Genomic DNA, 71,941 nt, shown 5'->3' with positions numbered 1-71,941 from the left:
ACAACAACTGAAGTTTACATCAACTGAAGAGGATCAACAACAGTGTGTTATGCCTTCAAAAAATAACAGTTTATTCCTATTAATCGAAACCACAAAGGTTCGGCCAATTCCATCTCTATTTGCCGATCAACCTAACTTGATATATATATTTATTTTTTTACATAATTTTGGAATATTTGATCTGTAATTTTCATATTGTGTATATAATTATGAAAGAAAGAGAAGAAGAATTTTGTGAAATCTCTGCTTTTATTCTTAATTAATACATAAATTTATTAAAGCATGATTCCTCCAAATTCAATAATAAATTTTCAAATTCTATAATATGAATCTCAAAGTGATATTATATGCTCTTAGGAATGTTTAGAAAAATATAAATAATAATTTATTTTTTTATAGGCTCGAAACTGGTTTCAAAAATTTTAAAGGTTTTATATTAGGATTGCTTCATGATTTTTGTTTTTTATTTTAAGTTTCTTTTTATTATTTTTTTTTTCTAAATTTGAAGCTGGTTTTTCACATTTATATTATGTTCTTAAATTATTTTTATGTGTTGTTTTCGATTATTTTTGTTAGTGTTTTTTTTAAAAAAAAATTATTGTTCGAAACTGGTTTACATATTTTGAGAGTTATGTAATGGGCTTGCTCTATTTTATAATGTTATTACAAATTTTTAATTTTAAGTTACTCTTTTTTATTTTTTTTAGATCTAGGTTCGAAACTTACACTTATATTTTATTTTCAAATTATTGGTATGATTATATTTGTGATTAATATTTTTTTTTTGTATTTTTGTATGTGTTTTTCTTTTTTCATTTTTCATTTAATTGTTTGATGAAACTGGTTTCAGTTAACTTTATTATTTAACATTTATTATTTTTATGATTTTTATAGCGTCAAAACTAGTTTTACAGGGTCGAAACTGGTTTCACAGGTTTTAACTGTTCTGTGATTGCTCCATTTTTATGATGTTATTGTATATTTTTTAGTTTGTATAAAATCAGTTTTATTATTGTAAGATATATGAACAACAATTTTTGTTTTATTTTTAATAATCAGTTTCTAACACACATTATTTTATTATTTTTATAACTGGTTTTTTAAGTAAATAGTTTTCATAACTGGTTTTTTTATTGTTGTTCATAATTGAGTTTTAAGTTTCAATTTTTGATTTGATTATTTCAGGAAACTGGTTTTTATTTGTTTGTTTTTATTTTAGTTGTTTTTACTAATTGGTTTCTCACATTCTACTATTTTTTAGTCTTTTATAGTTTTTATTACATTTTGTCTCTTTAATTTTTTTTTTTTTATCTTTGATTTTATTTTCTGATTCTCTTTGTTATATTTGTTGCATATTGTATGCTTAAATCAACTCTGGTTTTTGAGCAAGTAAATAAAAAATTAAATGCCAAAATAAAGAATGAAGTTAAAAATTTGGTTATTAGGTATTGATATAAAATTTATCTGTTCGAAACTGGTTTTTAAATTTAGTATCGTTTGTAAAAGTTTAGTTATTAGACATTGTGTATTTTTCATTATGTTATTGATGAAATTATTTTTTTCTTCTTTTAATGAAATAATTAGTTTATCTTAATATTGATGAAACTGGTTTTTAAAGTTAGTATCGTTTTTAGATTATAATTTTTTTCATTATCTTGTTGATGAAACTATTTTTTTATTCTTTTAATAAAATTATTAATTTCTTTCAATGTTGATGAAACTGATTTTTAAAGTTTGTATTATTTTTAGATTATAATTTTTTATATTATTTTTTTTCCAGGATAATGTTGACGAAACTGGTTTTTTTTATTGCTGTTAATGAAATAATTAGTCTTGAATAAAAAAAAACAAATAAATAGTAGTTTAAATAAAAAAAAAAATACGTTTAATTTCTGAAGAAAAAAAACAGCATCTATATTTGAGATTATTTTTTATTTATTTTAGTGTTTTATTTTTTAAAAGAGATAAAAAAATAAAAAGAAACACAAATTTAAAGTTTTTTATGGCATTCCTTATAACTTTTTCCCATATTTGTAAGTTTTTTTTAAAAAATGCCATATTTAGTGTAATTAAGTATTTATGCCATATATATCAAAACTTATCTTCATTTTCCCATATTTTTGTAAATAGCCCAACATAGAATTACAAGGGGAATTTACGCCCACTAACGAAAATCTTAAATTATTTATACAAATGACTGGTAGCATTTAATTATTGGAAAATAACGATCATTTTATAGTAATCTATTACTTCTCCATTGGAGTACCGAGAGATTAATCACTTCTTTTTTGTTTTCTTTTTTGAACGCCCATTTATGCACACATTCTCTCTCTTTCTCTTTCTTTCTTATTTTTCTTTTTCAACTTTAAAAAACTTTTTCAGCCACATTATTAATTATTTGGACTCAAGAATTGTACCATATCAACTTACATTTTAATATGTGGGAAGTATATATTTTGTCGCTTTTACCGAGCAAGATCATTGAAAACAAGTATAACTTCTTAGTTTCTTTTTCTATTTAATTACATAAAAAATAATCAAATTTTAAATTTTAACAAAATTTAATAAACCGGCCAATTTTATAAGTTATTCATATTTATTTTATTGTTTAACATTTAAAAGTTATTAGATTGTATTCTTCTTAAGTTTATATAGTTATTTTATAAAACAATTTCAATAAATCTAAAATAATTTTTAAAGGTATCAAATAGTAACTTAAACATCATAAAATAATAAGTTTTTTTTTAAATAAAAAAAAATAATAAGCTTAAAGGTAACATTTTATATGTATATATATTATTACTCAATAGTAACTTTTCATATTTAATTATAATTATTAATTTTTTAAACATTAACAATTAATATGAAAGTTAAAAAAAAAAAAAAGTAATGTAATATATCTTGAATAAATAACGGAATTATAAATTACTAAAAAACATATTTTTTTTAGTTCGGTTTTAAAGTTACCACATAGTACTTAAATAGATTTTTTTATAGGGCCATTTTGATAGATTTTTAAAAATAAAGACTTTTTTTTTTGAATGGTTAAAAATAAAAACTTAAGAAATAAAATGGTATCTTAAAATCCTAAAATGAGTTACAATATAAAAAGAAGAAGACAATACTAATTTTATTAATGAATTATTTTGTAATTTTTATATTTATTATAGCTCATTATATTCTTAATTGAGTTGGAATAAAATACAAAAGTTGCTTAAAAGAAGTAACACGTATGTATCTTATATTATAAAATATTATATTAGAATTTAAAATTGAAACAATTATTTTGAGAATAACTCATAGAAATAAGTAACTAAAATTAATCTATACATTTTTGTTAATTAAAAGTTTAGTTACTTATATCTTAATAAAGTATAAAAAAAAGACTAAAATGTTTCTCTTCATTTTAGTCATCTTTTTTAGTGATAGGTAAAAAAAATATATACGTCTTACATGTTAAAATAATTTCTTTAAAAAATAAATTATAATGATATTATGTTTGAGCCAAAATAATTAAAAGTGTAACTTAAAAAGATTTTTGAAATAATAAAATTTAGAGAGAGAAGAAATTAATAAAAAATTATAGAAATAAATATACTTTGCTCATAAGTCAAAAAAAAAAAAAAAAAAAAAGAAGAAGACAAGACTGAAAGAGAAATAAGATAGGATCAATTAAACAAAACAAAATATAAAAAGTAACGTTTTATTTTCATTTCGGTATAACAGGTTCCATATTAGGACCAATTAAATGATGATGGTTATTTTTGTTATTATTATTAATATTACGTATAATATTAAAATTCTCCAAATTACAACAACAAACAACACGAGCAAATTTCACTCTATATTCTTTTTATATTGTCCTTTTTTATTTTTACCCTCTTTTTTAAAATCTATCATTTTTACCTCTTTTTTAAAATATTATAACAGTTTTACCTCTATCACTTTAAGATACTCTCCATGTAACTCTCTTATGTTAGGGTATTTTGGATACAATACATCTAAAAAGAAGTATTTTTCAATTAAATATAAAATTAAAGGTAAATTTGATTAATAGATTAATAAAAGTGGTATTTTTCAACTTAACCCTTTTATTTTTACCTTCTTTTTTAAAGTCTATCATTTTTACCTCTTTTTAAAACATTATACTAATTTTGCCCCTGTCACTTTAAGATACTCTCCATGTAACTCTCTTATGTCAGAGTATTTTGGGTACAATACATATAAAAACAGGTATTTCTCAATTAAATATAAAATTAGAGATAAATTTGATTAATAGATTAATAAAAGTGGTATTTTTCAACTTACCCCAAATTACATTGTACCTATTTTACATGTTTTAATTTTGGGATTATTTCACAAAAACGTAAAAAACAACAAAAAAAAATTACAAAAATACGGTTTCATAGAATTTTAAATATTTTTACGATTTTTTTGATTTTATTTACAGAAAATACTATTTTTTTTATGTTGTAATCTTGTTAATTTGTTGTTGATTTTTTGTTATCTGTATGTTAATTTTTTGTTGTTATTTTCATGTTATTTTTATGTAATTTTCTTGTTGATTTTATATTTTCGTGTTATTTTTTGGAAATGGATTTTCTTGGTGAATTTTCGGTAGTATTTTCCCAGGAAAGTGATGGAGATTTAGCAAGAGAAGAAAGAAGGCGTGGAAGCGAAGGACCCTGTTGTGTTGTTGTTAGTTGTTTATTACAAAAATGGGAGTTAAATCTCGCTCTCACCGATACATCTATTCCACTCTCTGTTTATGTTTATGGGCCTTAAAAGGCCCATTTCCATCTTCATTTCTATGGGCTACTTTCTTCAAAACATAGCCTAACAAATTTAAGTGTAATTTAGTTGGGCATTTTACAAAAATACTAGATTTGGGGTAATACTTTTCAATTTTACTGCCACACGGTAGAATTTACATTTATACTGTCCTCCCCCTTTTTTTTTTCTTTTATACTGTCAATACCAAAATAAAAGTATGAGGCCTCCATCTTTCACAATCACAGACAGAACCACCACAACAACACTAGGACAACTGGAAAATAACCATTAATTCCGACAAGATTGAGCAAAAGCAGTAAAATCGACGTCAATAAATAATCATGGCAAAACAACGGTAAAACAACACTAAAACAATCAAACAAAACAAAAGAAAAAAATGATTAAAAAAAACAAACAATCTGCTGCACAACCTCAACACCAGATGCAAAATCAACTATATTTGCAAGTCTATTCCTAAAAAATTATAATAAAAAAAATTACTAAAACAACACTGAAACAACACAAAAACAAATGAAGCAAATATAACTACTTAGAAAAATATAAAAAAAAAAAAAAAAAACACACCTCAAAACTCTCTTGTGAGTGAGCTCGTCCAATGTATTGATAGGAGAACCAAAATAAAAAAACCACAAAAATAGCCAAAGAAAACGAAAAAGAAATGTATTTATAGCCTCCATCTTCCACACCCACGGACGGAACCACCACAACAATATGAGAACACCCAGAAAATAACTATTAATTCCAGCGAGATAGAGCAAGAACAGTGAAATCGGCATCAAATAAATAAATCATGAAAAACAACACTAAAACAAATAAAAAAATAAAAGACAAAAATGATTAAAAATTAAATATCTTGTGCACATCCTCAATACTAAATGCACTATATTTGCAATAAAGTTCTAGAAAATTAGAACAAAAAAAAAACACACTAACTCTTATATTTTCCAAAAACGTAAATAAGAACTTCAAAAAATAAAAATAAAAAAGGAAAAGAAGATGAAGAAGAAGAACTGATCAAGAAAAAAAATAAAAAAATTATATGTTGATGGAACAAAATAGAAAGAACTTGAAGAAGTAGAGAGTGAAAAAAAAAATGAAGAAGATGATGAATAGTAAGAGAGATTAATGAGGAAGTGAGATTAAAGTGAAAGTAATATATATTTAGGGTAATATATTTTTATCATTAATTTTAATTACAAAAAAATATATATGTCACTAAAGTGACAACACAAGCCACATCACACTTTTATATCATTTAAAATATAATATAATTTTAATTAAAAAAAAAAAAAACCCACTCCCACGCGTTTTGTACAGTTTATATATAATATATATATTTAATGTGATAGGCAGATTGTAACAAGTAAAAAAGTAAAAAATAAAAAAACTGTACACATAAAGTATAAAAAATACAGTAAAAATGTAATATTTTCCTTATAACAGTAAAATTGAAATAAAATAGAAAAAAAAAACAGTATGTAGTGTAAATTTCCAATTTAGTTTAGAGAAATGCAAGTAAATGGTCCTATTTTTAGCCTATTTTTAACTATATAGATAGTTAATGTCTTTTTTTAAAAATAATAAAGCAAATATCCTTTTTTATTTTTTAATACCTAAAATACCCTTCATTATATAAAAGGTATTATATGTTCTATTCCTTTAATAAAAATTATGAAAAACAATAGGTCAAAACCTCTCTACTGAATTTTTGTCAACTATTTTTTCATTATATAAAAGGTGTTATATGTTTTATTCTTTTAGATTTTACTGTTGTTGTAGCTGTCTAATATGTTATTTAAGCATATAATTAGATTTTTTATTAATATATCGTATGATATACAAACAATATACCTTAAACCAATATACATATATCACAAACTTAAACTAATATACTATTAAATGAATTATTTTCCACAATATACAGTAGCATACAAAAACTTATACCACAATCATAAGCAGATATACCATAGTCAAAAATTAATATACCACCAGCATAGTAAAAAAAAATTATACAAAAAACTTAATTTAATATTCCACAAGTTTTTTTTTCTTGTTATTTCCTTCATGAAATACCAATGAACATAAAATCATTATACCTCAGTCAAATATAATTATACCTCATACTTAAATTAATATTTAATAGTTTTTTTTTCCTTTTTATCCTTCACGATATACATATCACATACAAACGATATACCTTAGACTAATATAAATATACCATAAACTTAAACTAATATACTATTAAATGATTTTTTTTCCACTATATACAATAGCATATAAAAAATATATTTTGCAATCATAAGCATAAATACTATAGTGAAAAATTAATATACCACCGGTATAGTGGAAAATATATATATATATTTATATACCAAAAACTTAATTTAATATTCCACATATTCTTTTTTCTTTTTCTTTTCTTTATGATATACTAATGAACATAAAGACAATATTTCCTACTGAAATATAACTATACCTCAAACTTAAACTAATATTCCACATTTTTTAATTTCCGTCTTTCGTTCATTATATACCATAGTATATTAAAATAATATACTACAATCTTAAACTAATATACTACCTTTTAGTTATTTCAAAAATATATCTATATATATACTACCTTTTAGTTTTTTTAATATATTATTGTACATAAAAACGATATAATACTATTGTGCAAAATAACTATACCAAATACTTAATTATTCAAGGTTATAATTGTAATTTCATTATCAAACTTTTAACAGAATGGACATTTTGTTAATTTTTTTTTTTAAAAGGGACATTTATTAACTTAATTATTAGATTTAGGGTCATTTTGCATCTTGTCCCTTTAGTTTACTTACGTATTATTAAAAAAAAAAGGATTATTTCACAAAAACATAAAAATACAAAAAAATTACAAAAATACGGTTTCTCGGAATTTTAAACATTTTTACAATTTTTTTGATTTTATTTACAGAAAATACGGTCTTTTTATGTTGTAATCTTGTTAATTTGTTGTTGATTTTTTGTTACATGTATGTTATTTTTTGCTGTTATTTTGATGTTATTTTCATGTTACTTTTATGTAGTTTTCTTGTTGATTTTATGTTATTTTCGTGTTATTTTTTGGAAAACCGTAAAAATGTAAAAAAATATTCTTTGAACGTAAAAATGTAAATATTTTATAAAAAATAGTGCATTACGTAATTATTCCAAAAAAAAAATTACATAAAATTTACATTGTTACGTTTAAATTTTTTATATATATTTTCATAATATTCTATAAAAATACAAAAAAAAAATACATGAAAATAAAAAAAAAATAACAACAAAATAACATTAAAACAACATAAAAAATAATATATAAATAACAAAATAATAAGAATACAACATAAAAATACAATAAAAAACCGTATTTTATGTAAATGAAATCTAAAAAACTGTAAAACTATTAAAAACTTTGTACAGACGGTATCTTTGTAATTTTTTTTTTTTTTTGTATCTTTTTTTAAACCCTTACAAAAACATCATGACATTATTTAATGGGGAATTTCATGCTTAAAAAATACCTTAGGTTAAAATTTAGACCATTAACTAATGTATACCAAATAGTTCCTTTGATTACCTTTTATTTCTTTTTTACTCTTGTTTAATTAAAAAAATAGTCAAAATCTAGAAGAAAAAAAAAAGTAAATACCATTTTGGACCTTCTGTTTTACAAAAGTTACCAATTGGACTCTGTGTTTTGTTAAATGACAAAATGGACCCTGTATTTTTTTAAAATAGTACAAATAGGACCCTGAATTGATTTTTTGTCAAAATAAAGTTTAATTATAATTCGATCTAAAAGTGCTATGACAAAACTGTTTATATTTTTTGTATATGTTCGTATTAAGCATTATCTTTCAAGTTAGTTGTATTAAAAAAAAAGTTGTCAAAAATTAAGCTCAGGGTCTTATTTTTACTATTTTAGAAAGTACAGGGTCTATTTTGTCATTTAACAAAACACAGGGTCCAATCTGTAACTTTTGCAAAACACAGGGTCCAAAATGGTATTTACCCAAAAAAAATCACTCTCTCCCTCTACCACTCTCGCTCTCTTTCTCTCTCTCCCTCTCTCTACATTCTCTCTCTCAGTTCTCTCTCACAGCTCACTCTCTCACAATCACTAACTTTCGATCTTTCTCTCAGTGTTAGACATTGGACAACTAAACCACACCCTAATCTGAAGAATTATTCACCATTATAGTAGGTAAGTTGTGTTCTAACCATTTTTTAGATATTAGGAATAGTATGTAGTATGTTTTCATTATATGTGTGTGGTGTTTATTTGAACTGGTATTATTTTGCTATTTTTTGGTCTAAAACACTATATCTGGTTTTCTCTCAAAATTTGAGTTTTTTACAGTTTATCAATTGTTTATCGATAGCATATCAATATAATGTCGATGATATGTAAGCAAAGGGCATTGATGGCCACTATCGACAGGATGTCGATTACTTGTCAACATATTATCAACAATTTAACTAAAAAAAATTTGTCAACATAGTATATCAACATTATGTTCATAATATTTAAAAAATTATTTTGCACACAAATTGACGATGATTTGTCGATACTTTATCAATAGTTTAGTTAAAATTTTAATTTCTCATCGTAACTATTATTGGTCAACATATTGTCGATAGAATGTCGACAATATTAAAAAATTGGCTAAAATAAGTGAAAACTTTTAAACATAAATAAAGGCGAAACAATCAGGATAACAATCATGAACTTTAAAAGTAACCCTTAAATGTTAAATTTAAAAGTCTCGATAGTTTGGGTGATTCATGCAATACATGCACAATCATCCAGGCGTGACTGGTTCGCCTTTAACCATATATATTTTACAATAATGGCATCGGAGAACCCTAGTGGATAAAAGAGAAACCCGTCTATTTGAATGCATTCGAACATCCTCTCATTCTCCACCCTTTTCACGTTCAAATTGTTAGAGATTTTATATATCAATAGAAGAAGATAAATTAAGATCGATTACATAAATGTTGCCACATATATGCAATATATACACTATGTATTATATATATATATATATAAGAAAGGTAGAAGAGATGAATTACAACACATGTAATGTAATATAATATGAAGAAGATATATATATACACTCACAGACAATATTGAGTGTAGATTAGTGGGGGTCACTATAACTTGAACAAAGTTTTACTCCTTTGTCCAAAAGCTTATTTTTCCTATCTCTAAGCACTAAGGAAACTCTCATGAAAATAATTTTGAAATTATCAAGCCTTTTATTCTAGCAAAGTGATTTGTTGATAAAAACTTGGTTCTTCTTAATATGAGCACCGTAGACCCTTTTATATAGTGTTTAGGATGTCACCATTTAAAATTCTTACTCAAAACCTCACATGGATGTTATGAACTCAATGAGAGTAAAAGATATGTAACTCATGCATACACTATAACTCCTATAACATTAAGAATTCAAATTTAGATGTGTAACGCCTTTTTACACACTTAATATAGGTGATAATTGTGGAGGTTACACATAATAATAAGTAACTCCACCGTATGTTACAAAATGATGACAGCTAATATAGATTATCATACACACACTTATTAGTTTGTTACACATATTTAATATATAGGGTGACTATTTAATGGTTACATTTTTATTGTAACTATCATGGTTACATTTTTCTTTGACCTGTAAATAATAGCAGATTACTAATAGGTAAACATTCATTTTTTAGAATTAATTAATTATAACTAACTATTTTTTCTTAAAATAATTAATTAAATATTTAACAAGACCTCTTTTAGCAATTAATATTTATAAATAATTTTTTTATTTATATTTAAATTCTTACTTGAATTATTTTAACAATTAAGCTATTTAGTTAAAATATTTACAATAAAATTTATTTTTTTTTTACAAAAATTAAACTTCTTTTTACACAAATTAAAATTCTCTTCTTATAATAAATTTTCAAATAATTAATTATTTTTAAATGATATTTAATTATTTTGTTACAATTAGATGAACTAAGTATGAGGCCTCATACTCAATCGATAACAAGTGAAGCCATTTTTTTTTCTAAAAAATTCTTCATTTTATTTCACTTTTTACTTTTTAAATATTTAAATAAAAAAAAATAAATAATTAAGTGTAATAATTTAAAATTAAGATTACAAGTATAATAAAATTTAAATTATGAAATTATATGTGTATAATTCTAAATTATAAAAGTTTTGTTATAAAATTTTAAATAATTTAAGTGCAAAAAAAATAAATTGCTAAAAGATCTTTCTATAGTAATAAATTACAAAAAATTAATTAATAATTATAATTTATTTAATTTTAAAATATAATTAATCTTAATTAAAGTTTTATAAGGAAATAAATTATTAGGTTACTTTCAGGTTACAAATTATTTATTATTTATTTTTATTTAATTTCTAAATTAATCACAATCATTTAATATTAATCCAATGGCTTAAAAAAATGTAACCATAATGGTTACAATAAAAATGTAACCATTGAAACCTCTTCCTTAATATATATATATATTATATTATTTATAAATAATATAATGATTGCCCACTAGATTAAATATTATCTCTTTAGAAACAAATTTGTAGCTTTTGTAATATTTATTTAATCAATGAAAAATATTATATCAAAATATAAACATTCCCCTACTTTAATTGACTAAATACACACTTTTAAAAAAGTTTTAGTTAGGTGCATTAGGTAAAATATCTTTCGACTTGAATTTTATTTTAGTGTAATTACCACAAAATTTGATAAAAATTTTGTTGTCGTAACATTAAACCACTATTCTTTTAGTATAAATCAGTGATAATATAAAAAACGAACCAAATCAATTCGCAGACACTCTTAAATGAAATAATATTTTTTTATTGAATATAAAATTAGTACATTATTGTCTTCATCAATTAATTTTAATAAAAGTTGAAGTTAAGTAAATTGTGATAATATTAAAATTGTAAAAAAAAAAAGTTAAGGAATATACTCCCCTATATAAATAATAATAATAAATTAGAAAAAAAGACAGAAAGAGTATTAAAAGGTGAAGCAAATCAAAGTTTACAATTATATTAAGGATAATAACAAAGTGTTACAATATATTCCACTCTACTATAACATTTTTCCAAGCAAATAACAAAGTAAAATAAAATCATCATCACACTACACACATCATAAACAATTAATAGAAATATTTTGCGTAATACATGTCGATGATATTCAAAAAATATTTTGCACACAAATTGACGATAATTCGTCGATACTTTATCAATTGTGTTGTTAAAATTTTAATTGCTCATCGTAACTGTTGTTGGTCGACATATTGTCGATAGAATGTCAACAATATTAAAAATTTGGCTAAAATAAGTGAAAACTTTTAAACATAAGTAAAGACGAAACAATTAGTGTTGCCCCTGATTTTGCCCAATATACGTGGACCAACTAGACGAGGACACGTGGATCAAACAGCTTAATCATTTAAATTATTTGCTAAGTCTTTATGTAAATAAGGCAGCATCCGGGACATGCCTCCCGGAGAAGACATAGGGAGCCCCATACGCTCCCGGAAGCCCAAGTAATACTAAGGCATCTCCGCGAGGTGTCAGGCTTCCCCTGAGCAATCAAGTCGCATTTAATGCCGCATGGGAGGAAACATGTTGGGACTGCTACACGCAATAAAGTCTGATGGCACAACCCCCAATCTACAGCTACAAAGTAATGATCATTTAAGTCTATCGACGGCTACACTGTGAAGAGTCACATCAGTCAAAAGACAATAAGGACATCCCACATAAAAGCCCTACAACACCTAGGGATATGACCATGCATTACTCATGGTATATTCATTGGGAATGCTCAACTTTATGGATACTTACAGATACACTTGTACAATAATTCTGGGGATCACCCCACAAAAAATACTATAAATACCCCCTCAAAGCTCATTAAATGGGGTCGAGAATCTTGGGTTGCATAAGAGCAAGAAGAGTAAATACTCACCAAGAACATTCTCTGTATTTATAAGAGTAAACACTCACCAAATACATTCTCTGTATTAAATAAATCCATAAATAACAAAGACTCGTGGACTAAGGCTCATTAACGCCCCAACCACGTAAAAATCCTTCTCTAATTTTCTTACAGCTTTCTAATCTTATAATATTTTATCGGTTGCCGAAAACCTCGGTCAACATTTTGGTGCTTTCATTGAGAGCTGAAGAAAGCTTCTGCAAAAATACACTTCACTTTACAAAAATGGTGGAGACTAGAAGTACCCGTCAACCTCGCCCACTAGAGGATGCTCAAGATCCAAATGAGGAGGATGTAGCCTCAAGAGCAGCCGAGGGTTCTGAGGAAGAAGAAGGAATTCCTGATGATGACTACGAGGGAAACCTCGATGAGTATGCCTACGATGAAGGTAGCTACTCGGAGTTGGTGCTTCTAAGGCAAAAAGCTATCGATCACGAAGCCGAGATCGAAGCCCAAAAAGCACAAAACCAAAAAATGCAAGAAGTGATGCTGGCCATGCAAAAAGCCATGGAGGCGGCTGGTATTCACGTGCATGCCAAGGCAATGACTGCTGAACTCGGCAAGGAACCAGAGGAATCCTCGCCTAGTACCCAACAGCAAAAGTCTAGGGAGCCTAGGCCCATAAGGTATCCCGCTGAAGGGAACCAAAAGAAAAACCCTACCTCTACCCCTGGGCTAAAGAAAAAGGCGCAGGATTCGCGAAAGGTCCGCTCAGATTTCCCTAAAGGGAAAGGTCCGTAAAGGGGCAAGCTCCAAAAAGGGAGTCTTGGCCCTCAGGATCGAGAGGACCGAAAAAGCATTTTCGTGCACCAGGAGCCCGGAGGTAGAGGAAGAAGAGGATAGAGATGTCCTCCCGTTGATTTGAGAAATCAAATCAATGGGAATCAGGGTGACCTCTGGGATCACCTTGACCAAAAAAGATACGGGCCCGCGGTCTCCACGGGTACATTGAATGAAGGAATCATGGCAGAACTCGCCATACTCCGAAAAGATATCGCCCGAGTCTCGCGGAGACAAAAAGGGGATGACTCCGACTCAGACTGTGAGGACCGGGAGCCATGTGCTAAGCACATCCTGGAGGCCGAGCTCCCCAAGAACTTTAAGATGCCCAAAATTGCAGCTTATACCGGGAACTTTGATCCAAGCGACCACTTGTCGCGGTTCAACTGTGTCATAACGGTCATGAGAGTCAGCAATGAAGCAAAATGTCTGTGCTTCCCGCTTACTCTAAGTGGGTTCGCGGAGGACTGGTTCAAGAAGCTGGAACCAGGATTCGTGGGCTGTTGGAATAAGTTACAGACCAACTTCCGGAGACAGTTTGTCGCCGCAAGAAAGGTCAACCTGGAGGTCAGTGCCTTGACTAACATCAAGCAACTGCCCACCAAGACCTTGAAAAACTACATAAAGAGGTTCCGAGAGGAAGCCTCAAAGACCAAGAAAGTTGATGACGGACAACAGCTCGCTCTTCTCCAGGCAGGCATCCGTACAGGGACTCCCTTCTGGAGAGAACTACAACAAGAGGGGGCTGCTAGCCTTCAGGACTTCCAGAAGAGAGTCCAAAAATATATCAACCTTGAATAGGCCCAAATAGTGGCCTATGGAGGATACTATCCCACAGGGATAGCAGGGTACATGCCCGGAGCACCGCCCTCGGGTACTGTCCCGACCTCGACTCCACCGATAAGCGGCATACAGTTCTCTGGCACTCCCGGATATAGTCAGGGCCAAGCCTTGGCGCCCGCATCATCCCATTTTGGAAATCCCTCAAGGATAAATGGGCAACCTCCCTCACACTCCGCTCCAACCGCTAGCCTGGCAGGCCCTTCCCAGGGCTCAAGGAGTAAACGATCCTCCAAAGGCAGCACCCGAACGGAGGAGAAACGCCAGAAAAGGGGGTACACTCCCCAATACACCCAGTACACGGAGTTGACAGACTCCCAAGAACGTGTGTACTTTGCTACTGGGCAAAATACTTACTACCGGAGACCACCTCCTTTGTACAAGGATAGCTCTCGGAGGGATCCAAACAAAAGATGCGAGTACCACAACGACATTGGTCATAGCACCAGTTAATGCAAGAATCTCAAAGACGAGATTGAAAACCTGATCCGATTGGGCCACCTCTATGAGTGGATCAAGAATCGGCTGCCTCACCTCAATCCGGGCCAGGCGACAGGGGTTGTGCCTCAGGGAACACCGGGGGTGCAGCAGGAGTATTGGCTCCAATTGCTCCCGCGGGCGATGCCCAGCACATTCCCGGTCTGCCGCCCAGACCCAACGGGAGGGTAGCCATGATCTCCGGAGGACCCCATATCGGAGGAACCACCCGCAAAGAACTAAAGCGGTATGCGGGGGCCGTAAAGCACAATGAGGTTTGGGAGGTTACTCAACTCCCAGCTCAAAGGCCCCGGCTGATGGATCAACCCATCACGTTCACGGAAGAAGACGCCAAGATGGTTCGCTTCCCTCACCATGATCTATTGGTCATCGAGACCCACATCGCTAATAAAGTGGTGGCCAGAGTCTTGATTGACAACGAAAGTTCCGTGAATCTACTCTTCAAGGAGGCCTTCACGGCAATAGGCCTAACGGACCGAGACCTCTCACCCAGTGGTTCTCAACTCACGGGGTTTAATGGAACGATGCTTATCCCAATGGGAAAAGTGAGACTTCCAGTCACCTTGTGCCCGGACACCCCCCAGAGCACATTCAAGTACTGCACTTTTGTGGTGGTGGACTGCCCGACCGCTTACAACGCGATCCTCAGCCGGCCGGCCCTGGTAGATTTTGGCGCAGTCACGTCCATTCGGCACCTGTGCTTAAAGTTCCTACCCAGGAAGCTGGAATAGGGACGGTGAGAGGAAACCAGGGGGAGCAAGGCAATGTTACAATGTTGCAACCCACCTGCCCGTACTGATGGTCCGGGAAAACATTGAGCCAGAAATGGCTGAAGAAGATGAGTTGGATCCCCGAGTGGGGTCCGAAAAAATTGTGAAACCAATGGAGGATATCGAGGAAATATCAGTGTGCGACCTCGACTCCACCAAGGTACTTCGACTAGGATAAAGCCTAGATCTGGAAGAAAAAGAAAAAATAATAAAAAACACTGAAGGGCGCCATCGATATTTTTGCATGGCGCCAAGAGGACATGACTGGCATAAGTCCCCATGTCATCACCCACGTCCTCAACGTCAACCCGAACATGCCGCCAGTCCAACAAAAGCGACGCCCTCTCGACTCGGTAAAAGCCGAGGCCCTAGAGAAAGAGGTGGATAAGCTTCTGACGAACAGCATGATCCGCGACGTATACTATCCGGAATGGCTAGCCAATCCGGTCCTGGTGCCCAAGCCGAACGGAACTTGGCGAGTTTGTATAGATTTCACTGATCTAAACAAAGCTTGTCCGAAGGACTGCTTCCCGCTACCCAGGATCGACCAGATGGTAGACGCCACTTCCGGATTCAAGTTACTATCCTTCATGGACGCCTACGCCGGGTATAACCAAATAAAGATGCACACAGCGGACCAAGAGTGCACTAGCTTCAGGACCGATAAGGGGGTAGACTGCTACCTAGTCATGCCTTTCGGACTGAAGAACGCTGGAGCGACCTACCAAAGAATGGTCAACCGGATGTTCAAAGGCCTCTTGGGGCGAAACATGGAGGTATACGTGGACGATATGCTCGTCAAGTCCAAAGCATGCAATAGCCATGTGGACGACTTAGAGGAGTGTTTTGAGGTAGTCCGGAGATACGGCATGAAGCTCAACCCAAAGAAATGCACATTTCGGGTCAAGTCAGGGAAGTTCCTAGGCTTCATCGTCAGCCAGAGGGGGATTGAGGCAAACCCAGAAAAAATCCAAGCTCTCCTGAGCATGTCGTCCCCCAAAAAGCATAAAGATGTGCAGAGCCTAACTGGAAAAATTGCTGCCCTGAGCCGTTTCATCTCCCGGTCTACAGACAAGTGCATCCACTTCTTCAACATACTGAAGAAGTGTCAAAAGTTTGAGTGGTCGGACGAGTGCGAGGAGGCATTCAAAAAACTAAAAGAACATATGGCAAAGCCTCCTATCCTATCAAAACGTGTTCTCGGAGAGGACCTATTCCTATATTTGGCCATCTCCGAGTACGCGGTCAACGCTGCCCTAGTCCGGGAAGAAGAGAAAACTCAACATCCTGTGTACTATGTTAGCAAGCGCATGATAGGAGCGGAAACAAGGTACCCCATCATCGAGAAGCTGGTTTTCTGCCTCCTGATGGCCTCAAGAAAATTAAGGCCATATTTCCAAGCACATCCGATCAGGGTACTGACGAACCACCCGCTCCGGCAAGTCCTCCAAAAACCAGAAGCATCCGGAAGGATCCTCAAGTGGGCAATGGAGTTAAGTCAGTTCGACTTACACTACGTTCCCCGAATCTCCATAAAAGGCCAAGCCTTGGCAGGCTTCATTACCGAATGCAATGAAGCCGAGGCAACTACAAATGTGCCAACACCATCGGTCCCCACATGGAGAGTATTTGTGGACGGAGCCTCCTGTTAGGTTATAATTAACCTATATTTTGGGTCTTTAAAGTTAGCATTATCTCGTCTATTGGTGTCTTTTGGAGCAGTTTTACGCTTGATTTTCATTATTTCAGGTTCCCGGGGTGTTAAAGTTCGAATTCAGTCAAATGGCGAAAAACTGGGACAAACTTAGAAAAAATTGGAAAATTCGGTTCCAGAAGCATCAGTAGTCGCGACCTCCAGAGAACCAGGTCGCGACCCTTTTTCCTGGTCGCGACCCTGGTCGCGACTTCGTGAGTTTGGCAGAAACTCGGTTTTTCGAGTTTTGCATGTTGTCGCGACCAGCTTAAATGCTAGTCGCGACTAGGTACGGAAATCGCAGATTTGACCTAATTTTGATTTTTCACTCAATTGGAGGCTCACCACTCATCCCTATATAAGGAATACGGCATTTAAGGTCAGAACTAAGCAAAAACAGACCTAATAGTGGAGGCAAGTGGAGAGGAAGCTATCTTGAAGACCCGGAGCGATACCACCTTCTAGTTTCTTTCTTTTACCCTTTTTATTCTTCTTTATGTTTGTTTTTATTTCTGAATTAATCATGGATATTTTTAGAGTTATTATGAACTAAATTTCCCAATAAGGGAGGATGATGATTATTGTTTAAGTTTATGCCTAGTTAATAAATAATTGCCATTCCTTCATCTTATGTGTGAATACTATCTTTATTTGTGTTTAATTTCATGTGCAAGCTTGATCACCTTTTACATGTTCTATGATCCTAATTCGAAATCTGAAAAGTGAGAATTGGGAATGCTAAAATTTGGATAGTCTAGGTTTTGATGTAAAACGAAAGTATTTACATAGCCTTAGTGACTAATAGATTATTGCTTAATGCTGATTTTGTGTTGATCTAATTAAGAAGTTAATTAGAGAACATATTATTTAGAACCTAAAAGATCTGAAAAGAGTTAGGTTAATTTATAATCTGTCTTTCACATTGAGATAAGGATAGCAATTAGGTATTGACATAGGTAGCTTATCAATAGGATTCACCTCCCTAATCTCTCATCTTGATTAATCTTCGTTTATTTTCTCTTTAATTTCTGAGTTATTTACTTTTAAAATTGCAACTTATTATTTTACCAAATAGAATCATAAGTATAGTTTAGTAGTACTTAATCCAATTCCCTGTGGTTCGACCTCACTTGCGTGAGATACTACTTGATACGTACACTTGCGTAATAAACAGAATTTTTGTAACAAGTTTTTGGCGCCGTTGCCGGGGAATTGTTTAAAGATTAATATTACACAAAATTATACTAACTTCTACTTTGGTATATTTTCTCTTGCTGATTTTTCTAACCTTTTTCTTGCAATATTTTCGTGATCTATTTCAGGAATCATAAGTGTATGCGCCGTCAAGGACAAGCAATGATATTACCAGTTGATCCCGAAATCGAGAAAACTTGTAGGAGAAACCGAAGGAACAAGAGGCAAGAGGGAGTTTCAGCAACTGCTGAAACTTCAGAAATCATGGCTGCTAATGCTGCAAACAATGGAGGCAATAACGGTAACAATGGTGGCGCAGTAGAAGATCAAGCTAATGGCCGCAGCTTGAGAGATTACATTCTCCCTACTCTGACGGGAGTGCAGTCGTGTATCAGGCCACCGGAAGTGGATGCAAATAACTTTGAGATCAAACCTGCCATACTTCAGATGGTGCAGTCTTCGATTCGGTTGGTGGCCTCCCTTCTGAAGATCCTAATCTGCATCTCTCTAACTTCATGGAACTTTGTGAAACCTTTAAAGTTAATGGAGTTAGTGATGATGCTATTCGACTGAGACTGTTCCCATTCTCTCTTAGAGAACGAGCCCAGAGTTGGCTAAACTCCTTGCCACCCAACTCTATCGCCACCTAGAATGATCTGGCAACGATTCTTGTCAAAGTTCTTTCCTCCAGCCAAGTCTGCAAAGCTGAGAGGAGAAATTAATAACTTCTGCCAACAAGATAATGAATCTCTCCATGAGGCTTGGGAGAGGTTTAAAGATCTGATCAGAAAGTGCCCTCACCATGGTATAGAGAAGTGGATGCTGGTCCACAACTTCTACAATGGGTTGGTAGGAAACACAAGAACTTTAATAGATGCTGCAGCTGGAGGAGCCTTTATGAGGAAGAGTGCTAATGAGGCTTATGATCTATTGGAGGAGATGGCTCTAAACAATCAACAATGGCCAACTGAGAGGAGTCAATCAAAGAAGGTAGCTGGTGTGTTAGAGGCCGATGCCATCACAAAGTTGACAGCACAGGTTGAGGCATTGACAAAGATAATTGCAGGGCAAGCTAAACAAACCCAAGTTGTGTGTGAGTTATGTGGGGGAAGCCATCACTTTTCAGAATGCCAAGCTGATGTGGATGATTTGCCAATGGATGAAGCTAAAGCCATTGGAAACTATTCACAGAACAACAACAACAACTATGGGTTCAACCAGGGTAATAACCGAAGAAACAGTGGGTTCTATCAGCAACGAAATCAGAACCAGAATCAGAATCAACAGTTTAATCAACAACAAACCTCTAGTGGAAATTCTAGTTTGCAGACAGATTTACTGCTTCAATTCATGACTGAAACTAGATCTTCAATCAAAGACCTGCTGTAATGACCGCTCTAGTAATGTGGATTAGTAAAGGCAATTAGCACTAATTTATATTATTTTATTATTATTTATGAATTTATTTATTTGTGGACCCCAATATTTAGAAATAAATATTAGAGTTATAATTTCTCAAATTCCGGAGATTTTATTAAACTCTAGGGGTATTATTTAGCTTATATGTGAAATATGTTAATTTTGTAATTTTTGCTCGGCGACAACGGAAAATGCGATGGATGGCTAGATAATCACATGAGTAAGTTTAGAACCCTATTTCTTAGTGGGGAATATTTTAGAGAAAATAAATTATCGGGATTGAGCGGGGTTATGGAAATTGACCATTTTACCCCTAGCTTTTGAAAATACCTAAGTTTGATGTAAAGGGCATTTTAGTCATTTCCTTGGTGGGAGATAGGTGGCTTCCTTAGTTTGTGACACCTAGCTATTTTTGGCAGCAAAGGTTAATCAAAATCCTTTTCCAATTTGGGAAAATCAAAAATAGAAAAGAAAAAGGAAATTAAAAAGGAAAAGTCAAACCCTCTTGAACTCTCTCTCTCTCTTGCTTCGGCTGGATCAAACCAAGGACCAAAACCAGATTTTCCTTCTCTTTTCTTTGTGATTAAGCAAGGATTCAAGGCTATTACAAGTGAGGTAAAACCCTAGACCATTGATTATTTGTTTTTAAGCTTTTTATTTAGGTTGAATGCATGATTTTTGGTGTTGGGAGCTGTTAGGTTTTGAATTACTTAGGGTTCGAATTCTGGGGTTGAGTTGAGTTGATTTGAGTCCCTAGTTATTGTTTTTGATGCTTGAGAATGGTTTTAAGCAAGCTTGAGCTTTGAAACTCAAGCTTTGAGCTTTAATGGCATAAATTGAATTATTGGTTTGTTCTGTGATTTGTTGGTTGGAAATGGATGTTTATGCATTGTATAGGTATACTGGAGAGTTTGGTAAAGTTTGGGATTGATTTGAATCAAGGGGGATGATTTTTGGTTCCCAGCAGTAGAACCGGAATTCGGTTGGGTGGCTGTACCAACCTGGTCGACCGGTTGGTGACCCGTAACCGGGATGCGGTTGGGAGCCGGGCACTTTGTTGGGGGATTTTCCAGAACCCTAGTTTTGGCCAATTTTGGGATATTTAGGGTATTGTCATGAGGTTTATCGATAGGGAAACTTTTAGTTTCAAGTTTAAAGTCCCGGAAAGTGATTTAGCGAGTCACTCATCTGAATTACCGTTATTGTGATTAGGGCATCCATCTAGCACGTGAATTCCGTTTAGGTCGGCCAGCACACTTGAATTCGGAAAACAGGTAAGAACTGTGTATAATGTATGATGTGATTATCTGAATGTATGTATGTGTTAATATATATACATGCTTATTTGTTGTGATTCATACACTACCAACACTTGTACGGTTGCGGTACAGAGTGCATTGGTAAGGTGTATGATGTTTGGAAGTACATCATGGTGTTACCAGCACTTGTACGGTAAGGTACGAGGTGTCTGTGGTACAACACTTAACGGTACTCAAGGTGCGGTCCATACCCTACCTACACTAGTACGATGGTATACTGAGTGCATGTGGTACATGGTACATGGTCGTATCCTAGTTAGAACGTTCATACTCATCTGTTAAGCTCTGCAAATAGGTGTATGGGCGCCTATTTACAGGTCGGAAATTATATGATGTGTTATATGCATTTCTTACTGAGTCTGTTGACTCACAGTTTCTACTTTCATGTGTAGGTAAAGGAAAGGCTATGACTGAACAGGAGTGAACCCGAGCTCAGATGGGATTGTACATGTCAAGCGGCGCGACCTGGAGTGTTCGGTCTCGGGACATCTGGGAGTTGTATTTTGAAAGTCGCTGTGCGACCTAGAACTTGTGTATTTTGAAATGTATAATTTGAAAAGTAAATTTTACAAAGTTTGAAAACGGGATCCCGGAATTTGTAAATATTATATTATACTATAAAGTTTAATATTTAAAGCAAAAGTTTTAATTTAACACGTTTTTCAAGAAATTTCTTTGATTAGCAAAGATTGCACAATAATTGAAAAAGCACTGTAGCGTGCCTTAGCATTAGGGCGTTACACCTGCAGACACAGATGGGCCAACTAGCAACTCAAGTAGCAACCCGTCCTCAAGGGAATTTGCCTAGCACAACTAAAGTAAACCCCAAGGAAAACTGCAAGGCAATTACCCTGAGAAGTGGTAAAAATTATGATGGTCCTGAATTGCCACAACTAGTGAATGGAGAAAAGGAGAATGAAGAACAACCGATGTCAACCCCAGCACCCACTCCAACGAAGGCTACTGATAGCCAAACACAACCACAACAGTCTCCACCAACTAATAGTGATCACCATGTAAAAATACCATACCCTCAAAGGCTTAGAAAGTCAAGCTTAGACAAGCTGTTCACCAAATTCCTGGAAGTGTTCAAAAGACTTCACATTAACATTCCCTTTGCTGAAGCTTTAGAGAAGATGCCAAGTTATGTGAAGTTTATGAAGGAAATCCTGTCAAAGAAGAGAAAGATGGAGGATTATGAGACAGTTGCTCTAACTGAAGAGTGCAGCGCCATCCTACAGAAGAAACTCCCTCCTAAACTCAGAGATCCAGGGAGTTTCACTATTCCTTGTACTATAGGAAAAATTGAGGGAATAAATGCACTTTGTGACTTGGGAGCTAGCATTAACTTGATGCCTCTATCGGTGTTTAAAAGACTGCAGTTGGGTGAAGCAAAGCCAACAACAGTAACTCTCCAATTGGCGGACCGATCACTAGCCCATCCTAGAGGAGTCATTAAGGATGTGTTAGTTAAGGTTGACAAGTTCATCTTCCCAGCTGACTTCATCGTTTTGGATATGGCAGAAGATAGCAATGTCCCAATTATTCTTGGGAGACCATTCTTGGCAACTGGCCAAGCCTTAATCGATGTTCAGAAGGGTGAATTAAAGCTGAGAGTCCAAGGAGAAGAAGTGGTCTTTAATGTACTAAAGGCTATGACGTACCCAAAGGCAAGTGATAACTGTTTCTTCATTATCTTGATAGATGAAATGGTGAGTGAGAAAAAGCTGCTAGATGATCCTCTTGAACTAAGTCTAACTGAAGATGAATTGACGGAGCAAGAAGGACAAGAGGTCATCGGGTATGTGAAGTGGCTTGATTCCTATGGGCCTTTGAACAGAAGATATTTTGAGGAATTGGGAGCGGTTCCAAAAGAGCTAAAGCCATCTACTGAAAAGCTCCCAGAACTTGAATTGAAGGTGCTTCCTAGTCACTTGAGGTATGAGTTTTTGGGTCAAGATAAAAAGCTGCCAGTTATTGTTTTAGCTTCTCTCTCTGATGTGGAAACTGATAGACTTTTGAGGGTACTTCGAGCTCATAACAAGGCCATCGCTTGGACACTAGGTGATGTTAAAGGAATCAGTCCTTCAACAGTGATGCATCGAATTCTCATGGAAGACAATGCCAAACCAACTATTGATGCTCAACGAAGACTCAATCCACCCATGAAAGAAGTAGTCAGAAAAGAAGTAGTTAAGTGGTTGGATGCTGGAGTTGCTTATACTATTTCAGATAGTAAGTGGGTTAGCCCGGTGCAAGTGGTCCCGAAGAAAGGTGGAATGACGGTGATCAAGAATGAAAAGAATGAGTTGATTCCTATAAGAACAGTCACTGGTTGGAGGATCTACATCGATTATAGGAAACTCAACAAAGAAACAAGAAAAGATCACTTCCCTTTGCCCTTCATTGATCAAATGCTAGACAGATTAGCGGGGCAAGAATATTACTGTTTTCTTGATGGATATTCTGGATACCACCAGATAGCTATAGCACCTGAAGATCAGGAGAAGACTACTTTCACATGTCCCTATGGTACCTTTGCTTTCAGAAGAATGCCCTTCGGCTTGTGCAACGCCCCTGCCACTTTTCAAAGGTGTATGATGGCTATCTTTCAGATTTGATTGAATCTTGTATTGAAATTTTTATGGATGATTTCTCAGTGTTTAGTTCTTCCTTTGATCATTGTTTGGAAAACCTGGAAAAAGTACTAACAAGGTGCGAGAAGTCTAACTTGGTGTTAAACTGGGAGAAGTGCCACTTTATGGTAACAGAAGGAATTGTTCTTGGGCACAAAATTTCAAAGGCAGGAATTGAGGTGGATAAGGCAAAGGTCTCAACAATAGAAAATTTGCCACCTCCAGTTTCTGTAAAAGGAGTGAGGAGTTTCCTGGGACATGCTGGCTTCTACCGCAGATTTATCAAGGACTTCTCTAAAATCTCAAAACCTTTATCGAGCTTACTTGTAAATGGAGTTCCATTTGAGTTCGGAGAAGATTGTTTAAAAGCTTTCAAGATTTTAAAGGAGAAATTGATTACAGCACCGATAGTAACTTCACCAAATTGGGAACTGCCGTTTGAGTTGATGTGTGATGCTAGTGACTATGCCATTGGAGCGGTTCTGGGTCAAAGAGTTGACAGAGTATTCCACACAATCTACTATGCTAGTAGAACTCTGAATGATGCTCAATTAAACTACGCCACTACAGAGAAAGAAATGCTGGCAATAGTGTTTGCTTGTGACAAATTTCGACCCTACCTGATTGGAAATAAGGTAATTGTCTACACAGATCATTCAGCAATCAAATACCTTATGACCAAGAAGGATGCAAAACCAAGACTGATTCGGTGGGTACTTTTACTTCAAGAGTTCGACTTAGAGATAAAAGATAAAAAGGGCACCGAGAACCTGGTAGCAGACCACTTGTCAAGATTAGAGCTGCAAGAGAGTCAGAATACAAAGGAGGTACAAATAAATGAGCGATTTCCTGATGAACAACTCTTTAGTGTGAGGGAAAACCTGATGGTACCATGGTACGCTGACTATGTTAATTTCTTGGCTGCAAAAATAACTCCACCCGAGCTTTCGCGTCAACAATTGAAGAAATTCTTTTCTGAGGTGAAACTTTACTATTGGGAAGAACCAATCCTCTACAAGCACTGCGCTGATCAGATCATAAGGAGATGTGTGCCTGAAGAGGAGATGTATTCTATCCTAAATCACTGTCATGCTTTACCATATGGGGGACATTTTAGTGGAAATAGAACAGCTGCAAAGGTGTTGCAAAGTGGATTCTTTTGGCCAACGCTATTCAAGGATGCTACTACTTTTGTAAAGGCATGTGATCGTTGTCAACGAACAGGTAATATCTCAAGAAGAAACGAGATGCCTTTAACAGGAATTTTAGAAGTTGAATTGTTTGATGTATGGGGAATAGACTTTATGGGTCCTTTTCCTTCATCCTTTAGCAATCAGTACATTCTCTTGGCTGTTGATTATGTGTCTAAATGGGTTGAAGCTTCAGCTACACCTCAAAATGATGGAAAGATAGTTCTCCGCTTCTTACAAAAGAACATTTTTACTCGGTTTGGTACTCCTCGAGCAATAGTAAGCGATGAAGGGAGCCACTTCTGTAACAAGCAGTTTGAAGCACTTCTTTCAAGATATGGTGTCCGACATCGAACTGCTTTACCATACCATCCCCAAAGTAATGGCCAAGCTGAAATCTCTAACCGAGAGATTAAGATGATTCTGGAGAAAACAGTGCAAAGATCAAGGAAAGATTGGTCAAGGAAGTTAGATGACGCACTGTGGGCATACAGAACAGCTTTCAAAACACCGATTGGCATGTCCCCATATCGGTTGGTGTTTGGAAAGGCTTGTCATTTACCGGTGGAGTTAGAGCATAGAGCTTTTTGGGCCATGAAGACTCTTAACATGGAACTAAAAGTCATAGGGAGAAAAGACTCACATACTCGAATGAGCTAGATGAGTTTCGGAACGAAGCCTATGAAAATGCAAAGATATACAAGGAGAGAACTAAAAAGTGGCATGATCAAGGTCTAATACGGAAAGAGTTTCAACCAGGGCAGCAAGTGTTACTTTTTAATTCAAGGCTGAAACTGTTTCCTGGAAAGTTGAAATCAAGATGGTCGGGACCATTCACGGTGGTCAAGGTGTTTTCTTATGGAGCGGTGGAGTTAAAAGGTGAAAGTCCAACAACTTTCAAAGTCAATGGACAGCGTTTAAAGCTCTACTTGGGAGGTCAGTTTGACCAAGCCAAGTCCGCCATGATCTTGGCGCCACTTTGAAGTGCAAGGCTCAGCGTCCAGCTGTATGACGATAAACACAGCGCTTCTGGGAGGCAACCCAAGTATTATTTTTTTTGTTAAACTTTTGATTATGTTTTAGTCTGCTTTAGTATGGTTAGTATTTTCAATTTTTAGATTAGTACCAGACATTATTTCTTTTTAATTGAATCGTGAAAAGCGTGAAAAAAAAAATTATTTTCGACTTGAAGCCCAGTAGTCGCGACTAGCATTAAGCCTAGTCGCGACCTATTTCCCAAGTCGCGACCTCAGTCGCGACTTGCTGATTTTCCAGAAAGGCATGAATTTTCATCGTTAGCTAGTCGCGACTAGCCTTAGGCCAAGTCGCGACTTGCTGACCAGAATTTCTATAAATTCACACTTTCCCCCCTCATTCAACCCTACACAAACCAAATTCAAATTTCAAATCCTCTCAGCCGACCCTACCCTATTTTCATCTCAAAAATTCAATTTTTCATCTCCAATCTTCAATCTTTTCATCTTTTCTCAAATTCCTTAAACCCAATCTAATCAAAAACCCAATTTCACTCAACAATCTACACATATCATCAAAACCCACACCAAAAAATTACCCAAATCCAAAAATCACCATTGTTTTCACCCTCAACCTCAAGCTTTCAAGAACATTCAACAATGGAGGTGGAGTAAAGTTTTTTCGGGTTTGTAAGTATCACTTTCTTCATTCTTTCAAGAATTTGATTAATTACTTTTAGATTTTGAGTGATATAAATGTGTGTGGTGCAAAAATATTGATGATATTGGGTTTGTTATTATTGTATTGTGGTATTGAGTGTTTGGGAATATTGTTTGAGTGAATTTTTATTTTTGGGATAGAGAAAATTTAAGGGGAGGTGCTGCCCCATTTTTCTTAGAAAAAAAAAACAAAGTTTCAGAAAAAAAAAAAAATTCGAAAAAAATTTTGAAAAAAAAAAAGAGAAAAAAATGGCACCAAAGAGGACTAGGAATGTTGAGGAAGGTTCGTCTTCAAACCCACCACCAAAGGGTTTTGATAGAACCCGCTTTGGCAGTATCGAGGCTCACAATCGCTTCGTAAGGTTGAGGAATAGAGCTTATATTGAAGATCGGGGTATTGAATTCCCGGAAAATCCATTGAGGCGCCAACCTCGGTTTGAAACGATCAGAGTGCAAATTGAGAGAATGAAGTGGGGAAGCTTTGTGGATACTCGGGGTCGGGCTAATGTTACTATGGCCTGTGAATTCCTTGCGAATTGGCCCGACCGCCGGAATGGGGAAGTGAAGGTTCGTGGAAAGAAAGTTCCCGCCACTGCTGACGCATTCAATGTGATGTTCTCTGTCCCAGATTACACTAGGGAGGAACAACGCCTCCGAATTATTGAGGAGGAAGAGCAGTTTGATATGGTGGATGTCGCGGAGACAATGGGATTTCCTGAGTTGAGGTTCCATGACAATGATGGTACCGAGGGGTCGCCCAATATTCTATACCGGTGTGAGCTGAACCCGGTGGCAAAAACATGGCTGTACTTTGTGAGTGCTCGGTTAGTGCCCAACAAGCATTTTTCCGATGTCCAAATGGATCGCCTAAAATATGTGTACGCCATAATGAAGGGGTACAACATTAACATTGGACAAGTCATAAGGCAAAGCATTGACCAAATCGTGCAAGGAGCCACGGGAGGTGGTTTCGGTTTGGCGGGAGTTATCACAGAACTCTGCGGGGCATATGAAGTTCCCCAGTTAGAGTTTGAAAACACGGTGTTGCCACTTCGCAAGATGGATATCGCCTTTGTCAACAGGCTGAAAGAGCCACACCCCTATGGTCAGCCCCCACCTGATGCACCGCAAGGGCGTAGGCGGCAACGTGAGCCTAGTGTTGAAGAAGAAGAAGAGGAGCAACCACTACAATTGCCTGGGCCCATCGATCCTACAACACAATACACTCATGCATAGTTGAGTTACATAATTCAGCAGAACAACCACATGCAACAATACATGGTGCAGAGGAGTATCTATGATGAGGGACAAGTTCAGCAACTCAACTCTCTCATCAACAGAATGAACATTGGGATTGATGACCCGAACTACTTGGCACAACCTCCTCGGTTCTATCCCTATGACCAGCCGCCACCACCCAACCCTTTCTGAAAGGGTCTCAGGTAAGTTTCTTCTCTCTGCATATTACTGTATACATTGGGGACAATGTAATATTTAGTTTGGGGGGAGAGGCTTAAAAATTTTAAATTCTGCACTTTAATTTCTGCATTTGAATTTTATGTTTTAGTTTTTGTTTTAGTTAAGGAATGGCAATAAGCTTGATGATAGTTGTATACTGCTGATTAGTGTGATGTGATCTGAAACTGTAAAATAACTGTGTGCTTGATTTTGTTAACTCTTTGGATTAGTTTGGATGCTCAGAAACCTGTGTTTTTCTGCAAATACTCAATTTGTGAAAATTGTTATAACTGTTTTACTATGGTTTGTGGTAAGATTGACAAGATAGCTTAGAACTTGCATGTTTATTCTTTTGAGGCGAAATCCTTGATAGTGTTCAATTGGAATATGACTTAGGCATTTGTTGGATAGTTTGAGCCTTTCAAGCCTACCATAATGTGTATCCCTAGTTACCCTTTTGAGCCTTAACCTGTTGTGTTTTCACCTACTGATTTGAAATTTTGCAACCACACTATTAATTTTTATTCTCACCATGATTATCCATGATATCATAAGCTATATGATTAGTTTGGGGGAAAAGAAACATTTAGTGTGACGAAATAGTGAGAGGGAGAAAAATTTGTGTAAGATTGAGATGAAAGAAGAGAAAAAAAAAATTGTGTAATTCAATGTCACTGAAAAAAAAAAGAAAAAAACAAAGCATTGAGAAAAAAAAGAAGTAAAGAATATGATTTCAGTTATGTTGGAAAATAAAGAAATATATCTTCTCTCAATCCTGGTAAACTTGGGAACAGTATGGGGTTTTAGAAAAAGAAAAGTAAAAAGCTTGGGGGTTCTGTTTGTGTGCTTATGATATCTTGAGCCAAAATTGTCTCTTGCCTATCCCTGAATATCTGAGCCATATTACCTAAGCCTTGAAAAGACCTAATGATTCCAAAGAATACTGTCAACATTAGTGGAGAAAGGTAAACATGCAAGCTTATGAGTTATCGGGCTGTGGAACTAATGGAAAGAGTAAAACTTTTATAACGATGTTTCATATTTGAGTAGATTGTTGCAGTTGTACATAGTGTTATTAATTGAGCATCCGAGTTAATTGTTAGAGTTAGTAGGATCAAAATTCTAGTTTATGCAAGGAAGAAAACAGAGCATGAGTCAGCAGCGTAGTGATTATCTGATAGCGTAGTTAGTTTTTTTTTTATCTTACTCGGGGGCGAGTAAGAATCTAGTTTGGGGGATTTTGTTAGGTTATAATTAACCTATATTTTGGGTCTTTAAAGTTAGCATTATCTCGTCTATTGGTGTCTTTTGGAGCAGTTTTACGCTTGATTTTCATTATTTCAGGTTCCCGGGGTGTTAAAGTTCGAATTCAGTCAAATGGCAAAAAACTGGGACAAACTTGGAAAAAATTGGAAAATTCGGTTCCAGAAGCATCAGTAGTCGCGACCTCCAGAGAACCAGGTCGCGACCCTTTTTCCTGGTCGCGACCCTGGTCGCGACTTCGTGAGTTTGGCAGAAACTCGGTTTTTCGAGTTTTGCCTGTAGTCGCGACCAGCTTAAATGCTAGTCGCGACTAGGTACGGAAATTGCAGATTTGACCTAATTTTGATTTTTTACTCAATTGGAGGCTCACCACTCATCCCTATATAAGGAATACGACATTGAAGGTCAGAACTAAGCAAAAACAGACCTAATAGTGGAGGCAAGTGGAGAGGAAGCTATCTTGAAGACCCGGAGCGATACCACCTTCTAGTTTCTTTCTTTTACCCTTTTTATTCTTCTTTATGTTTGTTTTTATTTCTGAATTAATCATGGATGTTTTTAGAGTTATTATGAACTAAATTTCCCAATAAGGGAGGATGATGATTATTGTTTAAGTTTATGCCTAGTTAATAAATAATTGCCATTCCTTCATCTTATGTGTGAATACTATCTTTATTTGTGTTTAATTTCATGTGCAAGCTTGATCACCTTTTACATGTTCTATGATCCTAATTCGAAATCTGAAAAGTGAGAATTGGGAATGCTAAAATTTGGATAGTCTAGGTTTTGATGTAAAACGAAAGTATTTACATAGCCTTAGTGACTAATAGATTATTGCTTAATGCTGATTTTGTGTTGATCTAATTAAGAAGTTAATTAGAGAACATATTATTTAGAACCTAAAAGATCTGAAAAGAGTTAGGTTAATTTCTAATCTGTCTTTCACATTGAGATAAGGATAGCAATTAGGTATTGGCATAGGTAGCTTATCAATAGGATTCACCTCCCTAATCTCTCATCTTGATTAATCTTCGTTTATTTTCTCTTTAATTTCTGAGTTATTTACTTTTAAAATTGCAACTTATTATTTTACCAAATAGAATCATAAGTATAGTTTAGTAGTACTTAATCCAATTCCCTGTGGTTCGACCTCACTTGCGTGAGATACTACTTGATACGTACACTTGCGTAATAAACAGAATTTTTGTAACACCTCCAATGAAAATGGATCCGGAGCGGGGGTGGCAATGATATCCCCGACCGGACTGTGACTCCAAGCAGCCCTACAGTTTGACTTCTCAGCTTCAAACAACGAGGTGGAATACGAGGCCTTGATAGCAGGGCTGAGGCTAGCGAAAGCCGTAGGGGCCAAAAGAGTGGAAGTCTACAGTGACTCCCAGCTGGTCGTAAATCAAATATCGGGAGAGTACCAAACACGCGGCGAGCGAATGGCCGCATATGTAACAATAGTCTGGGAGCTGCTCCACGAGTTCACGGACTACAAAGTAGAAAGAATCCCCCGGGAAAAGAATGCTCACGCGGATTGTCTGGCTAAGTTAGCTTCAAATAGTGAAATCGAAGAGCTGGGGATAGTACCAGTGGAACGCTTGGCAGAGCCAAGCATCAAAGTAAAAGAGGCCATAACAACGGTTGGGCAAGAACCCAGCTGGATGGTCCCCATCATAAAATACATAACAAAAGGTGAGTTGCCCCAAGAAAGGGCACTGTCTCGAAAGATTCAGTATCAGGCTCATCGTTATGTGATGATGGATCAAATTCTCTACCGAAGAGGACTCAGCATGCCTTATTTAAGGTGTGTATCGGACCCTGAAGCTAGACAAATCATGCTAGAGGTCCACGAAGGGTTCTGTGGAGATCATACAGGAGGACCCAGTCTCTCAAAGAAAATATTGAGACAGGGATACTTCTGGCCAATAATGAAAAAAGATTGTATAGGCTACGTTCAAAAGTGTGATTCGTGCCAAAGGTTCGCGAACATACCGAGAGCTCCTCCCAATGAAATTACCCTGATGACTAGTCCCTGGCCCTTCGCGGTTCGGGGAATAGATCTTATTGGGTCCCTGCCAACAGGAAAGGGAGGAGTAAAGTATGCAATAGTAGCAGTAGACTATTTCACTAAATGGACGGAGGCTGAGCCCTTGAAGACTATAACTGCTAAAAAAGCACTAGACTTTGTTATCAAAAACATAGTGTGTCGATATGGCCTGCCTCACAAAATAGTCTCTGACAATGGAAAGCAATTTGATTGCAAAGAATTTACTGACTTCTGCAACCAACACGGAGTAGTGAAAAGCTTCTCCGCGATGGCAAGGCCGCAAACAAACGGACAAGCAGAAGCAGTCAATAAAATCTTAAAGGTTACCCTAAAAGAAAAAGTTGCTGGCCTGCAAAAACAACTGGCTCGAAGAGCTGCCAAGAGTGTTATGGGCCTACCGGACGACCCCTAGAACCACGACCGGCCACTCACCTTTTTCAATGGCGTACGGTTGCGAAGCGATGGTCCCGGTAGAAATGTTATTCCCGTCCCACAGGAGAACGACTTACGATCCAGCCACGAATCAAGCTTTACTTCAAGAAGCTCTGGATCAAGTTGAAGAACTCCGGGACGAGTCTCAAATACGGATGGTAGCTTATCAAAAGAAGGTGACCAAATATTTTAACTCCAAAGTTAAAAACAAAAAATTTGCTATTGGGGATATGGTCTTAAGAAGAGTCTTCCCAGCCACCCAAGAACCCGGAGTGGGGGTACTTGGGCCAAATTGGGAAGGACCATATGAAATTGAGGACGAAATTGGTTCAGGCACTTACAAGCTAAAAAGGATGGACGGAACCATTGTGCCAAGGGCCTGGAACGCCGATCACCTCAGAAAATATTACCAATAGCCAAAAATGTAACTTAGACTTTGTTTAAAGAGTTTGTACCGTCTAAAGTGTATACAGCCTCCGCATGTTAAATAAAACTGAGTGCCTTATAAACAAAGTTTCTATGGACTCAGGGGGGTACTAAGGTATACCACACGGACAGACAAAAAACAGGCTAAGTAAAATATCCTGACCCAAAGGACAGGTCAAAAAAGAGAAGTATGCACAAAAAAGGAAAAAAGCATATGTATAAATATCCTGACCCAAAGGGCAGGTCCAAAAGAAAGATATATGCATCAAAAAAGACCATATATAAATATATCAATAAAAATCCTAGCCTTAAGGGCAGGTCAAAAATATATACAAAGGGCCCGGGGACAGGCCTTAACTATTGTCTCCCCTTTAATAAAAACAGCTATGTAAATAGAAATTGTCTTAAATACAAGATAATTGGCTGTAAATAAAAAAAAAAGAGTAAAGAGAGTGAAATCCTGGTTGTAATGGGTTGAACTCAGAACGGCCTAGTCAATACGAGGAGGAAGGCGAGGACCAATGTGCGCCTCCAGCATGGCATCGAGCTTTTTCTTCTTCTCCCGGAATTTTGCAATCAACTCCGCGGGTTTGGGGTAGAAGTTAAGCTTGATATTCTGGTCATTTGTAGACCAGGCCATGTAGACGCCATCGTCAAAACGCTTGACGCACCGGCTGCAGGAGATGGGAGAAAGGAGCTCATCTTTCTTTGCCTTCTTCAAGGCTTGGTCTTTGAAGTCCTTGAGCTCCTTTAGCTCCACGGCCAGGTTGGCCCTAGACTCCAAGTCTGCCTGGTGAACTTCCTCTAAGGACTTCACCTTGGCAGCCATTTCATCCAAGGCTTCCCTAGCCTCCCGAAGCTCACGCTTGGCCTTAGCAGCAGCCTCGCCCTCTGCCCTCAGCTCCTCCTGGTGTCTGGCCTCCAACCTATCCCTCCGAAGGGCCTCCTCCCGGATCATCGCCTCCGCCTGTGCCTCCCTCTGCCTGGCCTCTTCCTCACTGGCCTTGGCAAGGGTCTCCCGGCGCTCGACATCCTCCTGGTAAAGCTGCCTTTCAGCAGTCAAATCCTGAAGGATCTTCATGACCTCGTCCATGCCCCCAAAGTCGGACAAGACAAAGCCGTGGTTAATTAGGTTCTTGGAGAGGCGGCCAGCCTCGGCAGCAAGCTGGAAAATGATACAAGTATGAGTAAAAGTCCTTAAGAGAAAATAATGAGGAAAAAAGTAAACTACGAAATACCTACCACGGTGAGGGAGTGGCTGAGATCCTGGACTTGGAAGATGGAGTTCAAGGATGCACAAGCAGCGAACCGCTTGGGTGCACACCGGGTAAGCTGAGACGCAAACTCGCCAGTCATCTCCGCGGGGAAGGGAGCTAGGGTAGGCCCAAGGAAACGACCGAACCAATCCGACAGGGGGTCCAAGTTTAGATCCCACGGATTATGGTAGTTCGGATCGTTAAGGGTATTTTGCATTTTAACTCGCAAAACCCTCCTCAAAGCCTCCACGTCAGCATGCCCCCGGGAGTACTCGTCCATGGCATAGTTGTGCTTAGCTATCCGGAGTTCCTGTCTTGCCTCATCTCCAGGAACTGGAGTCAGCACTATGTTGGGAGGCGCTGTATGTTCCTCCATCTCAGGTGAGATCCCAGAATCAAGTGCGGGGGCCGGAGTATCAGCTCTCCGCTGCCGTTTGGGCACTTCCTCGGCAACCATCTTGCCTTTGCGCTTGCGAATCAGAGCAACTTCTTGCTCTTCTTCACTTTCTTCAACTTCCTCAGGAAGAGCCCGTTGCTCTTCTTTACCTTCTTCAACTTCCTCAGAAAAGCCCCATTGCTTTTCTTGACCTTCTTCTGGAAGCACCTCCTCCTCATCCACTAAGTCAATAATGTCTGGAGGGGCACTGGAAGAAGCTTTCAAGGGAGTGGCCGTCTGGGAGGAAGTTAAAGGAAGGGGAGCATCAGGAGTGTGAGCCCCGGCAAGCTCGGCCAAAATGGCATCCATGGAAGTACCTGCTACAACAAAAGAAAAAAGGCAAGTGTTAGAATATCCATGGAAAACAGTAAACACTCGAATGAAGCAATCAAGCTAGTCCTACCCTGACTCTCTAATTCGGCCCTAGAAAAGTTCCGAATCTTAACGCTGGCAGCATCGTCTCCGAGATAGCTGTCCGAAGGCCAGAACCAGCTGGAAGAAATGTAAGCCGAAGGGTCTAAGGGAACGGGCTCCGGAGGACCAGAGCCCATCCGGGACCGACCTAGGAAATCTCCTAAGTTGGAAAAATAATAATCCTTCATATGGTCTTCCCACCGGGTCGAGGGCATCCTAAACCTATGGAGACGCTCATCGAACCCTACAGGCCTAAGAGTGGCATATTCGCCAATGGAAGGAACGTAATGCACTGCTAAAGGAGACTTACCAGAGCCGGAAGTGCTGGCGCCAGGAGCCCCAGTGTTCGGCACCTGAGCCGAAGGCTTTGGCCTGGGAGCCCTCCTCTCAGCCGGGCTCCCAATGCGAAGGGGCTTCCCTCCGATCGCCTGGCTTCTCCTCTCGACCGGGCTCCCCACGCGAAGGGGCCCCCCAGAAGCTACCTAGGCCTTGGAATAAGCCTTCTCCTGGGCCTTCCGGTAGAGGTATTCCTGGTACTTCTTCTCAGCGGTGGCGATAATTTCATCCCGGAAGGTCTTCTCCGCGGCAGACACCCTCACATTTGGACAAATAACCTTAGAAAGGTTAGATTCCTCCACTGATTGGTGCGGCAGGATGAGTTTGGCCTTCCGGCAATTCTCCGTCGTGACTAGGCCCCCGACGTCAAGGTTTGCCCGGTCGTAAGTTGCAAAGACCTGGGCCCTCCGGAGAAAGACCTAAGTAGGCGCAGTCCGCTCATAAGGGGGAATCCTGACCCACTCTGTGAGAAGCTCCGGGTGCTCCACTGCTCGGAACCCGGAGGAGAAGAAGAAGCGGTGGCGATACTCCTTAACATGAGTTTGCCTATTGTAAGGGACCACCCCATCATTGGAAGGGTGGGCCCAGAATCCGTAAAAGCCATCTTTAAATTTGTCCCCCTTCTTGGGGACAGAAACAAGTTCATAAAAATACAAAATCTCCACCGGACTGGGAGAGCCCCATCCCCGGGCGGAGTAAAAAATAAATAAGCCTGAGAGCAGGCGGTATGCTTGAGGAATCAGTTGGTATGGCGAAAGACCGACAAAAACTAAAAAATTAATAAAGTAGTCTTGGAGAGGAAGCATGGCCCCGACCATCAGGTGCGTCTGGCTCCAAGCCCCGAAGCCGCCATAGTTATGGTTGGGCGTCTCTGCATCTCGGGGCGGCCGGTGATACGTCCCGGATGTTGAGGGTTTGATTCCAGCCACCTCAACGATGTTCTCCAGCTGGTGGGGGCAGGTTAGGGTGGAATGAAGCCCAGCCGCCTCCCATCCTGTGGCCCGAGACTTATATCCCTCCTGGGCAATGGGACCCAGTGAGACGTCTCCAAGGGTAGCCAGGCGCTTACCGCTCTTCTTGGACGACTTTGAACCGGACGCAGACATGTTTTGATTCTGAAAAAAGAGTTAAAATTCCAGCAGTTAGACCCCATACCAAACCCTAAACCAAGAAAGAGGGAATGGGGGTCCCCTAACCGCTGGAAAGAGGCCCCCTCCGGACATCTGTCAACCAGAAAACCCTAGAAGGATTTCCTGGACAAAAGTCGGGTGCAAAGAACTCACAGAAGGCAACATCGCGCGTAAAAGAAAAAGAAAGGGCCGAAAATCGAGAAATACAAAGTCTTCTCTATGCCCTAGAAGACCAGTACACAACGAGCGTATGGTCCTTTGTAAAAATAACAACAAATACGTGACAAAAGAAACCCTAACACCAGAAATGGTGAACCTAGACCTGTTACGTGAACAACCCGAAAGAATACATTCCCAGAAACTTCGGATACCAAACTCAGAAAAAACAAACAGACAAGTAAAGCATGCCATGTACACAAACAGTAAAGCAAGGGATGCGAGAAACTTACAATGAAGTGTTAAAACTGGGGGTTATGTTGTCGATCAAACAAGAGAAGGTCGGTTGATAGTGGTGAATGAAGGTTAACTGGGAAATTCGTAAAGTGTTCGAAAGTGTTCTCTTGGTTTGAGGATTTTTTCTCTCTCGGAAACTCGAGCAAAGTTGGCAAGAAATGGGAAGTAACCGAAATGAAGGAAAGATGGTGGCTTTTATAGGCAAAAATGCATGAGGAACAGGCACTATCACCTACCAATCGAACGGTTAGGGAGACGCACGATTCGAATTCCCAAAGATCGACGGTTGGATTGATTCGTAATTAAGGCGGTGGAAACGTTTGAGTATCTGCCTGTCACCATTAATGCGCCGTATCAATCAATGGGCGTGAAACGAATTGACCTCTGCAAAAAGTGAATCGCTGCATTAAAGGCTATCATTAAATACACCCTCACGCGCTCAAATCTCGTGCCAAGAAACCGAGGAGTCGACCAGAGGCACTTGAGCAAGCCTTGTTTTATTTTCCAAATAAATAAGGCTTGGGGGTAAATGTTGCCCCTGATTTTGCCCAATATACGTGGACCAACTAGACGAGGACACGTGGATCAAACAGCTTAGTCATTTAAATTATTTGCTAAGTCTTTATGTAAATAAGACAGCATCCGGGACATGCCTCCCGGAGAAGACATAGGGAGCCCCATACGCTCCCGGAAGCCCAAGTAATACTAAGGCTCTCCGCGAGGTGTCAGGCTTCCCCTGAGCAATCAAGTCGCATTTAATGCCGCATGGGAGGAAACGTGTTGGGACTGCTACACGCAATAAAGTCTGACGGCACAACCCCCAATCTGCAGCTACAAAGTAATGATCATTTAAGTCTATCGACGGCTACACTGTGAAGAGTCACATCAGTCAAAAGACAATAAGGACATCCCACATAAAAGCCCTACAGCACCTAGGGATTTGACCATGCATTACTCATGGTATATTCATTGGGAATGCTCAACTTTATGGATACTTACAGATACACTTGTACAATAATTCTGGGGATCACCCCACCAAAAACACTATAAATACCCCCTCAAAGCTCATTAAATGGTGTCGAGAATCTTGGGTTGCATAAGAGCAAGAAGAGTAAATACTCACCAAGAACATTCTCTGTATTTATAAGAGTAAACACTCACCAAATACATTCTCTGTATTAAATACATCCATAAATAACAAAGACTCGTGGACTAAGGCTCATTAACGCCCCAACCACGTAAAAATCCTTCTCTAATTTTCTTACAGCTTTCTAATCTTATAATATTTTATCAGTTGCCGAAAACCTCGGTCAACAATTAGGATAACTGATAACTCTATGAAAATAGAGTTATTTATATCTTTTTGGGTATTAAATTAGCTTTGTTCTCAAGTATTTTTAGTTTATTTTAGTGACTTTTATTTGGTTTTATTTAGTTTTGCATAAATATTAATTTTAGTATTTTTTAGATTAAATTTTAATTAATTTTGTAATATTTTATCAATTTAATTTAGTTTTCCATTTTATAAGTGTTAATCTCAATGTTGTGTATTTTTGTAAAATGTTTAAATGCATATTTTTGACTTATCACATGGTTCAAAATTATGGGGCTAATATTTCATCAAAGTGTCATTAAAATCACTAAAGTCCAAATATATTGATATTTTGTTATTGGGCCTTTGTTTCAACAATTGAATGAAAAAGAAATTAAAAAAAAAAAAAAAAAAAAAGAGAAGGAAGCATGGGCCACGTAGGGCTATGTTGGTGGTTACAAGATCATATATGCATTATACGTGTGCTTTGTAAAAAAAAAAGAGAAAAAGAAGGCAGTGAGGCGTGAAACAATTAAGGAAAAAAGAGGGCGGCTGACAGTGAAGAAAAGAAGAGAAATGAAGAAAAAGAAGAAAAAGAAGAAAAAGAAGAAAGAGGGTTTTATTTTAGGGTTTTAATTTAGCATTTTTAATTTTGAGATTGGCAAAAAATCAAGAGGAAGAAGAAGAGCAATTTGGAGAAGAAACTTAGAGTCTTGTGACAAGCTCTAAATGGGTTTTTATTTCTATCTTTCTTTTCTTTTAAATTTTGTAATTTTTGCACAATCTATTATGAGTTAATTTTTATTTTGCTAGAATTATTTTCTTGACTTAAATTATGATTTGATATTTTATTGCTATGTTTAGTAAATTGGTTTTGTTCATTCAAGAGTGTTTATTGTGCAATTGCTTACTTTTGCTTGATCACCATTAGTAAGTAGTAGCTAATCTTGATTTTGGAAAAAATAGGGTTAGTGGAATTGCTTGAATGATGCATGATTATCAACTTCGAAAAGTGTAATTTGTAAATAGCATAGGAATGTGTTATTTACCTTGTATGACTTGAAGGAATTGTGCTTAAATTGGTATTCTTAAAATTAATTGGGCATAGGAATATGTTAATTAATTAGAGAATCAAACCATAAACACTTTGGAAAAAGGATTATGACATTTTAAATTCCTAGTTGACATTATCAATTTACAACAATACTCATTAGCACCATTATATCAACTTTGCATTTTTAGGCCAATTTAATAATTCTAGCTTGTTTTTTTTTTTTCATAGTTTGTGTTTGTTAATTTTTGTACATATTCTCATCACTTTATGTTATTTTTGTTGAAACCAATTTGTGAGTAATTAGTTTTATAAATTAATTTCTAATTTTCAATCCCTGTGGAGACGATACTCGATTTATCACTTTATTACCTGTTACGATTGCGTATACTTGCGTACACAATTTTTCACAACAAGTTTTTGATAATGTGATAAAGTGATAAATCGAGTATCGTCTCCAAGCCATTTTTGTGAAAATTGAAAACTTGTTGTGAAAATTATATACGCAAGTATACGCAGTCACACAAGTAATAAAGTGATAAGTAAGATCGTCTCCACAGGGATTGCAAACAAAGTTTGATGTAAAATCAACTAATTACAACTTAAAATAAAAAGAAATAATATGTAAATGGTTGAGTAATGATTCAAAATTAGAATTGACGAGAATTAAACTTGCTAAAATTAAAACTACTGCTGCTAGAAAAATTGTTTGCAAGATAAAAAATATAATATGGCAAAAATGGCTTGAATAACTAATTCCTTCTAGTCAGGTTTTTTTACAGTCAGTACAGCATTGGTTCAGCATTACTTTAGCATTCTGCACAGAGATAACAACAAATTCCTCTAGGCTTGTGAGAATTTTCCAACACTCACAACTTTAATCCTACCATTAAGCTCAATATATTCCTATATCAAACCAGCAAGCAGGACACCATTCAAGCATTCATTTGGTAAGTTATGCAAGGTAAATGAAATATTCCTATCCACTTACAAAGAAAAGCCTAAATCTAGGTTTTCACTTGCTTCATTCAAGTTGAACTACTAGATCTAGCCCTTCCAGTACAAGATCTAGCTTAGCAAATTGTTATTCATGGCCAAAAAACAACAATCAATTGAAATGAAACTCACTTGAATGAACAAAGGCAAACAAATGCTAAAGTAAGCTTAAAATTTAATCATACCCAACTTAGAAGTTCATAGTCATTCAAGCCTCAAAAGCTTAGCTCATATTCAAATAAAAAGATAACATCCAAGCTAAAAATACTTCATCCATGTCTGCTGCCCAAATTTACAATCTCAAGAAGTTTTGAATACTAAGTACAAACAACAATAACAAAGAGAAAAATAAAGAAGACTATCAAGAAAGGGTAAAAGAAAATTCAAACACTAGGCTTGGTCCCCTCTTCTTTCTTCTTTGTTGTACTTCCTGCTGCAATTAAAACTCCTCCATAGAAAAAATGGCAGCTGCCCCGTACTGTACATACAAGATGATGAAGATGACCATGTGTACTTCCTTTTCTTTTCTTTTTGATGTTGGGTTTTTAGGGTACCAACCTCCTCACCCAAAATAGAAGCCCAAACTTTTCCACTTTGGCCCACTAGGGTGAGACCCCTTTCTTCCATGTCAGCTGGCTGATGCAATTTGAGTGATTGGACCTAAATTGCTGAGGTGGATAAGTGAAATTCGTGTTTCCACGTCACTACCAGGATGCTGAATTCACTTCAGCATTGCTTTAGCATTGCTTCAGCAACCAACCCAGTTCCAGCTTGTACTCCTTTTCTTCCTTGCTTCTTTCTCTTTTACCTATCAATTTAATTCCTCCTTTTTCAACAAAATAAGCACAATTAATTGAAAAAACACACCCAACAATATCAATATTTACAAAACTTAAAGGTTAGATTACTAAATAGAAAATAACACTAAAACTAATTAAAAATAAGCAAAATAAACACATTTTCATTACTCTCCTCACAATACTTTAGTTTAAAAGCATAAAAATTAACTCTATACCATAGAGTTATCAATAACAATCATAAACTTTAAAAGTAACCCCTAAACATTAAATTTAAAAGTCTCGATAGTTTGGGTGATTCATGCAATACATGCACAATCACCCAGGCGTGATCGGTACCATATACTTTGCAATGATGGCACCCTTCGGGGAACCCTAGTGGATAAAAGAGAACACCATCTCTTTGAATGCATTCGAACCTCCTCTCATTCTCCACCCTTTTCACGTTCAAACTATTAGAGATTTTATATATCAATAGAAGATAAATTACAATATTACAACTCAATTAAAAAAATAGAATAATGACTAAAATAAAAGATTGATTACATACCACACATATATGCAATATGTACACTATATATTATATATATAAGAAAGGTAGAAGAGATGAATTACAACTTTGAATGTAGATTATTAGTGGGGATCACCATAACTTAAACAAAGTTTTACACCTTTGTCTGAAAGCTTATATTTCTTATCTCTAAGCATTAAGAGAACTCTCATGAAAATAACTTTAGAATTATCAAGCCTTTTAAGGTTTCTAGAAAAGTGTTTTGTTGATTAAAACTTGGTTCTTCTCAATATGAACACCTTAGACCCCTTTATATAGTGTTTAGGATATCACCATTTAAAATTCTAACTCAAAACCTCTCATAGATGTTATGAACTCAATGAGAGTAAAAGATATGTAACTCATGCAGACACCAAACTCCTATAACATTAAGAATTCAAATTTAGATGTGTAACACTTTTTTACACACTTAATATAGGTGATAATTGTAGAGGTTACACATAATAACAAGTAGCTCCACCATATCTTACAAAATGATGAGAACTAATATAGATTATCATACACACACTTATTATTTTGTTACACATATTTAATCTATATATATTATATTATTTATAAATAATATAATGATCGCCCACTAAATTAAATATTATCTTTTTAGAAATAAACTTGTAATCAATGAAAAATATTATATCAAAATATAATATTTCCCTACTTTGATTGACTAAATACACACTTTTAAAAAAAAATGATTAGGTGCAAGTAAAATATCTTTCGATTTGAATTTTACCTTAGTGTAATTACCACAAAATTTTATGAAATTTTAATTGTCGTAGTATTAAACCACTATTCTTTTAGTACAAACCGGTGATGATATAAAAAAACAAATCAAATCAATTCGCAAACACTCTTAAATGAAATAATATTTTTTATTGAATATAAAATTAGTACATTATTGTCTTCATCAATTAATTTTAATAAAAGTTGAAGTTAAGTAAATTGTGATTATATTAAAATTGTAAAAAAAAAATAGGGAATATACTCCCTTATATAAATAATAATAATAATAATAATTAGAGAAAAGACAGAAATAGTATTAAAAGGTGAAGCAAATCAAAGTTTACAATTATATTAAGGATAATAACAAAGTGTTACAATATATTCCACTCTACTATAACATTTTTCCAAGCAAATAACAAAGTAAAATAAAATCATCATCACATTACACACATCATAAACAATTAATAGAAATTAACCATGATCTGGAGATTTTTCTTGATAAATTTTTGGTGAACAACTTCTAACATTTAATGTTTTCTGAGAAACAAAGCAGAGAGCAGAATCAAGCATATGAAGACAACAACACTAACAAAAGCAGCCACCACAGCTCCACTCACATTCTGGCAGAAATCTGTGAATTGGTTACAAATGGCAAGCCAGTTCGAGCTAGCATTGCCATTGTGAGCCAAGTAAACTATGGCGGCCGCTGCAGCCGCGGCTGAAGTGGCCAGAGTTAGTGCCACCTGAACAAACAAAATATGTTTATAGCTAATTAGTAAGAAGAACAATGACAAATATATGAAAAGATCAATAACAGAGTGACAGAGTAGTATAGTTGTGTAGTGTATTACAGTGTCCATAATGACAAGGAAGAGCTTGATTCCAGATGCATGGGGACGAACAATGGTGACTATGGAGAATGGAAGAGAGAGGACTAGGTAGCCACTCACTAGTGCCATTGCTATCAGGAAAAATCTGCACATTTTTAATCATCAACAATTTATTAGTACTTGTAACTTGTTACCAAAACAGAGGCCGTTTTTTTGTTCTCAGCAAATTCACGACGAAAAATTTTATTTTTAGTCACAATTTAAAAATTATGGCTAATTATAAATCAGCATTCTTATGTTGTGACTAAAAGGTCTGTAGCTAAAGATATTAATCATAAAAATTATAATTTATTAATGACTATATGTATTTTTAGTCACAATATTTGTTGTGACTAAAACTAAATTAGTGACAACTTGTATATAAATACTATATTTTAATCAGAAGTAACATTTTATTGTGACTAAAAATTATCACTGAAAGTGTCATTTTTATTGTGATAATTATTTAAATAAATGAGAAGAATGGAACTGAAATGAGATATTTGCAACGATTTTTATAATTCGGAAGAAAATTTTGCAACAGAAAAATTTAGAGACTAAAACTCTAGAGAGTCATAGTTCAGGGAGAAAAATCTTATTTCATAAAAAGTAAAGGCATAATAAAGATGCATGCATGTATGTACGTACTGAAATGTTGGCATGTCATCGTAGCTAGCTTCAAATTGGAAGAACTGAGTGAAGAAAGGAAGACTTTCATCACTGGTTCCCATGGTGGCTGCAGCTGAAAGCGCAGCAATTATGGCGCCAAGCCTTAAGACGAAGTCGGCTATGGCCATTCCTTTCTTCATTCCTGTGGCTTTGGGGGCTGCTACTAAAACTGTAGTTGATTTTCCTTTTGTTGATGAGTTGCTTGGCCCTGCAACATCAATGGTGGTTGAATGATCTCCACTCTTCATTTTCTTCTACTTTGAGAATAAATAAGAATATGTTACACTTGATTTGAGTAGTAATGGATGAAGAGATGAGATTGTATTATGCTTTGGTGGGATGAAATTAATGGTATGGATATTGATCTTATATATAGAGATGGCCTTTTTTGCATAGTAATATTATATTAAGTAAATGGGAGAAAACGAGAGTTGTTGTTATCTACTAATAATTATGAAACTTTTAGTAGGAATGACTTTTGATTTAAAACATGAAATAAATAAATGGATTAAGTCAACCTAATTATATACAACTGCTCAACTTCATAAATATATTGATCAAGGATTTATTTAATTAATCATATGATTGTATGGCAGATCAAATGGTGGTTATGAGGCTTTTGTGATATGTCACACAATGGATTTTGAGTATGTAAAAGTATTAAGAAAAAGTAGTATAGTTTTAAATAAAGAAATTAAAGACAGCCATAGAAAGTGCAAAGAAGTTTTTTCTTTTACTATATAAAAGTAGTCAGCTAAACCACCATGTTATATAAGTCTCCCAAATCCAGCAAAACAAAGTCAAATAGTTGTGATATTCTTATGACAAAAGGTAGGAATGATGATCAATGAGTTTATAAATAGTAAACAAATAACACTACTGCAGATTATGAAAAGTGGGATTGGGGGCCATAATTTGGTGGGTTCCTCCTTGCCTTGATTCTTTTCGCTTTTATTCTCTAAATTAACAACTTATGTTAAATTTATTAAAGGGTAAATACCATTTTCTATCATGTGTTTTGTAAAAATTATTAATTAGATTTTTTATTTTGTTAAATAACGAAATAGACCTTGTATTTACCAAAATGGTACAAATAAAACTTGAATTGATTTTTTATTAAAATAAAATTTAATAATAATCATCTAAGGGTGTTATGACAAAGCTGTTTTCATTGTCTGTATTTGTTCATGTTAGGAATTGTTTTCAAGTTAGTTATATTAAAAAAAAATCGTCAAAAATTAAACACAAGATCTTATTTTTACCATTTTAAAAAATACAGAATTCATTTTGTCATTTAATAAAACATAAAGTCCAATCGGTAACTTTTACAAAATAAAAGCTAAAAATCTAACAAAATATTTTCGTCTAATTCATAAATGTTTGTTTTTTTCTAAAAGTATAGCTTTTTTCTTTCGAAAAAGGTAAAAATAAGACTTAAAAGTTAATTTTAAAAGACTGGATCCAAAACAAAATTACCACTTCAATTAGCAACATAGGGTTAAATTACTTATATTTATAAGGAATAATTACATAAGACACCATTTTTTGTAAAATAATTATATTTTTACGTTCAAAGAATTTTTTTTTATATATTTTTACGGTTTTCTAAAAAATAATACGAAAACAACATAAAATCAACAAGAAAATTACATAAAAGTAACATCAAAATAACAACATAAAATATCATACAGATAACAAAAAATCAACAACAAATTAACAAGATTACAATATAAAAAAACCATATTTTCTGTAAATAAAATCAAAAAAATCGTAAAAGTATTTAAAATTCCGTGAAACCGTATTTTTGTAATTTTTTTTTGTTGTTTTTATGTTTTTGTGAAATAATCCCTATTTATAAACCCTTTCTTGAACTTGCACTTAAAATATGCGCTCAAACATTAATACAAGTGATACTACTTTTGAAAACTATATGTCCTATTGGTTAAAAAACCTATCATATCAATGTAATGTTTAAGCATAGATTGTGCACGTCATTACTCTTTTCTTTTGGGAAGAGAAAAAGATCAAAACTTGTCTCATCTATTATACATACAATGATACAATAGACACTCAGTTCTGCTGGTGTTCTACTCATGAGCCTCACTCTCAATCAATACAAAAATACCTAAGCTAAACAAAACTGGGAAAACTACTCTTGGGAGGAAAGATGAAAAAGAAGAAAAAGGATTTAACATCTTACACAAAAAGACTGAGCAAAAACTTCGTAAGACCAGCCACTATGTAAGTATACTCCATCCACGTTCAGAGAGTGCCATTTTTACCACATGGGCAGCTTCTGCAGTGTCATTAAGAGGAGGATAGCTCCAGCTTTGGGACATCTATCAACAAAATCAATCAAATTTATATCGCTTAAATGTTGGTCGAGACAATGATAAAACATCTTCAAATAACTTTCACTGTAAGTAACTTAAATAACAACGCTTATTACACGCCATATTGTAAATGCTAACTATTAACAAATAACACATGTGATCCCTGCCACACAAGATATGCATCATGAAAAAAAATACAGCCCAACTCGTGTTCTAACAAAGAGAGTTCTTCATTCGAAAGCAACCATAGATAGATTCATTTTATTTGATAAAAACTGATTGTAGAAAAGCTTCCTATGTGTGTAAACTAGAGCTGCATTGAACCATTGATACTGCAAAGGATGCATGATTCAATTAATCATGCTCGAGAGAGTTCTTTAAGATCCATCCTTTCCAATTGATAGATTTAGAAGAAAAAAAAATTAACAAGTGAACAATTTTTTCAAGAAATATTTCACAAAAACTGTAGATCCTTAAATTAGCAACATATACAAGAAAAATAAAATAACTGCCAACTTACATCCTCTTTCCCAGTAAATGGTCGAGCTGCTCCTCGTTCCTGTAAAGACTTCTGGAAGTCTGCAAACTTCCATGTACACCGTTCAGCACCAATTACATAAACAGGCTTGCTGAGACCAAAAACAGTGTATCAAAATTTTATCAATATCAAGAACAGATGCATAGTTAGAGACAACAATTAGCCTCATCATCATTCTTGTAACATACCCCGTAGTGCAAGCCTCACTCAACATACTGACGGTATCAGCTGTGATTACAAAAGCATCAGCCCAAGCTAGATGCCCCAAGTGTGGATTTGGACCTAAGCAGTAGCATAGAATATGAATTAATAATCTCAACACTACTTACGTATACATCTACAAAAGTGTAGGAAATAAGGATGTTCATGCATCAAATGATAAGTACCTTCACCATTCCAAATGTATACTTTCGGATTAGTACTTAACTCTTTAACAAAAACTTTTGACACCTGTTGACAAACACATTCAGGATATAAGTCCATACTACATAATAAAACCTATAATCATAGGGGGTGCATTTGTATCATACCTTCTTAGGAGTTCGTCTAGAGAAAGATATTCTCACACTTCCACAACTCGGAAGGACATTTTGTAACATACATGCTAACTGATTAGCAAGATCCACATCATAACGACAATTTCCTATTTAAAATATCATGGATCATTATTCAAATAAAAAGGGATACAAGATCAAACAGTGAGAAATAAAGATAAATGAAGCCTAATATGCAACTTTAAATATGAAATAGCCTAGCATACAAGACCTTATAATTATATGGCTAATGTTCTTTGTATAGTAAAGAAAATTCTTAACTAGAGAATATGGCAAAATTCTGGTGCTACAAGGCTCTAACAATATCATTCAGCTCTCAAACAATTTCTGTGGAAAAAAAAAAACTATTTTCACAATACTAAGTTATCGTACTATATACATAATAGCAAAAAAATAATGCAGTCCCTACTGTCAAATTTCTCCAAGCCGCATCAGAGAACTACAATAAAGTTAAACTTGAATGACTTAAAACAGACTCCCTACCTATCAACAAAATCCAAAAATACTAAAAGGAGATGACCCATGCTCAAGAACAACAAAATGACATCCAATAAAATAGAGGCCCTGTGAAATAAGTCGTAATTAATTTATATATGCAAACTAATTACTTGAAGGGCCTCCAATGTTAACCACAACCAAAGGTTTGGGAAGCAATGCCAACTCATCATGCCAGGCAGAAGCAGCTTTCTTTAGTGCAGCAGAGTCAGCTTGGTGAAGAGCTCCAAGGGTGAGAACCTGAACAAAATCGACAAAAAAATGATCTCGATATATACTTGCATGATGACTACAAAACTAATCTGAAACTAGACTAGGCATTTAGCTCTTCTGTCGAAGGTACCCACCACATTCCTACCAGGTGGTTCACGTGGAGTAATCCACCTTCGTAAAAACCATGGAATTTGCTTCTGTGCATGAGGTGTCAATGGGTAATAATCATGACGGGGAGTTATGACCAAATCAAACCTATTCAGATGCGTCCTAGGATGTTGAATCTGAAACACAAAAGCCAAAGAAAAGAATGCGCTTGAGATGCCCTGATATTTCCATTTTCCTATACATCAAAACCACATTGCTAAAATGAGAAAGAAAACTAAGTTAGAAAATCAAATGACTGCAATTGCAACTTAATTAAGAGAAAGATAAATCTATCAAGCAACTGACCCAACATAATTCCAATGTATTATTTAATAAGCAAACACTCAACAAACAATAAGTCTTCAGAAAGAAAAAAATATTTAGGCCCAGTAAACAGAAACAGATAACAATAGCACATCAGGTCCTCCTCAGAAGCTACAAAGAAACAAATTATATAAGCAGAAGTAAAATATCAAATTGAGAACAAATTTAAGCAAAACCTGTACAACAAAAACACTTTCTGGAGCTAAACGCTTTATAGTGCTTGAAACACAAATGGTATCCCTTCCAGATGCTACCACAAGCAACGGACCATCCCTGAAGAACAAAACTATCAATAATTGGAGACAAACATAAGAACATTGCATGATATACAAAAAACAAAATACAACACAATTCTTCAAAATCTTCTGAACAGTGCCAGCAAAATAAACATACTTATCCAAATTTTCACGAGCCATATTTGCAATATGATTTGCATCAGCCTCTAAGATATCAGTTATGCCTGCTCTAGTCCACCACCATGTTCAGTATATGCAATCATTTGAAAAGAAAGAAAAAAAAAATCACCAAAAATTTCAAGATTCTTCCTTTTATTTCTTCCAATAAAAACAGTAAGAAAAACAATACCATTTTGCCCAAACGAAATGGGATTTACTCTGTGCCCTTTAGCTGGTATTCTAAGCCGCAAGCTTCCATGAATCCTCCTGAACAAGTGCTCTAATTTTTTGTGTAGAGCAACTGGAATCCAGTGAAGCCAATCGTTGATTCCTCCTCTAGGTCTACTCACACGCTGCATTTAACAAATAATTTTTTTATTATTATTAAAGAAAAAAAACGCAAATTTTGTGCAAGTTTCTACTGATCTTTGACTGGCTCGAATTCTCGTTACAAAAATAAATAAATATTATAATAATGAAAATACTCACGTAAAGAGAATGGCGACCTGAGAGGCCAAGACCACGAACCAAACCGATGCACTGATTCTCGGCACCGGCGAAGCCGTTTCCTATGATGACGGCACGTTTGATAACGCCGTGGATTCCACGGGAGAATATCTCCGGCGATCCAGAAATTCCGATTGTAACTTCGGGGAGCCTGATTGGCCTCATTTGAGGAGGCTCCACCGCAAGCAACCTGTTCTGCGTTTTAGAGAATCTTATTCAAATTCCATGGAAATTTCATGATCATCATTCTGGTTCTAGTTGCAGTTGCACTGTCGGAACTGTTTTTTTGCAACACTTGGGCCTTGGGATGACTTCTTGGGCTTTCTAGATTTGAGCCCAGATAAATTGGGCCATCAATGTCGTAGGTTGTGGAGGAAATTAGATGTAGATTGTACAGGGGTATGTTGAAAATACCACTTTTATTAATCAATTAATCAAATTTACCTCTAATTTTATATTTAATTGAAACATACCTGTTTTTATATGTATTGTAACCAAAATACCCTGACATAAGAGAGTCATATGGAGAGTATCTTGAAGTGACATGGGCAAAATTAGTACAATATTTTAAAAAAAAAAGTAAAAATGATAGACTTTAAAAAAGAAAGTAAAAATAAAAGAGGACAATATAAAAAGAGTATTGAGTGTAATTTCCTCGATTGATTTGTATACTCGGTTTACTTTACTTATTTTAATTTTTACTGTAAATTATGTACTAGATTTAATTTAAGTAAAGGGTGAAGATATATTGAGCAACCCACTTATAAAAGTGGGTACATTTTAATAAAATTTAATATAAGAGTACTTTTGATTAATAGATACAAAAAAAAATATTCTTCAACTTATTCCTAAATTGTTGTATCATTATCCTTTGAGAAATTACTTCAACATGAGAATTTAATAAATAAAATGTAAAAAATATGTTATATTTAACACAAAAAATATTTTTTTATATATTTGTAGCAATTTTTAGATTGTACTTTTATTGTAAAATTGTAAAACTTCATGCAAATTTAATGTATTTATTAAAAGTATAAAAGAAATAATAACTTGATGCAAATTTAATGTATTTATTAAGAGACTTAGGGTGACAATTATCTATGATACTTTGTGCATGTATTTTCTACTAAAATTAAATGGAATCTGATCGAAAATATTTTTTTTAATGAGAAATCCTTTTACTCCAACTAAGTAAAAAAAAATGTAGAAATATTAATATGTTGGTAATTTAATATTGAGTCTCACTTATTTTACTTTAAAAAAAAATTATAAAAAATTATCAAATATCAATTAATTATAAAGTGTCACTTTATCGTGGTTATAGAAGCGTTGTTGGTAGAGATGTACATTTTCCTTATAAGATGGGGCCTCGCAGGGACCTGTCCCTAATGAGCAGGGATTCTTCGTCTAAATGGGGAACAGGACGGAGACGAGAATTAATTTTTGTCTCCAAATGTTAAACGGGGCGGAGATGGGGATGACACTCTCGACCCCGACAAGGACCCTTTTAATCTATTAAAAAAAATTTATTAATATTTTATATTTTACATACGTGTTTGTATTTTTTGGTGTATTAATATCATTTTTATAATTTTTTAAATTGTATTTTTGTATAATAATTACTATATTAAATAATAAATAATATGTAATATTTTAAATTTTTATATAATTTAATAATTTTATATATTTAAATTTTGAAAATAATTCTTGAGAAGGCTCTTCAGTGCGGGACCATTCGTGGCATTCAGTTGAGTAGAGGTGGCCCTAGACTCTCACACCTGTTCTTTGCGGATGACCTAATTTTAGTGGGGAGAGCAAATATTGAGGAAGCCCGGGGTTTTTGGGACTGTCTGGAAAAATTTTGTAGCTGGTCGGGTCAGAGGGTAAACAAGCTAAAAACTTCAATCTTTTTTAGTAATAACACGGCTGAGAGTATGAGGAGAGGCATCATGAGGGATATTGGGCTCAATATTCCGGTGGGAAACATCAATTACTTGGGGCTCCCAATTTTTAGGTCCCGTCAGAAGGATGCAGATTTCCATTTCATTCTGGATAACCTTGTTTCAAAACTTCATGGCTGGAAGTTGAAATCCCTGTCCAAGGCAGGTCGTGCTACTTTAATCAAATCTGTGGGACTAGCGTTGCCTGTGTATACCATGCAGACAACAAAACTCTCCAAAAGCCTTGCCTCTAAGATTGATGGGATGGTCAGAGATTTCTGGTGGGGCTGCGAACAAGGGAACAAGGGCATCTGCTTAAAAGCTTGGGACAACTTGTGTTTACCCAAGTCTCGGGGAGGTCTGGGGTTCCGCAAGACGGGGGAAATGAATAAAGCTTTACTAGCTAAGTGGGGCTGGGCCATGCTGATCGGGGACCAATCTTTGTGTTGTCAAGTTCTGAGGGCAAAGTACCTTAGAGGGAAAAAATTCTTTGAGAGCTCTTTTAAGGACTCTGACTCGTGGTTCTGGAAAAATGTTGTTCGTACCAAGGATATTCTCAAGAAAGGGGCTTGCAAACTTATTTCCAATGGGAAGGACACTAAGATTTGGGAGGATCCCTGGGTCATCCATGGTAGAGACTTCACCCCAAAACCCATTACTTGGCCTCCGGATAACCTTAGGCTCGTGGCGGACTTACTCCTTCCTAATGGGGACTGGGACCTTCAGAAACTTGTAAGGCTTTTTGACCAGGAAACTATAAGCAACATCATCAAAGGTGGCAAGCCTAGTGGTCAGGAGGGTGATAGGTGGATCTGGACTAAAGAAACGAATGGTGGATTTTCTACCAAATCTGCTTGCCTTATTCAAGCTTTGGAACGGGCTCCCCCGTGTAATGTTGCCCCGCACCTTTGGAACAAACTTTGGAGTTCTAAGACCCTTGAGAGACATAAAATTCTTTGGTGGAGTGTCCTCTCTAATGCTCTGCCCACTCGTGTCTCTCTTGCTAGAAGAATGCATATTGATGAGGTCTTGTGCCCTATGTGTGGAAGGGAAGATGAGACGGTAGAACATTTGTTTCTCTACTGTGATTTTGCCTCTCACCTGTGGCGTTCCTCCCCTTGGGGACTCATGCCTGTTGTGGATTCGGGTGCTCGTATGTGGGATTGGGTTAAGTTCATTTGGAACTTAAAGTCACAAGGGGTGGATATTGACAAAGTTTTCCTATATGCTTCGATAGTAGTTGATACGATTTGGAAAGCGCGCAACGACAAGGTTCATATGAATGGGTCGGGTAGTATTTTTAAATATATTGACTCTATCTCTTGCTGTTACGCAGATTATGCCTCTAGTTTACTTACTCATTTGAAGGTAGTTGGGTCTCATGTTTGGGTTCCTCCTCCTGAAGACTGGATCAAGATCAACTGTGATGTTAGAGTTGGTTCTGACTCCATGTGCGCGGTGGCCATTGCCAGGGATCATAGGGAGACCATTTTGTGGGTTGCTACTTCAGCACTTTGTTTTTCGGACCCCCTTGTTGGGGAAGCTGCAGCTGTCTTGTTGGCCGTGGAGACAGCGGTTTCTCAGCAGCACCGCTTTGTATTGGTAGAGAGTGATTCAATGACGGTAATCAAGACCTTGACGGGGACTCATACCTGTTGGGAATTTGATAACTATACTCAACAATGTAAAAAGCTTTCTACTTTGATGTTAAGTTGTAACTTTTCTTTTATTTCTAGAACTTGTAACTATTTGGCTCATAATGTGGCCAGGTGGGCTTTTGCTAACTCTATATCCGGAAGGGTGGATGTTCATTCCATACCTGTCTCTATCCTTTGTAATGACCGAGAGGTCTAACTCCTTATTTTATAAAACGCCATTTTCAAAAAAAAAGAAATAGAGACAGGAAAAACACTCCCCGCTAATTTCGTGCCTTGTGTGCATCCCTAGTTGTTGGTGTCCCGCGTACCAATGCTTAAAAAAACGGATCACTTTTGCGGCAAATAAACCAAAATTTAATATGAAAACGTCGTCGTAACGTAGACTCACTTTTGAAAACCCATTGGCCCCTTTGTTAGAGAGAGAGAGAGAGAGAGAGAGAGAGCATAAGGCATTAGCTCGGCTCGGTTGGTCTTTCTTCTTCTTCTTCTTCTTTCTTCTTCTTTCTGTTCTTTGTGCCAAAAAAAGATGTGGGCAAGTGCAGAAGGAGGAGCTCCAGAGGTCACTCTCGAGACTTCAATGGGTGCTTTCACAATCGAGGTAAATTAATGCTTTTCACTTGGTTTGGTTCATCACAAAATACAACATACCTAAACTAAACACACCAATGCCTCCTTACCTTTCCCTCAAAATCATTATATAACAATGTCAGTTTCAATTTTGTTTTATGTAGCTCTATTACAAACATTCCCCCAGAACTTGCAGAAACTTCCTTGAGCTTTCTCGTAGAGGCTATTACGACAATGTCAAATTCCACCGAATTATCAAGGTTTTTTTTTTTTCTTTTCTCTTATATGTATGTATATATGTATGCTTAGTAAATTAGGGATTTTCTTAATTAGATTTTGTGCTTACGGAGCCTGTTTGTTGACTTGTATTTGGTAGGATTTTATAGTGCAAGGTGGGGATCCCACGGGAACAGGAAGAGGTGGGGAATCTATTTATGGGTAATGCATTTTACTACTGTGGTTGATATTCTTTATCAATTTCTTATGCTATGGATGATCTTTGTGCTATCCTTATGGGATGTGGGTATTTCTTTTGGGGTTTTTGATTTATGCAGGTTTGTTAACTCTTGTTTCTTTTGTATGGATTTATCACTGCAATTTCAGTTCAAAGTTTGAGGATGAAATAAAACCCGAGCTGAAGCATACTGGAGCTGGAATTTTATCCATGGCTAATGCTGGTCCCAATACTAATGGAAGTCAATTCTTCATTACACTTGCTCCTTGCCCTTCTTTGGATGGTAATTTGTTTCTATCTTGTTACTTACAGATTTATCTAATGAATATATTTTGGATAATTGATGAAATGAAACATATCGACTTTTTTTGTGTTTGGCTGGTTCAACATGCATCTTTTACACTTTTTGTTGTGTGGTCATGATGTTTGTCCTTGAACTAAATACTGATGACCATTATTTGTGAATTTCCAAACTGATCATATTTTGCAATGTTTTGTTGTGTACTACAACTAAGTTGAAATGAAAAAAGTAGGCTTTTTATTTTTTAAAACATTTTGAATCTGCTAGTAGTCCGAGAATTTGGATGGAGCAAAGTTTTACCGTCATTATTTTCAAAGCTATTAACATTTTGCAACAATGAGGAGCTTCAGAAGTTAGTTATTTTCAAAGCTATAAAAATTTTACATTATTTGAGATTCAAGTAGTATTGTAGAGTGCCCACAGGAAACAGTTTTTGAAGTCATGGCCGAAAATATAAACAAAAACCAGCGGTTTTCAATTTGCTTTTCCAATTGGTCTTCATGACTACAGATTTTACCAGAAGATATATCATGCTACATTGCTTCTAATGAGTTATCCAATATTGCTGCATCTTTCAGGAAAACACACAATATTTGGAAGAGTATGTAAAGGGATGGAAATCATCAAAAGACTTGGAAGTGTCCAAACTGATAATACTGATAGGTATGTTTTCTCTCATACTCCTATTGAGTTTGATTTGGATTTAATGTTTTGCTATAAAGTGATATAATCGTAAAAAGATCATGCTTTCCAGCAAAGATCTTAACGTTCTCATAGATGCCACAAAAAATCTAGTGTTCATATAAATTGCTTCCAATCACCTATTTTCTACTATTTTGGTCTAAATTAATTCAAAAAAAACAAGTTTCGCCCATAGTCAGATTAGTTTTGACCATAACCGAAGCTGCCACTTCCTTAATATTGTTTCAAGATAAAATCACATGAGAACATGAGACAAGTTTTGTGAAAGAAGCTACCACTTCTATTATTTTTGTGATATTTCTATGTTCATGTTTTTTGGTGAAAAGATAAGTATTCATAACCCAATTACCCCATAAGTTGCAGAGAAATTTAATTTATAATTCTTGTAGTACTCGTGACTAGTTCATTTTTCACAGAAAACCAATTGTAATATGATCTAACGAACTAGTTGTGTTTTTTTCTTAAACATTTCAGACCCGTTCAAGAAGTAAAGATTCTAAGGACGTCAGTCAAAGATTAGGGACATGTAACTGTTATCAACCTTCATTACCTGCTTCTGAAACATTCCAGCTTCTGGGTTCTGTTCCTTGAACAATTTTGTTTTATGTTAAAAACCTTGTAATGTGTTTGCTTTTTAGTTCTTAGTCGTAGTATTGTGTTAATATAGGAAAAGGGAAATTTATCCCCATGACCCTCTGTTTCATTAAATTAAAATATGTTATGAACTCTGTTGGAGATTTTTTCTTTCTTTTTTCCTTTCAAATTTCAACGGCATGATTTTGAGACATATGATAAATAGCAATAAAACTGAATACAATGTAAAAGATAATAATAGTATCTAAAAGGTAAATGGTAAGATTTCATTCTGAGAACTTAATCAACTAAAGAAACGACTACATCTCACAAATGATAATAGTAATACCTAACACACTGTGGGTAATTTCTAAAATTATATCATTTCACCAAAAATATAATAATCAAAGCTTAAAAGACAAAAAAAATCTAATGATTTACAAACCACAATCCTACTAGAGTTCAGTAAAAAAAATCAGCTATCCAAATATCAACTCAGCATCAAGTCTTTTCCAATCTTCTGTTCTCTTAACTCTTTCTCAAGTAACCGGAAGATCAGCTTCCTCCTGAACACCACCATTGTTTACTGAAGAAAAAATGTTATATAGAACAAGGAAATCAACACCATTGATCCTCCATCCACATGCTTCAGTTGCTGTAGAATGAGCCATATTCAACAAGGCTATTACAAAGTCCAAATCAGACCAATCTCACGTTGTCTCCCGATGTTAAAACAATCAGATTCAGGTTCCGGTAAGCTTTGATATGGTTCCATTTTCTTCACAACTGAAAATATTAGGTCCTGATGCTGGAGCCATATTGAAACCGTTACTCTTAATAGAACCAGTAGAGCTTTCATTCGAGAATTTAGTAACTGTTTCTTCAGAAAAAACCTCCTGTTGTAGCATTTTTATTTGTCTTGAAGATGGCACATCACCTTTACAGTACCTGCGCCACATATCCCTGTATGTTGATTCAAGGCCACGAGCAAAGTTCGGTCCATCACACACAGGAGACTTCGACATAAGATCTCGTAGACTCATCCTCAAATTTGATAGTGCTGTAACATCTGAAGCCAGCTGCAGTGCTAACTGTACGTATTCATCCTCATTTTTGGCAATTAAATGTTCCAGCCCTGAAATACAAATATACCTAATCAGAAAATGTATAGAGAACAATGCTACTTAAAAATGTATAAAAAGTTGAGCATGACTACAATGATGGGCCAACACTGAACAAAAACACAAAAACTAAAAACATGTCCCCAGGCCGTTGTCTAAATTCCACTTCACCGGCTCAATTGGTTAAATCATTTTGGGAAAGGCTGAAAAATGCCCCAATATAAAAAGGCAGCAACTTCGCACCACATCAGTTAACTAATTCCTACCATAACTGGACCTGAACATAATGAATATTGAGCATAATAATCTGTTCATCTGGTCCCAAGATATTGGAGGCTTGTAGAAAAAAATACAAGACCTTTGAGACTTTGCTATATTACAATAGGATAAAAATTAAGAATTCAATAGATTGGAGAACTGCTCACCAACTTTGCTGAGAAGACTCACGCCAACATTGTGAGCATGTACTGAACCAGCCATTGTAACACATGGAACTCCCATGTATAAAGACTCGCATGTTGTAGTTGTTCCAGCATATGGAAAAGTATCCAGACTATATTGATGAGAAATAACAAAACAGGAGAATGAGTTAGAACCTCTATAGGAAAGCCAAGAAAGAGCATAGAAACACAACCTCCCCATTTAATAACAAGAAACATTTCAGTCCAAATAGTTTACATATTTATTGCTACCTCTCCAATTATCAACACACACTAATCATACGGCACTTAGGCTGAAACTACAATCTTAAAAATCAACAATATATTTCTACGAAATCTCAAATAATGTACTGATAGCATAAAGGTAATAGTGACCATAGTCATATGTAAGAAAGTAATTTAAACTTTTACCTGATGTCCATCAGAGAGTAGGCTTGCATATGATCGTGGTTGAGTAAAATTAAAGGCAGGAGATCAATACGCAATGATTCCAAACCCAGCTGCTCAAGTGTCGAAATAAATCTCTGTCTCACACTATCGCAGCAAAAAGGCTTACATTTCACCACAAGGCGAGAATTCGGTACCGCACATAATATCCTTGCCCAAACTTGTAATACTTTAGGTGTAATCTGATTGAGGGAAGACCATTGAATAAAAACTTAATAAAATACACATAATTTTAGAATACATATACTTCTACCAGTACAGAAGATATAAGTTCTAAATAAACACATCCAATACCTTTGCTAGGTTATTAAAGCTACCAAATGTAATGAATCCATTGGAAAGAGCAGGAGCTGGAGATACAGACCCAGCCTCAGGAGAGGGCATATAACAAAGAAAGCAATCCGGTAATCGAACTAACTCCTCAACATGCCTGCCATTTATAAGAGTATTGTATTTAAGTACGATAAATCATCAATAAACCTTCTCTAGATCATTAACTATGCTCAAATTATGATACAATAGCAACGAAAAAATCCCTTACTTCTGCTTTGTCTCAGGAGGATCTGCTTGTGAATCAGTTATTCTGTAATCAATTGTTGGCAAACCAGTAGTGTTTGGGTAACCAATCCAAGTAACCTGAAAAACAGGTAATAGCAGGTAAATATTCTCTAACATACAATATGTGTGTGTTTGTGTAGTCCAACAGATCAGCTGTTTACCATAATTGCATCATGTAGAACTAATGTAACATTTACACTCTACAAGAGTGTAGCAACTCAAACATAATAATTACGCAGCATAATTCCATATAATCCATAAAATAATAATATTCAAACCAAGTCTTAACATAATTTCATAATGCCTTTTATCCTGGTTCCTCTTTGACGGGAACAAGAGGGGAGAGAGAGAGTATTAAAGTAACAAACAAGGCCTTCAACATAAAGAATACCAATATGTAAACTAAGTCTAACTTCATTCCATAATACCTTTTAACCTTGTTCTTATTTGACTGAAACAAAAGGAGAGAGGAACAATAGTGAAAGGAATAAACAAGGCATTCCGATTGACATACCTGAAGTGGTGCAGGACGACATGCCATTGTTCCCAACTTATTATTAGCTGTATGACCAGTAAGTTCAACCAAGATATCGATTTTATCTTCTCTGACCATGCTTGCAACCTTTTTCTCATCAACCCCATATATATCCTTCCAAATTCCTCCCTTCTTTAAGACCTTTTCCCTAAACCTGATAGTTTTTGCATCTCCCTGTGGCATATAGAAGTCAATTCTATAGTAAAAATGAAACAAATATAATGCAATAATAACATTAGCTTCTGAAACCACAATGTCTTGGAAACAAAAGCTTATTGTTTCAATTTGTTTGGGTATTGATCTTCTATTTTGTAGTAGTTTGTTGGGAACACCTAGTCCCCCAATTTTGTACTTCATTTGCTAATAGAGTAACAGTTTTTCACATTTATATTGTTATCAATCAATTAACAAAGGTAGAAAAAAGTACAAGTACAGATTAATTAAAACTGTCAATAGCAAACAGCAAAATAATTTTATATACTAGTGAGTCAAAGGAAAAGTTATTTTATTTTTTCTCAAAACTTCCTATAGTAAAGAAGATGTCTTTAAACTTATAAATACAACCAACAAATAAGTGAAAATACAGGTCGCGAAAATCACATAAGAAACACGGGGAACATAGATAAGACGTACTGAACATGATAAATACCTTCACAACTGCTGAATAAACCACAACCTTGTAGTTTGCATAATTATGATGTGCAAGGGGAGCTTCAATAAAATATGATACAGAATGTGTGAAATAATCAGGAGATATATATCCAATCACAAGGGGCCGTTCTGGATCCTTTGGGTTGTCCCATGAAGTGTACTGTTGATACAATCTCATAAAGCGCCTACCCCATTCCCTGCAGGATAATTTTCAAAGCCAAACACCTCAAACTTCTAGTCACTGTTTAAAAGTACATTAACGACATATGCTACCGTAAACCTCTAAAGAAGCATATGCCCACCATATTTTGAAGCCCCAATTTGCAACGAAATTCCCAGAACACATCCACACACAAATATATATATAACTTTTAATACATATAAAGTAGGGACATAAATACACAAAACAAAGAACAAAACCTGTAGATGGAGGCCTATCACCTATCAGTTTTTATCTTATAAATATACACACATAAATTCCAAATACCTTGTGAAAATTATTAAAGATGTAATGAAATCTAAAAGGAGCTAAGGTAAAAACCTGTGAGCATCATAGAGCTTATCATCAGTTCCTTCATTTATGTAGTTCAAGGCAAGCAACCGATTCTGCAAGAAGCAGGTTAATAAATTTAATTATATAAGAAAACCTATCCAGTAATGGCAGCTTTTAGTATTAAATTACCGCACTCAAATGGAAAGAGTAAATCAACAATAAAGTTCAACTTTTATAGCACTGAACAAATTTGCAGAAGATGATACCACTTTACAAACCATCCAGATGTTTCAGAAATCTTAATAGTTAAACCTAATTCCTAATGAATTGTATGTGCACAATCCAATACAATACAGAGTAAAGATGCAGCATGAGATCCCATAAGGTCCTAGAGACCTAGACAGATGACAAGACCGCACCAGTTTCCAGGCAAGGAAGTGTTCAATAGGGAACCACAACATATTGAAGTGCAATAAGTTCAAATTTGCAAGAATAAATCAACAGAAACCAATACCTGGCCTGCATTACGAGAATCTGGATCAATGCTGAGGCATCGTTCATAAGCTTCAACAGCCATAGAAATATTGCCTGCATCTCTGTAGAGAACACCTATAGATGAAGAAATAGAAAAATAAAATAAAATTTATAGCAAAGAAAGAAACTGGGCAGGAAGAAGAAAACTGAAACCCATGTTACTATTACCATGAATTAGCTTCCACACAACAAGATATAATCTCAATCAAGAAGTGCAATTAAGTGTCAATGATGTATTCCTAATTAAATCCAAAAGAGCAATAGGGCCCTCTCACCAAATCTAGAGTGTCTCAAATTACCTATAGGTATGATACCACAACCTCGACTTACATTAATTCTTATATTCAACCAGCCAAAATATACTTAATCAAGGTCCAAACTTATAGCACAGTATGGAGAGAAATGTAACAGGAAATAAGTGAAAATTCGGAAAGGCAAGGAAAAGATGAAGACCCAAGTTATTATATGCTTCTGCATAAGAAGGATTTGCAACAATGGCTTTCTCAATCATGCTTGCAGCAGCATCCATTTTCCCCTGCCAATAGCAACTAAGTTTATCAGCTAATGGTGTCAGATGGTCATTTAGAGTAACATCACAAAAAGGATCGATTACACAACCTGAACAGTGTAGACAACACCGAGATTGTTCAGCGACTGAGAAAAATTTGGCTTGATTGACAAAGCCATCTATAAGAAAAATTTAAACATGTCAGCCACTCAAATTCCAGCAAGAGAAAGAAAAAAACTAAAACTGCATAAATGAATAATTGCCTGATAACACTCTACTGCTTTGTCAAGGTTGTCTCTGTCTTTGTATATCACTCCTAAATTGTTACATGCCTCAACACAATGAGGATTAAAGTGGAAAGCAAGCTCATAGAACACAACAGCCTGCAGAGAAAATAATTACAGCACATTTTTTACTTACAGAACTTGACCCATAGAATAAGACAGCCAAAAATTTAGTCGATAAGTTACTTACCATGTCAAACTTGAGCATTTCACCATATGCAACACCCAGATTGTACATAGCATCCGCATAATGCCAATTAAAGGTCAAAGCTTTCTTGTAGTAGTTTATACCTTGATCAATATCTCCCTCTAATTTAACCTAAACAGTCATATAACTGAATCCAAACTCAGATATACAAAAGAAAAATAATTGCATATGACAATAAAAGGAAAAACTAACAAGGTCGTGTATAGGACATGAACCATTATAAAGATAAATCATAAGAATAAATATTAGTGTTATGAGGCTAAAAATATAGGAGCCATATGCTTTCAAACTATCATTCTTGTAATGATAAACAATCAACAGGATAAAATATTACCTTCGTACCCAAGTCAGTCAAGGCTATAGCCATGTTATTTTTTGCAATCTCAAAGTTTGGTGACACAGCTAAACACCTGATAAAGCATAAGAATAAGCAATCAATAACAACATGTGCAAGTGTAGACCACTCGATAGGGATACTCAGAAAAATAGTAGGTTATACAGCGTTGCAGCCTACCTATCATAACATGCAATAGCTGTCTCCAACTCGCCGCGATTCTTATAAATTACCCCCATATTGCAATATGCTTCAGCATACATAGGCCTCACTGAAGCAGCCTTCTCATAGTAAGTTAGAGCAACGTCAAATTGCATCATTTCAGAGTAGACAACACCAAGATTGTAATAAGCAGGCTGCACTTGTCACAAATTTGAAACTTTTAACCAAAGTATAATTAAGATTTGACAGAGTGATGTAGAAAGCAATCTTAAAAATTGAAATGGGGAGTATGAAATTACAGCATAATGAGGATCAATTTTCAATGCTTCAAAGTATTTCTGAATTCCCTCCTGTGTATTTCCAGCAAGCTTTAAGCTGGTTCCAAGATCTGTCAATACAATGGCTAGGCATTCAGCAGCTGGTTTGTATGAAGGATCTGCTGTCAGAGCCTTTTGATATGACTGTTCCAAAGCAAAATTAATTTGTAAATGTTTAAAAGAATTACAAACAACCAATCAACTACTTAGAACACATATGCATCAACTGCTAAGAACGTATACAAACATCTTACAGGTGACAACCCAGCTTAGTTAGAGTGCTTGACATGGGACAACTACGACCACAAGATTTTATTTTGCCTTGTATATTTAGTAAAACAACATTTGTGTTTCTTATCCAAAAAAAGTCTTCAAAACAAATTTAATAACCTCATACATACCAGTGAATTCTAATAGTGTTAAAAAAAATCACTAGACAGAAAAGACGGTGCCTCCAGGAGAGAAAAAGAACAGTAATTTAAACAATCCTAAGGAAGCATGTGCTAAATAGGATTGCATACCTCAGCAGCATCCACTAGGCGGCCCTCATCTTTGAATAAAATACCACAATGCGTTAGTGCACAAGCATTCTGGGGATCTAACTTAATAGCTTCTGTAAAACTGTCAAAGGCAAGCCTTCCCATATTCTGCATCTGTAGGCAAATCCCCTTTCCAATATGAGCTTCTACATTCCCAGCATCTTCCTCCAAGACATTCTCATAAAGGGCAAGAGCATCAGCAAACTTGTTTCTTGACCGAAGAATATTGGCATAAGAAAGAGCATCTTTCCCTTCGAACCTACTCTGAACCGTACTCAGACTCGTATTTGAACCACTTGTACTAGGAGAAGGTTGTGGGCCTTTCAAGAAGCCATTTTCACCAAGTGGGCTCCTCTCTCTCCCGTTGCCAACATCGGCCTCTATCCGCACCATCTGGATACAACAAAGGCCCCTTTTTTTCTGAACCAAAATCATAACAGCCGTCACACATAAGCAACATCCACACAATTAGTCAAGTTAAAAAGTAGGAATCTTAGAGGCTATTCCGTCTGCACATATTAAAAAGTGTGCATTTATTAAACTATATACACAGCACAATACAATACAATCTCAACACTTCAGGCTCAGCATCACTAAGTGCTCTAAGAAGTCACAACCAACCAAGTACTGCAACACAGTCATTTGTTCACGCATAACAGCATTACCAGCCCAACAAGTCTTATGGAAAACCTCTAGAAAAAGGCAGCCTTTTGTTTAAAATCATATGCTCCATTAAATAAATAAATAATCCAAACCCCATCATATCCCATTACAGTAGAAAACTTTATTATAAAAGTGATCCTCAATGAAACCCTAAACTAGAAAACAAAACTAAAAACCCAAAATCACCTCCCCCCCAAGCAGACAAGACAATAGCTCAATCCCCATACAAATGACAAACTCAAGAACTTTAAATAACAAAAAGATCCATTTAAGCTAATAACATAAATAAAAAGGCAGAAGAAAAGTAATGCCAGCAAAAGAAAAAACAATCAACAGAAACAGAAAGTTAAAAAGAGAAATTAGGGCTATGAAAAACTTACACCCAAAGGTGAGCTACCACACCCCTAAGTTCTCTACTTCTTCTTCTTTGTCCAGAAAACCAAACCTAAAGAGAGAAGTAACGCATAGCGAAACAAAGAGAGAGTGGAGAGAGAAGAAGCAATAAACTCCTACCTAAGAACCAGAAGAGTTGAAGGAGGAGCAGAAAGAGGGGCAATGGAGAATGAGGTTGAAGACGGAGGTCCGGGCAGTTTCTCTCTCCGATAACAGTGGTTAGATGAGTCCAAAAAACCCAGAGAGAGAAAGCTCCGGTGGTTTGTCCGTACCGTCTCTGGGTCCGTCAATTACAACGTATTTGCATTTATAAGTAAAAAGAAGAAAAGAAAAGAGAAAAGAAGTGTCTGAGTTGTGAACTTGTGAGAAAATAAAAGAAGGAAAAGTGTGTTTTTTTTTTTTTTTTTTTTTTGAGAAGAAGAAAAGTGTGTTTTGTTTTTGAAAAAAGTTTTGGTTTAGGTTTTTTTTTAAAAAAATAAAATTAATAATAGATAATGGAAAATATTATTATAAAATTTTATAATATATTCTCTAAAATAAGGAGAAATTTTTAATTTAATTTTATAAAATTATTTATGTTATAGTTATTTAAAATATTTTAAGAATCATGTGTTTAAATTCTGTAGGTTAATTTTTTTTTTTTGAAATTTTTAAAATTATATAAAATATTTTAAATAATAATAATATATATGTCTAGTAATTTATGGTATAAATATTTAAGTTTAACTCTCAGTTATAAATAAATACTTAACTTTAATTTTTGACGGTAATAATACATAAGTTATATTTCTGAAACTCTATAAGCATTTGGCTGTTAAATGTTAAGTCATTATCCACGTGTCATTTTCTTATTGGTATATTTAGACTAATTTTTAAAAAATAAAAAATAAAAAATTAATGACTTGAATTAATTAGAAATCGTCATGTAGCAATTTACATAACACTTAACATTCATGTACTTAAAGAAGTTTCAGGATTATAAATTAAGTATTATTACTGTTAAAAATTAAATTAGTATACATTTGCAATTAGAAGTTAAACCTAAATATTTATACTAACAATTACCCTAAAAAAAATTGGATTAAATTTTTTTCTATGATTGGGGTACATCTATAAAGGTATATTACTGAAGCACCTAATAGCATGTATTTTTTTTTTGCTTGTGTGTATGGTTTAGTAGATGTGTGTAGGATTGCCCTAGAAACAGTTGTTAACACCAATTACCCAAAACCATTATAAGGGGGGTTCTTGTCGGTACACCAGAAACACGGTCAATACTCAATAATAATGTACTCTACTCTTAAATGGCCACTTGCTTTGCTTTTATCTTCTATCAAAATGCTATGCCTTTTTTTTAAAAAAAAAAAAAGAAAAAGAAAAAAGAAAATAATAATAATTTAAAAAAAAAAAAAAAAAACTAGTTTTCAAACATTTAGAATGTGTTCTAACATTTAGGGGGTGTAAGTTGTTTTCAAATTTTCAAGATTTAATTCTCATTTTAAAAAATTAAAATTAAAATAATTTTACGAAATATATATATTTTTTTTGGGTGATTCTACAATGCACCCTCTTAAAAGGGATATACTGATGCACCGTTGACTTGTTTCGGTATTCAGAAGAACTTTTTAGTCTAATTTTTTTTCATATTCATGTACGTTATAGCTATATAAGATAACCTACAAAATTTTGAGAAATTTAAAAAAATAATTTATAATATAGAAAACAATGTTCAAAAAGTCTATTTTACACGCGTATAAAATAAAATAGTCACGCGTGCAACACAGTGTTTGAACGTATTTTTCGGCGTGTTAAACTTTTCCAAATTTTTAAAATTTTGCAGGATGTCTTAAATAACTATAACATACATGACCAAAAGAAAAAATTTGACTAAAAAATTATTTCGGGTGCTAAAACAGATAAGGGTGTATCAATGTATCCATTTTAAGGGGGTGCATTGTAGAATTTCCCTATTTTTTTATTATTTTATCTTTTTAATTAAAAAATAAATATTTATGTTATAAGTATCTAAAATTTTAAATATATAATCGACATATACTTAATAATATTTAGTACTCAATGTTAATAAAATTATATTTTTTTTGTTCAGTTTCATGAATACACTTTATTAGTGTCTTAAACACGACACGTCTAAAGCACGGATTCTAAATTATTGGCTTTTGGACAGAAATGTGTAATATCAATTGTTTTCAAATCTTATTTTAATAAATTCAAAAATTATGTTTGGTTGCAAATTTAAGACACTAATAAAGTCTGTACACCTAGAATTATAAGAAAATTATAATTTTATTAACATTGAGTATTTATGTAACTAAAAAATATCATTGGAATAATATCGTTTACAAACTCAAAATTTTAAATACTTATGTTGCAAGTATCTCTTAAAAAACAAAATAAAAATAATAAATAATAGACAAATTTTGTGATAAAGTTTAAAGGACTAAATTCCGTAGCACATGTAAATAATGTTATATTACATACATACTCAAATATTTATTTTTAAAATATATAGAGAGCAATTATTTAATAAGCAAATATTATAAGAGGAAGCATTATTTTTAAAATATATATTTTACAAAACTAATTTAGTTTTTATAAACCTATGAAGAGAAAATAGGAAAAATTTCAATTGTTAATACTAATCAAAAAAATTAGAAAGCATGAAGAAAAAGAGATACTCTTATTTTATGAAAGATTATTACTTACATGATTTTTTTTTTTTTTTGAAAAAAATAATCAACTTTATTAATTGCAATCATTCATGATTACATGAAGCAATTCAGTAGAAACGTCATTGCTTGTGAGAGTACGATCAGCAACAAAATAGGATGCCCTCGCAAAGGAGTGAACAACACTATTAGCAGACCGTCTAATGAAATTAATAGAAACATCACCCAATTATTCTAATAACAATTTGCAATCAGATATAACACTTCCAAAATAGGATAATAATGGAAGATTACTACGAATTGCTTGAATCACCGAGAGACAATCCGACTCCACCACTGCTCCGTGCCAAGCCTTCTTCTTCACCCAACTTAAAGCATCCCGAACCCCCATGGCTTCGGCTATCTCCGGTTGCACGATACCGGCCCAACAACATGTAAGAGCCTCAACCAAACTCCCATTAGCATCCCTTGCAACACACACATAATATATGTTCCATTGTTGTCAAAAGTTGCAGCATCAACATTGATTTTTATCATGGCAGTAGCTGGTTTCTTCCACTTAACCAAACCATCAGCTCCGGTAAGATAAGCTGGTGTGGGAACTAAATTTCTGTCTCGAGCTTGAGACCAATTTGAAAGAGTACTCTGAGCAAGAACCGAGACACTCACTACAGTGGAGCTTTTCTCAGACCAAACCAGATCATTCCTGGTTTTCCAAATCTCCCAGCAAGTCACAGCGATTATCTTCCTTGTAGCTGAATCAGCATGATTAAACACTGCTTCCAACCAACCAGCAAAGGAAATAACCCCTGAATGTTTGTCCTTATACCACTACAATCCCAGCAGTGTGAAGCAAATGGGCAAGCAACCAAACAATGAAATGGTGTCTCAAGTTGAGATACACACCTAGGACAATGATTCTCGATCTGCACATGTCGAGATTGCAGCCTTGTTTTCGTGGGGAGACAATCCGAGGTCGCGCGCCATAACAAATCCTTAGCTTTAGGAGGAACACGCAGCTGCCAAATTGACTTCCAGACCCTCGAATTGTACATGTTAACCCCTGCCTCTTTACGCAACTGTAGAAATTTGTATGTTGATTTGACTGTAAAATGCCAGTATTTTCCAAATGCCAAAACCATGAGTCACAAACCCGACTTGAAGATAAGGGAATACTAAGTACTAAACTAGAATCCCTATTATTAAACAAATCTCGTACCAAGTCAACATCCCAGGCTAACTCTCCAGGAACCATCAACACACTAACATTTTGATTCAACAAGGTCGGATGAGTAGATGTAGCTTTAGGATTTTCAGAATCTGGCAACCAAGGATCCCGAAGAATACTCACCACAGACCCATTGCCAACTCGACATCTTACTCCTTCGCGAACCACTTCTTGAGCTTCATAGATACTACGCCAAACAAAGCTCGGATTACCACCTAACCCCGCCGAGAGAAAGTTACCATTCCTATAGTAACGAGCTCTAAAAATTCTATTCACCAGAGACTTCGTATAACATAAAAGACGCCAACCTTGCTCACATAATAAACTAAGGTTGAAGTCTCTCAGATTTCTGAATCTCCCATACCCCCTTTGGACTTATGGACTGTTAATCTGTCCCAACTCTTCCAATGTATGCCTTTGTTGTTCTTAGTAGAGGATTGCCACCAAAATTTGCACATTAATTGTTCCATCTCCTCACAAGTCTCCACAGGCAACAAAAAGACATTCATTGCGTAGCTTGGAAGGGACTGGGCAACTGTCTTGATTAGCAGTTCTTTCCCCGCCTTAGAGAAAAACCTCCGTTCCCAGCTTTGAATTTTCTTCCTCATTCTATCCTTTAAAAACCCCAAAAGTCCAGTCTTGTTTCGGCCCAATGTATTCGGTAAACCCAAATAGAGACTATTGTCACCTGCTTCATTGATCCCCATCATTGCACAAATCCTGACCTTCTCATCATAGGCTATGTTCGAACTAAAAAAGAGAGAAGATTTCTGACGGTTAACTTGTTGACCCGAAGCTTCCTGAAAACACTCCAACAAATTAATCACATTTCTAGCTCCCTCCTCTGAGGCCTGACAATAGATGTAACTGTCATCTGCAAAAAGCATGTGAGATACCAAAGGAGTTCCCCTAGCCACTTTACAACCCCGTATCTTGCCTCTTCTCTCAAAGTTGTGTAAGAGAGCAGAAAAGCCTTCAGCACACAACAGGAGAAGATAAGGTGATAACGGATCACCTTGCCTTAAGCCTCTCGTAGGGACAATGGGGCCAACAGGTATCTAGATTTACTACCATGTATGTTTCATTAACATCCTAATATGAATTCTAAAACAATGAAATAAACACATATAAAGTTTAGGAAACCTTACATTGGGTGCAGCGGAATATAATGACTCATTCCATTCAGATCTCTAGCCCTTGATTCTTTTCTGTAGCAGGGCATTATCAAGATCTGAATCTGGATCTCTTTCTCTCCTTCCTTTGATGCTGATTCTCCTTCTTGTTGTTTGGATTCTTCACAGTCTTACACACTATGATTGAGATACCACTTGATGTGTGTGGGCACTACTCTATCACTCAAGGTTCGAAATTCAAGAGAAGAAGAAGAAGAGAGGGGCGGCAATCAATAGAATAAAAGGCTAGGTTTTTCTCTGAAAGAAACAATGTGCAAGTGATAGTTTCATGAAGCCAATACTTTCTATTTATAGAATGCCATCTAGGTTTTAGGTTAGAATTGTATGGCAATAAAATAATAAAAAAATAAATGGTAAACCCTTTGCATAGTGGCCGACCACATAAGGGAAATGGGCCTCACTTTGCAACTTTCCCATTTTATCATTTTTCAATCCCATTTTCTCAAAAATACCAATTTTTCAATTTAACCATTTAAATGCCAATTCTAATTATTTAATAACTAAAAAATTAATTATTAAATAATATAGTCATTTAATATATTTATTAATTTAGACATATAAAGTCTCTTAATTAATAAATAAACCTACAATCTCTTTTCTTTATAATTTCTACCTTGCTTAGTGAAAATTCATAAACTAGACATAGTCTAACTTTAGAATTATAATTGATTAATTAAAATCAATTAACTGAGTCTTACACGCAGTATGGTCTCAACTAGTATGGGGATCATGGGCCTATATTAACCGAGCTTCCAATAAGTCGAACCGAATTTACCAAGTAAATTCCCTAACTTATTAATTCCTTATTGAATCCACACTTAGAACTTGGAATTGCACTCTCAGTTATATAGAACGCTCTATATGTTCCACGATATAGATACGCTATTAGTTATCCATTGTTATAATCCTAATTTGATCAATGACCCTCTAATAGATGATCTACATTGAATAGGCACTAAATTACTGTTACACCTTCAATGTATTTTATCCTTAAAACACTTAGCTCCGTATAAATGATATTTCAACGAAGTGAAATGAGATCTCAACCATTTATCTCTGTTTAGCCAAGCTCGAAGGATATCATCGTTTCACTTCTAAATTCCTATAGAAGTTATAGACTCCATATTTATGTTAGCGCTCCCACTCAATTATACTATCATGTTCCCAAAATGTACGTATCACCCTGACCTAAAAGTAGGCTTAACTAACAAATCAAAGAACATGTATAATACTCTTGAGATCGAACCTAATCATATCAGGATTAAGATCATTTGATTTAGGATCAATGGGTGATATTGAATTGAATAGATATTACGGTAAATTTTAATATATCTAATCAAAGTTCAATATCGGTCCCTTTCGATGTATACTCCATACATCTGATACTGGTAAACTTTGCCAATGCCCTGAAAAGGACATAACACTTATCCAAGGTGTAAGAATACCTATCGCAAATCATCATGTCAGTCTAAATCCAGTGAACTGACAAATCAAGGAATAAACTTTCGAACATATAATTAAGATTATATTCCACTGTGCTGACAACACTATAATCATTAACAAATTCATATGTTCTTCACTTAAATAGAATTCATACATTATATATATATAATCATGAAATAAATCATGTGAACCATACAACATAATGTGAACCATACAACATAAAATGTTATTTCTGATCTTTATTTATAAGTAAATCTGATTATATTGAAATGGGTTTTATTTAGGGCACAAAACCCAACAAACTCCCACTTGCACTAATATAAAACAAAATGTGCATTTCAAATAATCTCAACACCTTGATATACAAATCAAGTGTAGTAGTAGTATACTCCTCGTAATAGGATCTGACAGGTTGAATTAACCACAAGCTTTTCTCCACCATTACTCTTCCTTAATCATAAAATCCTTGATAATGTGAAATTCCTCTCTATATGTCTACTCTCTTGGGATACTGGATTCTATACTTTTGGCAACTACTTTTTGTTAATCAGGAAATAACACTAGTAGTTAAGACAAGTTGGAACGGTGCCACAAATGTATAGAACTTTCCTTAGACTGAATAAATACCTTTCCTGTAACTTTAACATTCAGTCTCTCTCTGGTAGACCTAGAGACTTCAGATAGGTTTTTACACTTCTCCAAAATCACTAATCCACTCCCAGAGTAATCACCATCTTATCAGCAGGCAAGTCTCGAAATCTGATGTGGTGTAGTCTAAGAGTTTTAAACACCCTTATCGACTAACATATAGTTCCTCTTCTTAATCTTAAGATTTACTTGGTTGTCTTCCAATGTTCCTTTCCTGGATTAATCTGATACCTACTCATTACTCCCACTCAACAGCAGATGTCTGGTCTAAGGCATACTAAAGCATATCTGAGACCTCTCACTATTGATTTAAGGAATTCTTTCATGACTTTATCTTTTCTGGAATAGTTGAGACTTTTCCTTAGATAAATAAAATCTATGTCTAGAAGTCGAGAAGCTTCTATAGATTGCCATTAGAAAAGAAAATGCTTCAGCATCTTACTAAAGTAAGTTGCTTGCACTAGAGTAAGTAATTAACCAGGTATACCATGAGCCATAGGTTTAGATAAACTCAAACCTATGATACTAGGAACAGGAAGTTTTGTTAAGTCCATTGAATAGACTTATAAACGAAAATTTCCTTTCATGTCCTTGTAATAGAAAACTTTAGGTTACTCCATGTAAATGGATCAAACCATAGTTCTATTGACTTATCTTCTTAGTTTCTTATTTTGACAATCCATTACTTATTTAAACTCACAATGGATTTTAATCAGTAGTATCTTCCAAGTCATAAGAAGGTGAGTTCCTAGAAACCCTCCCACTACGACAAGGTACCGGAAATTATGTCTAAGAAAACTAAATGGTATTGCCTCTTCGGTTGTGTCAAGATAACAGAGACAGTGGGATCATCTTGTAAAGAATAAGATGATAGAACACTTTTGGAATCAAGAAAAAAAATATCTCATTTATTTGCTACTTTATTTTCAGACTTAGTCATTTTCTTAGAAAAATAGTATTTGTTTAAACAAACACTTTCTTATCTATTGACTATGGGATGGTCCACCCCTAATCACTTAGAATAGCTAACAAACATGCAAACCATGGTTAACAATTCTAGCTTTTCTTAAGATTTCGATTAGGTCATCCATGAATCTAGTAATGGTTTACACTAAGTAACCAACCATTGCATCATTCTGAAATTGTATTACCATAGAAGGATTTAGGCAACGACTAGTAACTAATCATCAATATGCAACTCGAAATTCTGGGGAGGTAAGTTTGGATATAATTCAAAAATCAACTTAATGATCTTTGAACTGCATATCTACTAACTATTTCTCCACCCCTATCAGTTCGCA

At 35.2% G+C, this 71,941-nt stretch overlaps 4 protein-coding genes and 1 non-coding gene across 8 annotated transcripts; 1 reads left to right on the top strand and 4 right to left on the bottom strand.

Annotated features, from left to right (window-relative positions):
• Nucleotides 1-19,352: 19,352 nt before the first annotated feature.
• On the bottom strand, nt 19,353-19,459 carry LOC133030718 (small nucleolar RNA R71). The gene has a single exon (XR_009684267.1). It is a non-coding gene; the product is annotated as a small nucleolar RNA R71 (small nucleolar RNA).
• Nucleotides 19,460-42,301: 22,842 nt separating this feature from the next.
• On the bottom strand, nt 42,302-43,960 carry LOC115701018 (casparian strip membrane protein 1). The gene is made up of 3 exons (XM_030628703.2): nt 43,533-43,960; nt 42,867-42,990; nt 42,302-42,758 (listed from the first exon to the last, which is right to left on the bottom strand). Exons 1-3 carry the CDS (start codon nt 43,799-43,801, stop codon nt 42,543-42,545), a joined length of 609 nt encoding a protein of 202 aa, XP_030484563.1. The 5' UTR covers nt 43,802-43,960; the 3' UTR covers nt 42,302-42,542.
• Nucleotides 43,961-45,553: 1,593 nt separating this feature from the next.
• On the bottom strand, nt 45,554-49,347 carry LOC115701470 (mitochondrial fission protein ELM1). 2 transcript variants are annotated; one of them, XM_030629282.2, is made up of 11 exons: nt 49,042-49,347; nt 48,743-48,905; nt 48,551-48,617; nt 48,334-48,430; nt 47,821-47,970; nt 47,587-47,713; nt 46,955-47,067; nt 46,811-46,874; nt 46,613-46,706; nt 46,407-46,515; nt 45,554-45,892 (listed from the first exon to the last, which is right to left on the bottom strand). In XM_030629282.2, the coding sequence occupies exons 1-11, from the start codon at nt 49,222-49,224 to the stop codon at nt 45,791-45,793; spliced, it is 1,269 nt and encodes a 422-aa protein (XP_030485142.2). In that variant the 5' UTR covers nt 49,225-49,347; the 3' UTR covers nt 45,554-45,790. The 2 variants fall into 2 exon arrangements, with proteins under 2 accessions (XP_030485142.2, XP_060958469.1); XM_061102486.1 differs by having other exon boundaries at nt 47,821-48,029; nt 48,334-48,443; nt 49,042-49,331.
• A 3,663-nt stretch (nt 49,348-53,010) lies between these two features.
• On the top strand, nt 53,011-55,414 carry LOC115701131 (peptidyl-prolyl cis-trans isomerase CYP18-2). Of its 2 annotated transcripts, none has more exons than XM_030628836.2 (6): nt 53,011-53,255; nt 53,389-53,484; nt 53,601-53,662; nt 53,828-53,961; nt 54,558-54,642; nt 55,156-55,414. In XM_030628836.2, the coding sequence occupies exons 1-6, from the start codon at nt 53,184-53,186 to the stop codon at nt 55,199-55,201; spliced, it is 495 nt and encodes a 164-aa protein (XP_030484696.1). In that variant the 5' UTR covers nt 53,011-53,183; the 3' UTR covers nt 55,202-55,414. The 2 variants fall into 2 exon arrangements, with proteins under 2 accessions (XP_030484696.1, XP_060958470.1); XM_061102487.1 differs by having other exon boundaries at nt 53,053-53,255; nt 53,601-53,643; nt 53,779-53,961.
• A 106-nt stretch (nt 55,415-55,520) lies between these two features.
• On the bottom strand, nt 55,521-63,869 carry LOC115701130 (probable UDP-N-acetylglucosamine--peptide N-acetylglucosaminyltransferase SPINDLY). Of its 2 annotated transcripts, none has more exons than XM_030628834.2 (18): nt 63,429-63,869; nt 62,368-62,805; nt 61,829-61,990; nt 61,548-61,723; nt 61,368-61,443; nt 61,016-61,144; nt 60,805-60,924; nt 60,652-60,720; nt 60,487-60,568; nt 60,014-60,108; nt 59,548-59,612; nt 59,005-59,203; nt 58,335-58,529; nt 57,804-57,898; nt 57,557-57,692; nt 57,227-57,444; nt 56,801-56,928; nt 55,521-56,389 (listed from the first exon to the last, which is right to left on the bottom strand). In XM_030628834.2, exons 2-18 carry the CDS (start codon nt 62,776-62,778, stop codon nt 55,998-56,000), a joined length of 2,748 nt encoding a protein of 915 aa, XP_030484694.2. In that variant the 5' UTR covers nt 62,779-62,805; nt 63,429-63,869; the 3' UTR covers nt 55,521-55,997. The 2 variants fall into 2 exon arrangements, with proteins under 2 accessions (XP_030484694.2, XP_030484695.2); XM_030628835.2 differs by having other exon boundaries at nt 63,562-63,827.
• Nucleotides 63,870-71,941: the final 8,072 nt, after the last annotated feature.

The sequence above is a fragment of the Cannabis sativa genome, chromosome 8 (assembly GCF_029168945.1).
Source record: "Cannabis sativa cultivar Pink pepper isolate KNU-18-1 chromosome 8, ASM2916894v1, whole genome shotgun sequence".
Lineage (NCBI taxonomy): Eukaryota > Viridiplantae > Streptophyta > Magnoliopsida > Rosales > Cannabaceae > Cannabis > Cannabis sativa.
Note: the sequence above shows the minus strand (reverse complement) of the source record. Positions and strands in the feature narration are given on the sequence as shown.

Excerpts from the sequence above, each read along its gene's own strand:
- LOC115701131 (XM_061102487.1), top strand. The coding sequence starts at position 53,184 with ATGTGGGCAAGTGCAGAAGGAGGAGCTCCAGAGGTCACTCTCGAGACT. Across the intron at positions 53,485-53,600 it reads AATTCCACCGAATTATCAAG|GATTTTATAGTGCAAGGTGG; the intron begins GTTTTTTTTTTT and ends TGTATTTGGTAG. Across the intron at positions 54,643-55,155 it reads CAAACTGATAATACTGATAG|ACCCGTTCAAGAAGTAAAGA; the intron begins GTATGTTTTCTC and ends TAAACATTTCAG.
- LOC115701018 (XM_030628703.2), bottom strand. The coding sequence starts at position 43,801 with ATGAAGAGTGGAGATCATTCAACCACCATTGATGTTGCAGGGCCAAGC. Across the intron at positions 42,991-43,532 it reads GATGACATGCCAACATTTCA|ATTTTTCCTGATAGCAATGG; the intron begins GTACGTACATAC and ends AAAAATGTGCAG. Across the intron at positions 42,759-42,866 it reads TCCTTGTCATTATGGACACT|GTGGCACTAACTCTGGCCAC; the intron begins GTAATACACTAC and ends TTGTTTGTTCAG.
- LOC115701130 (XM_030628834.2), bottom strand. The coding sequence starts at position 62,778 with ATGGTGCGGATAGAGGCCGATGTTGGCAACGGGAGAGAGAGGAGCCCA. Across the intron at positions 60,109-60,486 it reads AGAAGCATATAATAACTTGG|GTGTTCTCTACAGAGATGCA; the intron begins GTCTTCATCTTT and ends CTTCATCTATAG. Across the intron at positions 59,204-59,547 it reads AAGCTCTATGATGCTCACAG|GGAATGGGGTAGGCGCTTTA; the intron begins GTTTTTACCTTA and ends ATTATCCTGCAG.
- LOC115701470 (XM_061102486.1), bottom strand. The coding sequence starts at position 49,224 with ATGAGGCCAATCAGGCTCCCCGAAGTTACAATCGGAATTTCTGGATCG. Across the intron at positions 48,444-48,550 it reads GCTCGTGAAAATTTGGATAA|TTTTGTTCTTCAGGGATGGT; the intron begins GTATGTTTATTT and ends AATTATTGATAG. Across the intron at positions 46,516-46,612 it reads AGTGAGGCTTGCACTACGGG|CAAGCCTGTTTATGTAATTG; the intron begins GTATGTTACAAG and ends TTTTGGTCTCAG.